This window comes from Equus caballus, chromosome 2 (assembly GCF_041296265.1).
Source record: "Equus caballus isolate H_3958 breed thoroughbred chromosome 2, TB-T2T, whole genome shotgun sequence".
NCBI classification, from domain to species: domain Eukaryota; kingdom Metazoa; phylum Chordata; class Mammalia; order Perissodactyla; family Equidae; genus Equus; species Equus caballus.
Genome location: NC_091685.1, coordinates 61,063,244 through 61,134,541, shown reverse-complemented (window position 1 = coordinate 61,134,541; position 71,298 = coordinate 61,063,244). Strand labels below are relative to the sequence as shown.

General features: G+C 42.9%; 1 long non-coding RNA gene across 3 annotated transcripts; it reads right to left on the bottom strand.

The window, feature by feature from the left end:
• Nucleotides 1-13,580: 13,580 nt before the first annotated feature.
• Nucleotides 13,581-46,088, bottom strand: LOC138921668 (uncharacterized). 3 transcript variants are annotated; one of them, XR_011434442.1, is made up of 4 exons: nt 45,643-46,043; nt 44,893-45,177; nt 40,640-40,769; nt 39,100-39,842 (listed from the first exon to the last, which is right to left on the bottom strand). It is a non-coding gene; the product is annotated as an uncharacterized lncRNA (long non-coding RNA). The 3 variants fall into 3 exon arrangements; XR_011434443.1 differs by lacking the exons at nt 39,100-39,842; nt 40,640-40,769 and adding an exon at nt 13,581-13,727; XR_011434441.1 differs by lacking the exons at nt 39,100-39,842; nt 40,640-40,769 and having other exon boundaries at nt 44,348-45,177; nt 45,643-46,088.
• Nucleotides 46,089-71,298: the final 25,210 nt, after the last annotated feature.

Sequence of the window (71,298 nt, the reverse complement as noted above, 5' to 3'; positions counted from 1 at the left end):
CATAATGTACACAAATTATCCAAATAGCCTATTTGTTTGAAGTATGAGTCTACTTCCAGGCTATAGATTTTTTAGGTGGCATTTGAGATTAGCTGTGACACTGGTATGTGTTTTGTGCCTAAATAACAGAAATATATAGGCTCAAGGCTGGAAGGAACTTTAGCACTAAGTAGCCCAATTCACTCGATGGATACTTGAATTCCTTATTCAACATGCCTTTACTTAAAAACTTCCAAGTAACCAAGTAACCAAACTTCCTCTATTTTGTATGTGGGTTGCCACCCCAGCATGGCTGACGAGTGGTATAGGTCCACACCCAGGATCTGAACCTGCAAACCCAGGGCACTAAAGCAGAGTGCATGCAACTTACCACTATGCCACAGGGCTGCCCCCAGATTATTCTGTTTTTAGACAGCTGTAATCACTAAGTAATTCTTCTCCATATCATACAGAAATGTACTTCATTGCAACTTTCTTTCTGCAGACCTGACTCTCCTGTTTGGAATCTCTTTGACATGAACACAAAGGTCCTTTGGATATTGGACTATAACTCTGTCTCCCACGTTTTCTCTTATCCACAATAATCAACTCAGCTTCTTCAAAGCATCCTTTCTTATCCAGCTTTGATCTGTGCATCAATGCATTATCTCAGTCAGTATCCTTTGCATATGGTCTACCTGTTCCAAATGCCTCCAATAGTGATGCCCAGAACTAAATGTAATGATTCAGGCCCAACAATTACACATCTGAGTAAAACTGTTACCTACCCTCACCTGCAAACCGTAATTCCGTTAATGTAGGCATGAGTCCATTGGATTTGACAATCTCATGTTGTGATCTGGGCCCTTTACCATGCATAGCTGTTAATACACAGCTCCCTAATCTTTTTCCCAGTGTCTTATTTTTTGAATTGATACATAATCTCTGGAACATAGTAGGAACTTGATAACTATTTGAATAAACAAATGCAAGTTTTTATCTTATTCTCTATTAATTGTTTTTCATAGTTGAAATTTTATTGGTTGCAATTTGATGACTGGTTCATAGAAACTAAGAACAATTTGTTCAGAAAATCTAAAAAGTCAAGTAGTTGTAATTATTTCTGGAAAATTGTTTCAGTGACTCCAGCTTAAAATTTGGTAGCAAAATGTTATTTAAAGGAGGGTTTCAAATGTATTATCTTAAGCCATCGATAAGTGGTTACATCTAAAGTCCCCTGAGTTCACGATTTATTATCAGTCATACTATATGTATATGCCCCAAAATTTATGCATTACACGTTAACAAATTATTAGGAATGAGTAGACTACCACAACCAAACATGTGACAGGTAGCTCATATGTCTGATAGGGGAGCTTTTTAGAATGAGAACTTTTAGGTTCTCACTCCAAAGATTCTGATTTAGTAGGTCCTTTAAGAAGTTTCCAACCACATGATCCACCAATCCTATTTCTGAGTATATATCCAAAGGAAATGAAGTTAATACCTTGAAGAGATATCTACACTCCCATGTTCATGGCAGCATTATTCACAATAGCCAAGACATGGAAACAACCTAAGTGTCTGTCAAAGGAAGAACAGATAAAGAAAATATGAGTTATTTAAAGGAATATTATTCAGCCTTAAAAAAGAAGGAGATCTTGCCATTTGCATAAACCTGGAGGACATTATACTAAGTGAAATAAGCCAGTCACAGAAACAAAATACTGCATAATTTCACTTATATGAAAGTCTGAAAAAGTCAAACTCATAGAAGCAGAGAGTAGAATGGCAGTTTCCAGGGACTGGGGGAAAGGAGAAGTGGGGAGATGTGGGTCAAAGTGTAGAAAGTTGCAGTTATGGAGGATGAACGAGTTCTGGAGATCTAATGTGCAGCATAATGACTATAGTTAATAATACCATATCTATTATATACTGAAAACTTGCTAAGACAATAGATTGCAGATGCTCTCACCACACATGCACATACATGGACACAAAACAGTGACTGTGAGGAAATGGATATGTTAATTAGCTTGACTAGTAATCATTTCACTATATACGTATATCAAAACATTATGTTGTGCACCTTGAATAGATACAGAATTTTTATAAAGAAGTAAACTTCCAGGTGAAGCTGATGTGCGGTCAAATTTAAGAATCATTGACTTATCATATCTACACATTTGATCAGCATGGTATAAAGTGCCTGACTGAAGTCATTAATAACAAATGTTGGGGGAGAGGATACTCAGAGCATACCCACGGAGCAGGTTTCTCAATGTCTTTTCCAGAAGATATTAAGTATTCTGTGAAAAAAGAGGATTCTACAGTCAAAAAAATTGGGGAACACTAGATGCATAAAAGAGTTCTTTACTCTGTAATTTTTTTAGTAGACATCGTGAATCTGCAGCTGGTGAGGTTTAACATGAAACATTCCCCAAACTCATAGGACAAAAGACACTGAGCCACTAACAAGCATTACTTGAGTATAATCATTCCCAGTGAAGTATTAAATGAAGAAGGATCTAAACCTACATTTTTTCACATTTTCCTCATAAATAAAAGAATATTTCACTGATAGGCCTTTCTCCTTTCATATTTCCTTAAAGATGCTCTGAGGTTCTTTCACTCATAGGCAGTGATGCACTGGAACCAGCTTGCACTGGCTCTCAAGACCTGATTGTTAATTTATTTTTTAAAGGTATGCTTTTTGGTGGGGAAGATTGGCCCTGAACTAACATCTGTTGCCAATCTCCCTCCCTTTTGTTTTTCTCCCTGAAGCCCTCCAGTACATAGTTGTATAGCCTAGTTGTAAGTTCTTCCAGTTCTTCTATGTGGGATGCCACCTCAGCATGGCCTGGCGACGGGGACTAGGTCCACACCCAGAATCCAAACCCATGAACCCTGAGCCGCCGAAGCAGAGTGTGCGAATTTAACCACTCCGCCATGGGGCTGGCCCTTGGTTGTTAAATATTTAGGAATTTTGAAAGGTGGTTTTTAAAACAGTCATTATTAAAAATTAAGTTATATAAACTTACAATTAAGTTATTTATATGGTAAAGGTAATAAATACTCAGGTCTCATCACTCCCTAATTATTTTACTATTTTCTGTGCTCTTGGGGTAATTTACATCTATTGTAGCTCTATGGTGGAAACTGGTCATGATGGGAATATTTGTACCTTAGAAATCAGCAAATGCTAGAAACCAGGGCTCCCCTAACCCCCGCCAGAAAGCTGATTGTTAAACATTTACCAGCGCGTCACTGCCCATGGATTCATTGACTTCCACATAAGTAAATCTCTGCCCTACAGTTACACTCTGCTCTCCTTCCTAATCAGTAGATTTTTACCCCAAAGCATTTCCTCCCATTGACACGTTCCAGTTATGATGACCCTCATCTCCATGATGAATCTGAACTTTTTATTTTATTATTTCAGTTTTAGGATGTTTACTAAAATATGCCTGTACATCAAATGTGAACCTTTTTTCTCTTGTGATGGCAAAATAGTGATGTTAGAATATGTATAGTCATGAATGAAGACTGACCAACAAACATCAAAAGAAATCTGTTTATAAATAAAGATTGTTTTTGAGTTGCAATAAGGATCGATTTGGATATGCTAGAAGCTATTACTTATTCATTTCTAACCATACTGCCAATTAGTATTGCTCCCACATTTTCTGCCAGCAGTCAGTCCACAACTCTGCCCCAATGTTTGATAATGCACTTTAGGACTTATTTAAGCTATTGTTTCTGGGCTTTATCCTCATTTTGGACATCCATTATATTAGGTTTATTGTGTCTTGGCATTATCCTCTCCCTACTCATATCTAGCTCAGGGCATTCTGTAGCAAGCCATGAGAAACTCTTTAGTGCTAACGGTTCTTCCAAGCCTCCTGGCTGCAGATTCTGCACTGTCCTTCATTATTCCACTGGATTCATTGACAACACTGACGAAACAGTACTTCCTTGAGTCCTTGGCCGTGGAACACTCAACTCTAAATACTAGATCTTGTGGTGTGCCTCCCCCAGATCTTCTATTCATCAGTTCTGAATTAGCTACTTGGATAGGCTATTGGGTCTGGTACATTCAAGAACCTAGGGATCTTCTAATATTGATTGCTGGATCCTGTTCTACCATATCCAAGTCCTGTCCGTGTTGCTTGTAGGCCCCTCAGAGCGACAGTTTAATTGTCACTTAACTATCAGGAAGATAGCCTTTGCTATTGACACACACTTCACAATGTCCCACCTCAACAATAGCACTTCTGAATTCAACCCCTGGTTCAACACTGAGTCTGCCTTAAGCACTTAAAGCCCCTAAAGAGTACGCCCGTGCAGGTCTTCCTGTGTTCACTTTCCAAATTTTTAAAGGTGTCCAAGTCCTGCTCATTTCAGTTTTTACCGTAATTCAGGTTTCAAATCGCATGTTATTATTCATGACAACAAAATCAACAATAATATTCTGCATTTGGACCGTACATTAGCTTTGTTTGTGATAAGATAAGTGAGGACTCTTGTTCTAAGAGATTAAGGCATTTGTTGTTAAACGCCTGGTAGCTTGGAGTCATCCCGCTAGTTAGTGGAGAGGCTAGGAGCTAGGACCCAGTTTTTGGCTCCCAATCCACTCAGTCTAGTGTTCCTGCCGTTATCCCACCAAGCTGATAATTTCTCTGCTGTTTATCTTGGTACTATACTTTGATCCAGAGCACTTACAGAAGATGTGTCCTCAAACACACACATTTTAAAAACAATCAAAATATAACTGGCTGAGTAAAAATTCCTTGGGTGTAAAACATGTAAACTCACTTATGAGGCCCCAAAATATGGCCTGGTATGACTGTACCCCTCATCTTTAGAACAGACGTCCCCCCCAAAAAAGGTTATGAATGCTTCCACAAACACTTCAAGATGGCTTTAGAGAAAATTGAAAGCTTAATGAATCAAATCCGGCTTATACTTAATAAACCTGCAAAGACCTCTCCGACATGTTATGTTGGTAGCTTTGCAATAAAAATTTAAATGTAATAACTTCTTAATTTGGAAGGCAATAAATCTACAACAAAAGTTAAACTTCAAAATTGCTTCCAGCGAGGGAAATTAGATGAGACGCCACTCTTCAAATGCTATTTGAAGCACCACCTCCACAATCTAACCTCCTCCACCACAGCAAAGTTCAGAATCCCCACCAAGCTGCAGAAGGAAAAATGTGTGATTCTTTTGACGGTCACATGAGAATGCTATTGAGTGTCCCTCCTATGGTCCCGAGTGGAGTCCTTTCCAACCTAAGTGGATTTCCCTCCAGCTTAGGTACCTACCTCCACAATTTAACCTCTTTATTCGCTGTAGGCTTCATGGCCCCAAGCAACTCATCCAGAGCAAAATACTGCTTTGTGTCTGGAGAAGGAGGCTAATACAAATCAAGACAACATGATACAGTAGTAATAGCTTCAACAAAATTAGAGACGGTGCCACAGCTAAAGTCGTGACACATCCAAGAATGAATGGGCTTAAGCTATTTCCATACAGCAAAAGTCTACAGTAACAGCAAGCTAACTGAACAGTACCAATGGCTAGTAAGCCACTAAATTTAAGATAATTGAATTAATCAGTTACTATGTTTAGAAATCTGAAGATGAGGCAGCAACAGTTGGGTGGACATTGAAGTATTGACAATTGAAATTTATGTATTTTATAGGTATCACATAACCTTGACTGTGTCCCGCTCCTGACTGGTCCCAATCTTAATTACAAATGGAGTCCCAAAAGCCAATCTCAAGAGTTTTTAATAGGACTTCATTCCATACCAGTGCAGAGAGATCATAAAGGGGCTTACCAAGTATCTCAGAGTCTGGTAACTACCTTGGGCTGCTTGGAAAAAAAACAGATGGTGCAGGAGATACATAATTAGCCATTTGGAGACAGCACTCCTCTCATGTAAGGAAATTGCATTCTGTTCTTAGAAGGTCCCAAAAGAATAAATTTTTAACACAGGAACATATGAGCAGCGCCTACAGAAAACTGACTAGAGGTGCCATTGTTGTTGCTGACTACTTTTGGCAGATCTTTAAATCCTGCCTTAACTAAACAGGGCCTAATCTGGAAAGAGGACAGATCTGTCTTTTAATAAGCAAAAAAGTCACAGAAATCAAAGCATTGCCTTCTCAAAAAGGAAACCTGTTGAGGGAAGAAGAAATAGTATGCTCACTTGGGAAGCGACACTGCCTCTCTGGGAAAGAGAAAAGTCAGCTCAGAGAGGCTCCCTACAGGGTGCAGATTTCATACACAGAAACTCCACAAGGAAGGAAGCAGAAAGCGAGGCATCACACACACATCCGAGACCTTGCTACCACAGCAGGTGTGTTTGTGAAACTGTTCTCTTAAGACTCTATGCGTTACCCTGTGGGAATGCTAGAATCTAGAAGAAAGGAAGGAAAAAGAGAAGTAACAGGAGTTAGAACCAGGCAACTTTTCTTTGGATTAACAACTTGGCATTCTCAACTGTAAAAGCTGGCAGATGAGCCGAAGGTCATTGAAAAGCTACTAAAAGCCACTGTCCACATAGTAATATTATTGATGGTAGAATTACCAATAAGGGGCAGAAGAAAGATGGCAAATGGGTTTTAGAGAGAAATAAGTCCAGGTTTGCCTGTTGTCTCTTTTTACTCTCAAAAGTATCTAGGTTTAGACGATAAAGTGTATGGTGAACTTATTAACGAGTGACAGTAGCTTCCTCTGCTCACCTGATCTCTCTTGTCCACAGGAGCTCCAGGAAGCCCGGCATCATGGAGGATAAGAGAACACTCTAAATTCAGGAGACCTGAGCCCACACCTGACCCTGCCACCACCCACTGAGACCTCAGGCAGGGGCATCACCAACATGGGTTGCTTTCTCATTTATAAGATGAAAGAAATAGCACTCAAGTATCTCAGTGGTCTTTTCTAACTCTAAAATTATGACACTATAGGAAAAAAACTTTTCTTTTTGCCTACGCAATCCCACCTACTCGTCTTCACCCTATTCTTCACCTCCCACAGATGAAAGGAACATCACTCCTTAGATGTTTCTGTCTCATCTCTGGACTTCCTCACTCATGCAGATTTAACTGAGTCATCTACCTCTTCAAAATCAGCTTTCTAAAAATTTTTTTGGCCACCACCACCTCTTTGTCTTCTGTTCTTTTGGTAAAGCACACTCATGAGATTGGATGGAGTTTAATAATGAAGAGCAGCTTTTGTCTGATTACTTCTGCTTCTTTTTCTCCCCATCATAACCTCTGAGTCAAATGAAGTTTTTCTTAAGTGGTAGTTGAGCAATACATTTCTTGGTGAGATACTAACAACATGAGGGGAAAGCCAATTATCAGCTTAAAGAGGAAAATGTTATATCCCATGCAGAAGACACAGAAAGGAGGGGCTGGAATGCCCAGATTAACTGAATTATTCTCTTCATTATGGAGAGGCAGTAGAATACTGTTTCTCAACCTTGGTTGTGCATCCAAATCTCCTGGGAGCTTTAAACACTACTGATGCCTCGCTCTCATCCTCCAGAAATTCTGATTTAAGTGATCTGGAGTATGGCTTTGGCTGCACATTGGGATTTTTTAAAAGCTCTGCATGTGATATGCCCAAGGCTGAGGCCCATTGCAAGAAGAGAAGTTAAAAATAATGGCAAAAATAATTGGATCCTGTTAGAATGGCTATAATTACCAGGACAGAAAATAACAAATGTTGGAGAGGCTGTGGAGAAAAGGGAACCCTCATATACTTCTGGTGGGAATGCAAACTGGTGCAGCCACTATGGAAAACAGTATGGAGATTCCTCAAAAAAACCAGCAATAGAAAGACTGTCATGACCCAGCTATCCACTACTGGGTATTTATCCAAAGAACTTGAATTTAACAATTCAAAGAGACTTATGTACCCCTATGTTCATTGCAGCATTATTCACAATAGCCAAGACATGGAGGCAACCCAAGTACTCATCAACTGATGAATGGATAAAGAAGATGTGGTATATATATATAATGGAACACTACCCAGACATGAAAAGAGACAAAATCGCCCCATTTGCAACAATGTGGATGGGCCTTGAGGGTATTATGTTAAGAGAAATAAGTCAGAGAAAGATAACAACCACATGATTTCACTCATATGTGGAAGATAAACAAACACAAAGGCAAAGAGAACAGATTAGTGGTTACCATAGGGGAAAGGGGTTGGGAGGTTGGCGTAAGGGGTAAAAGGGCATGCATATGTGGTGACTGACAAATAATAACGTACAACTGATATTTAACAATGTTGTAAACTATTATGACCTCAATAAAAAAAAAAGATTAAAAAAATTGGAATCTGAGTTTCATCTTATAAAGGTGTGGCCCTGGAACTTTGCATTTGAAACAATCACCATGGAGATGGGTCTCAAAGAATTTTGGAAACAAGATCCATTCCAGAACTTTCTTTTTCTAGCTCCCCCATGTCTATAGCAGGGTAATCCTAACTTGAGATCAGTGAACCCCATGCTATTGCATGCAAAATATTCTATGCATATGTAAATGTACACTGTTGGGAGCAGAGGGTCCATAGTTTTCATTAGATTTTTAAAGGGGTTCATGACCCAAAATACTAAGAACATCTGATTTATTGAAAAGAAAAAGGTCATATGAGATGATTTATTTGGGATAGCAAATATCCTTATGTTGATAGAATACTGGTCCTTTAAGGTTATTCCTCATGAATCAGGGCCCCTGCTTAAAAAATTATCAGTTGCAATGAAGTTTTGTACTTTTATTGTGCCCTACACCCTGATGAAATGGGGTTAATACTACCCGTTCTGTCCCACAGCTAGTAACAAATGTTTTGAAAAAATAATACTGCTGCAAAGCAGGTGCTGCTTATCATCCTCGTTACCATTATTACTGGGCTAGAAATTTGAGGTGACAATAATACAATTGGATGTATTAGGATGACAGTACTAGAGTTGAGGGAACTGGAGTATAATGCAATTAAATGTGTTCTATTTCTATTTATTTACAAAGAGTTTCCACTCACTTAAAAGTTGCTACTGAGAACACGACCTCTCTCCTCAGTGCTTGTGGGAGACACGTTTTTGAAGAAAGGCAGAATAGTTACTCCAAGTGTTGAAGATGACGAGCAGGCTGCTTTGGTTTTATATGGAACAGTCATCCTCAGTCCTCTTTGTCATGGGAGTGAATCCCTCTGCAGAGAGTCTGAAAGCCCAGTCATGAAATACGTGCCATTTTATACCACCTCCATCAGCTGACACTCCATAAATGATTCCATGCTAAATACAAGTCCTACTGGTCACCAAAGGGGCCCCCTCCCCCAGGTCATGCTTGCAGCTGTGCTTCAAGCGTTGGATCTCAAAGGAGGAAGAATTTGTCTGTCCTTCAGTGTGAACTTCAGGTCCTTCCAGAGAACCTGACTCTATGGTCAAAACCAAAATGTTGATGACCTTCACCATGTTACTCCAGCTCTTATTAATTGATGGAAGGAGCTATGGTATTTGTGCATGTCCCTTTCATTTTTTTCAGTCAGCCAAAGCTTTGCAATTTCGAATTTCACTGTTAAATCCTGAATTTCCTTCTGCAGCTCAATGGCATGCACTTGCTTTGCCTGCAAGTCTCCAGGAGGCCCCTCTTCAGTCCCGCCATGGGCAGCAGTGTTGAAGGGTACGCTCTCCTCTGCCACCAAGCAGAACATCCTGGGGGACTGTACAGCCATGTTACTGATCTTGTCTGCCTGTGTTGGCATCAGAAGTCACATAGTGACATAAACAAAGCATGGGGGGACAGAAAGGCAGACACGTGACACCCTCACCAGCCCAGAGGAGTTGAACATGTTTCTGTAAGTGTCAGAAACATGATAAAACTGTCAGAAGTTGACTGAATTGCCTATATGTTGTAAAATGTCACAGGTTTGTTGTTTTTTGGCAACAGTGTAAAAACTGCAAAATTTTTCATCAAAATAGAAAAGAAAAACAGAATAACTATGAGCACACTGATATAATTTAATGGATGATCACAGCACCTTCGCTGTCCCATTCCCACCTGGCTGTCGCCACTGTGTTTGTTTACAGATCTGCTCAAAGGCTTTGCATTTCTTTGCGCACAGGTTTCTGACTCTCCCTCTCGACTGCCCTGCTAAGAGACGCTGAATGTCTTGAAGGTTTCCCTTGGACCCTTCCTCCCAGTTACTTGGCTTCTCAGCAGATGCCCTGCCTACTGAGTGGGAGGGAGACAAAGGAAGATCAAAACACTGACCTGGGAGAGAGAGAAAAAATATTTGCGGGGGTGTAGAAGTCCCCTTTTGTCACCTGATTAGTGTGTCTCAAATGCAAAGAGGACTAATGCGCCAGCCAGCCAGCCTGTTACCCGGGACATCAATCTAAAAGGCGTGTTCAAGCATCGCTGGAGGAAAGTTGAACAATCCCAGCCAGTTAAAGCAGGTTTCTTACCTAATTGGTGAAAGATAAATCAGTCCTGCTACCACCAAAGTAGAGAGTGCCCTGGAAGAAATACAAACCTTTCCCGGTTTTTGTACCCCTGATACCTTTAGCATTTTGTGACACATGCAAGTTCCAGGTGCAACTTCATTCGGGTCCTGCCCTGGCCTTGAAGGCAGCTAGCTGACAGTTGCATGAATAATAGATGACATCATCTTGTTTACTTGAAACAACTTATTTTTATTTAAATTTGAAACTATGCTATCTGCCTTCTAAGAAGTTGTCTGGCTCAGAAATTCAGAAAAAAAAATTTGTGGCATAAATCTCTTATTTGGAACATAAAGAGGTACACAATACGTATGCATCTCTTTAAAAAATGCACTTCTCTCTGACCCCACTAAATACCTGATCATGAATACATGGGTTTAAAGAGTGCATGATAACTAGTCTGGCTGAGGCCCTGTTTGTTGAAATCAAGCTCTACATACTCACATTATATTAGCCTAGTAAACTAGTCCAAGGACTTGCATCTTTTGAAAACAGTCAAAATGATATGTCGAATGATTTTACGTGGGAACTGTTAGAAATATCCGGTATAGTGTGGTCTATGTTTTGTCCTGTGCCAGAATCGTCTGGAAAGCTTTTCTCTTTTTTTTAAGAGCAAATTTATATGTCCTAGCTCAGACCTACTGAGTCATTCAGAGATGGAGTCCAGGAATCTGTATCTTTGAAAACCCCAGCACAATTCTGTTTTTGGAGAGCCAGGGTTTGAGAAGAACTAATTCAGTCCACTGATCCCAGTGAACCAACCTCACGCACACGAGGAATGTGTGGCCCAGGAAGGCCCCAAGTTTATTCAACATGTGTCTATTGAGCGCCTACTGTGTGCTGGACACTATTCCATGTGCAGAAGCTACATCAGTGGACAGAACAGGCCAGAATCTACTAGTTCAAAGGTTTGTTCAAAGTAACGCATAAGACAATTATTGTGGACCTACGATGTATTTTGTTAAGCTTAGTTCTGGAAATACAAAGATAAAAGAGGCATTGTCCCTGTCTTCAGGGAGCTTCCAGTCCAGCAAGAGACAAGCATAGAAACAGATAATGAGAACCCAATGTGATAAATCCTATACAGTAGAGACACGCACACACACACACACACACACACACACGTGGCAGGACAAAAACAGGAGTGGGAACAGGGAGGACTAGAGACCATTTTTGCCCAGGATGCTTTCAACTTCGCTCTCCATTTTTGTGTAGTATTATTATTCTGCTAGTACAGCATTTAGTTAGTCATGTGGGAGCTCCTAATGAGATGTTAGATTGGAATGCTGGTTTCTGTTTCTGGTGTCACTTAGAGAATGAGGCCTATATGATTAAACTACAGTACAACTGCGTAAAATTAAGTGCTAAGCTGGGAAGGCACTGATAAAAAGTGTCATTGGGGGTAGGCAAATAGGGCTGTGGACCGGTGGGGGAGAGTCCAAGACGGGAGGGGAAGGCAAATGGACTTCTTTACTTATCCACAATATTTCAGGCACTTCACATCTACTACTTTATTAAATCCTCATTTGAATCTTCAAGGCAGTTGTTATTACCAATCATCCCTCCTTTCATAGAGGAAGATACAGAGGTTCAGAGAGGCTGTGTAACTTGCCCAAGGCCACACAGCTAGTGAGAAAGCTGGCATGCAAATTCAGGCCTCAAAGACTACCCACCTTCGGATTCTCCTACTCCACCTCCCAAAGCCTTGCACTTCCTGAGATGCAACAACAGAACTCAGACCCCTTCAGCAGATCTAACAAAGCTCTAAGCACTACCCTCTGCGCTTGATTACTGACTGGAAGTTGCACTGGAAAGGAACTTGAACCATGCACGGGTGCCCTGAACCTCTAAGCATGAAGCTTTCCTAGGCGTCCTAGTCATTACCCAGGGTTCAGCCAGAGGAAAGCATTGTTTGAGGAACCAGGCGCCTGTGATGGCCGGGGTGAGATAAGACTGCTGACGAATGCCGAGAGGCTGCTGCCGGGCCTGCTCCATTCAGGCAGGAAAATGTGTCACTTCCTCCCAGCTCCTATATCATTTCTCTGTGGGGGAGGAGGGGGAGGGATCTGAGCCTTGAAAGAATTTAGAATGGGTCTGGGTGGGGTGAGGGGAAGGCCAGTCAGAGTGGAAGAGTAGGATTTAGCCGGCTCTGGCAACACCCTATTTAAAAGCTCCAGCGTATTTTTACTTCTTGGCTCATTCGCAGCCTACCCTTCTAACTGCGTCCCTGTCCTTTTTTTAATTCAGTGCTGGAATCTCAGCACATTTGCTCCTCCCCCACCTCCTTCTCATATGCAAAATCTTTGCTGCATCTATTTTTCTGCAAAGCTGAAACATTTAGAGCTGGCCCCCCTCTACAAGGCCCCACCCAATAGAAATGTACACACACACAGCACTCAGCGCCTGATTCCCACGGAATCGTTATTTTAGAGAGTCCTGGTTTCGCTAACAGCCACGCTCAGCTGTTTCTCCCTCATTGTCTCATTGAAGAGTAACGGAAGGAAAGGAAAAAATGGGGTTGATGCTGAACCAATTTGAATTTGTAGCAGAGCTACAGGATTTAGAAGAGCATACTGTGTTAACTTTTGTTCTGCAGTTGAGAAAACTGGGACCCACAGAGATTAAATGACTTATTCCAAGTCTGACAGCTAGCTAGGGGCAGAACCCAGACTATGACTGCGTCCCCTCAGTGGACTTTGCGCTGTCATTAAAGATGGAGCCAGAAGTGCCTTCGTCACGCAAACGTTTCCAGTGCACACAGCTCTTCTTCCTTCTGTAATTTACTGCATGCGCTTAATTGCATCACGTGTACTTTTGTGGCAGGTAAGGGCCTTCCTTGCACCCAGCCTGGCATCACTTCTTTCCTCAGACATTCCTGAGAGCTGGGCTTGCCGCTCAGGTGCGTCTGGAGTTTCACTGATGGTAACGCCTCTAACCTCTGGCATTCTGAAGCCACCTAGACTTTGGCCACAACTAGTTTTCTTATTTGCCCTGTAACTTATTTGGAAGCAGCTGAGCTTTCCCCAAAACGTGTTGGGACAATTCTAATTGGCAACGTGGGTGTCAACACTTCTAAACTCACCGGCCAACTTGCATTGTTCGCCTTTCAAAGTGGTTCCAGGAGAGAAGCCGGTTCTCTTCCCAGCCCTCGCTCGATACCACACACACCCAACCCACGGGATCAGAAGGGCTTGTGCAAGGAGAATTTCCTGTTCTGCTGACTCATCTCCTGCAATGAGATGGAAGACAGTTTATATTTTCTTTTCCAGCTTTTAAAGGGAAAGGGAGTCTTATAATTTTGGATCTCTTTGAGATAAGATCAAGTATGGGCAATGCCCGGTACGTAGTAGGACTAAATAAATGAGCCTTGAATGTATTTATGGTGGCCCGGATCGCTGACTCAGCCTGGCGAGCATCAGGTTGGGGTGCACTGACCGGCGGTGGAACACAGTTAAGGGGCTCTGAGCTTCCATTTTGGAGGGAGGCTCTTGAGTACATGCTGGCCGAGAGGACGGTTTCAAGGGGGCATGCCTGGATTTCGCTTGTGAGTGGGTAACAGTGCAGCAACCCGACTCGCTATCCCATATGCTTTCCGACTGAGAACAAAGGCATTCCTCTTCTCCTAGCCGAACCTAAATCGAGGGAAGGATGATTCAACTCTGTGTAGGAAACAGCAGGAAATCCGTCAATAGCATGTACATTTGGGAGGCAATGGAGCCAGGTTTTTGCCAAACAATATTGGAATCAAGGGAAAAGAAAGGATCCTGATAAGATTTGTGCATTTCAGTGTATGTAAATTTTACCTTAAAAAAAAATCTGTATATACATAAAATGGTGGACTTGGGGGTGGAGAGTGCATGAGCGTCCACTATGTTCCATTTATTCTCTAAATGTTTGAAATTTTTCGAAATAAAAATATTTCAAACAGTTGTATCCTATTTTTGGCTCTCATTTTCAGTGTTTTCTTATGACCTTTATTCCTATACTTCAGCATCTTCATCTGTAATATAGGGATCTCTGAATGTATCACCTCTTGGTAACGATGTTTAGAGGATTTGTGAAAGCATGTATAGGAAAGTACTTTGTAAATTACAATGTTCTGTTGAAATGTGGTAGTCAGGAAAGGCTCATGATTACTTTACCACGGTAAAGATAATCTGGACACATAAGAAAAAAAAATCAAGCCATCCAAATGGTGTGACGGGACAGTCCCTCCCCGAGAATTCTCCTCCAGAAGCAATCACTATTATCAGGGGAATTCTATGGATATGAAATTGCATATTTTCCTATGAAATTCTTGAAGTAACTTGCAACTTCGAAGCCAGTGGTCTCCGACTTGGGAAAGAGTCACTGAGGTGGACCCCAGAACTCCGAATCTCTAACCAGCCTTTCAGTGGCACAGGGATCCCCTGGGGATCTCGTTGAAATGCAGGTTCTGATTCACTGGTCAAGAGTGGGGCCTGAGTCTCTGCATCCCTAACCAGCTCCTACAGACTACTGGTCCAGGGCCGCACTTTGAGTAGCAAGGCTTTGAGGATATCTCACTCTTCCAGGAAAACTGCTTGGGCTTATTCCAAATACTTGCAGCGAGGTAGTAAAGCACATAGAATTCTACGAATCAATTTCATTTCTTCTGGGCTCTAGAATCTGGAGCAAAAATAAAATCCTCTGTGCCACCCAGCTGGTGCCTCCCAAGTAAAAAAATCACATTTTTGTACCAATATATAGCCTCCAATTTTTTTCACTTCATTGCCCCTCTCCAATGACAACTGATCTCAAAAGCTCTTTTGAGCTTAGCCTCAGATTTTGTGGGCTAAAATTGAAGAGGTAAGGTTCCCACAAATTTATATATGTGTATGAAATTTACATATATACATTAATGAAATTTGCATATATATGGAATTTCGGGCCCCTTGCAGGGAGTGAAAAGGTTTGTTTAGCATTATTGATTAAAATTTTGAGAAAAACTATAAACAGCACCTCCTTTAATATTTGGAAGAATACCTATGAAGTAATGCGAATTATACCATGGTGGCATAAAGGTTATCTCGAGCTGAAGACATTTGAGAATGAATAGATGCAGAAAAAGGCTTTCTCTGACCCGCCCCCAACAAACACACGCCTATCTGACTAAAGACAGAAACTTCTAGGAGTGACATTGCCCTAACTCCTCTCATCTGGGCAGGTTCCCTCCCTAGAAAGAGACCTCGAATGACGAAACCATAAATCCCCATCTCCAGGGGAGTTTCATGCCCCAGAGAAAAGGAAGAAGACCACACACCCACACACCCCCGTAAACAAACATTATCACAAATCATCTTATCTCCCATTTTGTTCTCCTAAGAGCCCATTTGTCTTTCCTAAAGAAACCCATTTGTTCTTCCCACAGGAGCCTTTTTCTTCCCACTCCGTTTCCCTGCTAGGTTTGTTGTATAAACCCCTAACTTTAGCTGTTGAGTTGAGCGCTTTCTTTGTGAGCTCCTGAGTACCTACTGAATAAACATTGGTTTTTCTCTTACTAATCTGGCTTTTCTCAGTTTAATTCGCTGGCCCTCAAGGAATGAACATAAGAGGGTAGAGGAAAAGATTTTCCTCTGGGGCACCTATTAACACTACCTCATATATCATAGAAAACTCTTGATGGAGAGCATGTGTTACTTCTTGTCTATTTGAAATTCTTTAAAAAGTTGTGGTAAAATACACAGAACATAAAATTAACCATTGTAACCATTTTTAAGAGTACGGTTCAGTATTATTAAGTATATTCATATTGTTGTGCAACCAATTCTCCAGAATTTTTTCATCTTGCAAAACTGAAACTCTGTCCCATGAAGCAACAAGCTCCCAGCCCCCCGCCCACAGCCCCTGGCAGCCACCCTTCTACTTTCTGTGTCTACGAGTTTGACTACTCTAGGTACCTCGTATACGTGGAATCTTACAGTACATGGTTTTTTGTGACTGATTTATTTCTCTCAGCCTGGTGTCCTTTAGCTTCATCCATTTATTTCCATTTTGTTAAGAAAATGAATACTCATTCACAGAGATGTTCCAGAGTCAGTGTTCTGTGAGGTTTCCTATCGTCAGATTTTGTTATTGTAAGGACAAGTTTTGGCTTCAGCGTGTGTACGTGTGCGCATGTGTGCGTATGTGTACACGCATGTGAATGCCTAGTGCCTGTCTATAGGGTTGCTTTTATTTTTCTTGTCAAGGTTGTTACTACACCGTCTGAAAGTCTTTAAGTGACTTATGTCATTGTACCTCACACTGTCCCTGTTAAGTCATGAAGCTTAAATAAGTAGACATTTCAGAAACAAGTTAAGTCATCGGTCGAAAGTCAGATTGTAGGGCTGTTGCGTTTGTGGCAGGTTGGCTCCAGTGCTGTTCCAGGGGAGACAAGGTCTTGGCTGTAACCCCTGAGTGGGTCAACTTTCTCATGGTGTGTGTTCTGTGGGCACCACGTCCATTTCTAGCCCCTACCCCGCTCGATTCACAAGGGGGTGCATGACCACGGTAGAGCTGTCTATGAAGTCACCCAAGGCCGTGTCCTATGGGCTCTGGGACAGTGGCATCATCACTATGAATAAGGACACATTCATGTTCCTGGCTTCCTCCCAAGTGTCCTTCAATTTCTGCCAGAAGGGCTGAGAAAAATGAGGCTCCATTTTCCTGGAAATTGTCTTATTTTTATCACTCTGAATGCTAATCCTCTGAGGAGGCAAGGCCAGAGGTCTTCCCCAGGGGACTGTGATGGAGGGCGGTGGGAGAGGACAGAACTTGAGTTAGAGCCCTGGCACTGCCACTCGTGTCCCTGACAGGAGCCCACTTGCTGCCGTGCTTGGGACGTGCTGGACATGTGGTAGACACCCCGTAACTATTTACTAAGAAACATGAGTGAATTTCCCCCTGTGACCTTAGACAAACCAGTTAACCTCCCTTGTCTTCAATTTCCTTCTCTGCAAAACGGAATAACGGGCTAGAAGGAGCTCTGTTTTTCCTCTCAGCTTGAGTATTCTCTGATTTGAGAAAGAACTTTCTAAATTTAACTGTTATCGCTTCTATGTCAGCATGTTCTGGGTAAGGATAAATTCCAAGAGAACAGTTTTAAAAATGTATCTTCCCAGAGAAGTAAAATTGTTTTTCTCCTTAGGGTAACACTTCAGAGTTGGGGGTTGGGCAGAGAAGAGCACAGTTTTGGAGATTAGTCATCAGCCTAGAATAAGAGTCTATAGATGGTTGCTTGTCACTGCTTCAGGTCACTTTTGGGACGTCAGGAATATCTTGGTAAGGAAGACAGAAAGATGCTCTATTTAAAAAATCTCATTATAAAAGAGAGGAATCAATACTATCCAAATTATCCAACAAGGATAATAAATGCTTATGGGCATGTGAAAGACCATCACACTTTTTACAGTTTACTATGCATATCAGTTATACAGGATTTTGGCCAGTTTGTGCTTAAAGCAATTTGCTTTTAAAGAAAAGAAAAAGAGAGAGGGCAGAAATCTGTGATAGGCAAAGTTTTCCTTCTCTGATAGGTTGATTATTCTGTGAAGTGCTGGGTAACTTACCACTCCTGCTGCCTTACAGCAGGACAATGAGACAACTTGTTGTGGTTCTATTTTATAGTTGGGACATTTCCGGTAGAGGCAGGCTTGGTACAAAATGAAAGTATAATTGTACTGTTGTTCAAAATGACGTTATTTTTCACTCCTGAAGAAGAGCGTGTGCTCGTTATCAAACCCTAAGAAAGACACAATGGAGCTAGGAGTAAAGGCCCCTGGGAGCCCTGATTTAAGCAGTATCCTTTTCTGCTTCATTATCAAACATTTTCATTATTTCACAGCTATCAAAGGAGGCACAGAATTTTGTTGGATGGATACTCAAGACGCTTGGCACAGAGCCTGCATCTGGGTAAGGGGGTGGTGACCAGGAGACTGCAGTCAGGTTGAGAAACAGAAACTTGGTTTTCATAATGTATTTTTTTATATTTGAATTTTCCAAGGCCGTGTGCATATAGTACATTTTCAACTTTTATAAAGAGCTATAAATCATTGCTCAAGCTGTCAGGATAAAGTCCAGTTTAAAAACACAGACCAACTGTCAACAGGCTAATATGTAATAAAACATAATGAAACTGTACAGAAGAAAAGCCGAGGAAGACGTAATGGCGTGCTGAAAACAATGTTGGAATGGCAGTCAAGAGGGCCTCTACTTCTGTCTAGTTTGATCATCTTGACAGGTTATTTCTCTTTTTTGGTCCTCAACGGCCCCACAGAATAATAGGGGGTTGGTGTAGGTCAGTGGTTCTTAATCCCCACCCCACCCCACCCCCAGCTGTATAGCAGAAAAATAGTTTAAAAAAATAGTGTTGCTTGGGGCCGGCCAGATGGTGTAGTGGTTAAGTTCACACGTTCTGCTTCGGTGGCCCGGGGTTCACCGGTTTGGATCCAGGGCACAGACCTACACACTGCTTATCAAGCCATGCTGTGGCAGGCGTCCTACACATAAAATAGAAGGAAGGTAGGCACTGCTGTTAGCTCAGGGCCAATCTTCCTCAGCAAAGGAGGAAGGTTGGCAGCGGATGGTAGCTCTGGGCTAATCTTCCTCAAAAAGAAAAATAGTGTTGCTTGGATCCCAGTTTCTTCTAGATTCTGTTTTAATTGGTCTGAAGACACTGATCTATCAGTGTTCCTCAACTTTTTTCCCATTATTTCTACTCTAACGAGCCTTTTCAAAGATATATTTTTCCTCATTTTCCTCTCCCATAAAATTTTAATACCACTAGATATACTGTATATCCGTTTACGTATTGTATGTGTATCTGTGCTTTATACATAAAAAGAGTATGATTTTTTTTTGTCCATGTTGCGAATTCATGGTCTAGATGAAGTTTGAGGTCCGTTATAAGTTTAACAATTACGTAACTCTATAAGTTTAACTTATCCGGAATAACAGAGGAAAGAAATGAAAAAGAGAAGAGAGTGCAGCGTGAATTCCAACATAGTCTCCACTGGGGTTTGATAGTCAGTTGTACAATATCCACATTGGGTTGGATGTGTCTTAGCAGCTCAAGACATTACACTCAGTGAAGGAGGCAGATGGGGGTAAATGTCAGACCCACATGCAGAAGATCCATCTCATCCCTGGGAATTTCCTGACCACCATAGCTGTGTAGCAGTGGGCAGGTCTGCCCCCCACAGTACTGATCTGCCAACACTGGGAGGGGTCAAACAGAGGCCAGATAGAAAAATGAATCCCAGAATTTGTTGGGAGTTTGAATTAAATAATCTCTAAGGGCCCTTTTAAACATAATTCTATGCCCAAAGCAAGAGTGAGTAATCTGAATGAAAGATAACCCCATCTCCCCTCTCCGGGCTCCCACGGCAGGTGGATGCATGTTGGGTGGTACTAACGACCTGCACTCGTACTGGGGAATTCATAAACATGTTTATGGTCCTCCTGCTATAAAAGGGGCAAGAGAAAAGCTCAGCTGCTGCCCATTTAGTGGGCAAAACAAGTAACAGCTACAATTCTCAAAGAGTGTGGAATGACTGCCAGTGAAATGTTTTAACTTAAGTCCCTTCGGGCCTAGCCCCATGGCCAAGTGGTTAAGTTCACCTGCTCCACTTACGTGGCCCAGGGGTTCGCCGGTTCGGATCCTGGGCGCAGACATGGTACTGCTTGTCAGACCATGCTGAGGCAGCGTCCCACATGCCATAACTAGAAGGACCCACAACTAAAAATATATATATACAACTGTGTACCAGGGGGCTTTGGGGAGAAAAAGGAAAAATAAAATTAAAAAAAAATTAAGTCCTTTCATTCTGAGGGAATCTTTTATATGTAGGCTGGACCCCTCACAGTAGCATTTGCTTGATTTAACAACGACAACAACAAAAGGCTCAGAAAAGCCTAAAAGTTTTAGATAAGATTTGTAGATACACAGAGTCCTAATTTTAAAAATCAAGCTTGATCTGAGATACGTACAATGCCACCTGTTGTGGGCATGATCCCAAGTGCTGGAGCTTCCTTGCCCTCTGACTGAACTCTGTGTGCTCTGTGCTCCTCACCTCATTTTCATCTGAATGCAACTGTGAAAACTTTTTGGTTTAAAGTTGAAGATTCAGGGTCAAAGGAGAGAGTGAGAAGTGGAAGGGACATGTCAGCCTATAAAATAACAAATAGCAGATAAACAACAACAATAATAATAAATCTGGAAACTCAGGCTGACCTGTGTGCTCTCAAGGATCTTACAATACAATTGGTAAATCAGATCATTTTTATGAAAAGCTAGGTAGCAATATAAGGCATCATTAAATAGGAGGTACAGATAATAAGGAATTTAGAGGTGGGAGTGCTCCCTGAATCTGATGTCAGAGACATTCTGGAACGCTGGGGGTGGAAATACCTGCATCTATATAAGGCAGGAATAAAAGCCAGCTGGAGACTGAAAAGGAACAAAGTAAATTGGGTTAAACTCTTCAAAAGAAGTTTCGAATGAAGTTTCCTCTCTTAATTCTGGTCCTTCAAGGTGCTGCTTCTGGAACTGTTCCTCTGCCTAATAGTGCAAGTTCAGAAGAAAATGAGGTGATGTTTGCACAAAGGAACCTGGGCACCACCTTTTATGGCCTGCAGATGGAAAGAACTCTCGTGCTCAAAATAAGAGTCACCAGGGACTTCATGGTGGGCAAAATCCAGGAAATGCAGCAGTTCTTGGGGCTAAATGTGACTGGCAATTGGATGCATCTCCTCTGGCAATGATGTGCACACCTTGATGTTCACCCGATGTTCATCAGTTCAGCACAATGATGGGGAAGTCAGTATGGATGAAATGTCATGTCGCCTACATAATCAAGAATTATACTCCTGAAATGGTGTGGAAGGATGTTGACTATGCCATCCCAAAGGCTTTTTAAATATGGAGTGATGTGACCCCTGAAACTCAGATAGATTAACTCCAGTGAGGTTGATATTATGATATATTTCACACAAGGAGCTCACAGGGACGCTATTCCTTGTGATGGCAGAGGTGGAATGATTGCTTGTGCTTGTGGACCTGGATCTGGTCTTGGAGGAGACTCACATTTTGATGAGGCTGAAATCTGATTAAATACACCAAAGGCTTAAACTTGTTTCTTGTTGCTATTTGTGAGTTTGGTCACTGCAAAGATCCAAAGGCTATTATGATCCCCCTCTACAGTTATGATGACCCCAATCAATTTCGCCTCTCTACTGATGACATCTGTGACATCCAGTCTCTCTATGGAGACTCATGAAAACACCAACCTATGTCGCATTCTTAACATGATAGAACCAGCCACCTGTGGTCTCAATTTGAGTGTTGATGCTGTCACTACAATTGCAGGAAAAATCTTTTTCTTTAAAGATGGGTTCTTTTGGTGGAAGCTTCCTGAACGATCAAGCCACTTTGAAATTGGAGCCAGGAGTCAAGTTTTTTTTTAAAGATGACAAGTAGCGGTTAATGAGTAATCTAAAACCACAGCCAAACTATCCCAAAGGCACACATTTTCTGGCCTTCCCTGACTCTGTGAGAAGATTGCTCCTGCTGTTTTTAATGCATGCTGCTACAAGACCTACCTCTTTGTGGATAGACATTACTGGAGGTGAGAAGAGAGAAGACAATTCATGGACCCTGGTTATTCCATAATGACTACTGATAAATTTCCAGGAATTAGACCTAAAATTGGTGCAGTCTTCTACTCCAAAGGCTACAACAATTTTTTCCAAGGATGTAATCAACTTGAATATGATAAGCTCTTCAATCTTGTCACCAAAGGCTGGAAAGCAATAGTCAGTTTGGTTGTTAGGAAAGGTGTAACCAACGGTGTACATCAGTTTACTTCAGCTTATGTATTTATTGCATGTGGGCTTTGTGTCTAACGTCTTTATGTAGTGGCATCTGAAAATAAGAAGGTAAAATTTATAGAGAGACCATAGATTAATGATTATGAAAAATATAAATTGAACTTTTTGTAACATTTTTCAATTTTGAAAACCTCCAGGATATAGCCTTTTCATTTTCAATTTTTGCTGTCAAGTTTGGAAATAGAAACCCTCAAAGGCCAAGAGGAAACCTTTTGGAGAATGCTCAATAAGTTGGTTCCTAAAAATCCTCGGTCTGAGAAATTATAATGATCCCCCTCTAGCTTGCCTACAATTAAAAAGTGACATATTGATTACCTTTACATTTTTCAATAAGGGCATCATTTTAATTAAGAGTAAAAACAGAATACACCTTAGAACTCAAAGAAAAATGGCGATTATATAAGTAAACTATTTAAATTGTGATAATAAATTTTATTCTGTTTCAGGATTAACTTTCTCAATATTACATATAAAGTATATATAAAGTAAAACTTTGAAAGAAAAAAAGCCCACTAGAGCAGTGTTCTGTTTGAACACCTTAATCCTGTGCCAAAGGCAACCTCCCTTTGGCTTTGACCTATTTTGGATTCCCAATCTCCACTTCTGTGTTCACTCCTGGGCCTGTTGCAGCCTCAGCCTCCCAATGACCAGCTTTGGCCTTTGCTGGTGGCCAACTCCCAGTGAGGCCCTCCCAGGACACACCTCCACCACCATCTCACCTGTGGGGTATGGCAGGAAGCAACTGGACCTAGGCCATGTGGGCAGCTTAGGAATTAGGCAAGTGTGGGGATCGCAGGAGGGCATTTTATGCAGGGGGAATGATCTGAAGAAAGATGCAGAATGGGAAATGCGAAAGGTGTCCTGGGGGCTGTGTGTTGGCCATTTTGCCTGGAACGGATGGTTTGCAATGGGGAGCATTGAAGTAAGGCTGGAAAGGGAGCTCAGAGTTCTACAAGTGGAAGCTTCTGGATGCCAAGCCAAGGATTGAACTCAAGGCCTTTAAGACCCAAAGATACAACAGAACTGACCCTTGAACTCTAGGTACTGTAAAGAAGTAAAACACTGGGGGAAGGAGGGCAGCATTAACTGCTGACATCCAGTTCCCCCTGCTAGTTGCTGGATCTTCTTGCACAATTTTTAGTCGGGCTCTTTGGGAAGGAAAGTGGAGAACGTCTCAGAAAAGGGTTAACTTATTCTCCCAAACGGTGGGCAAATCCACATTTCACTAGGTTTATAGAATCATAGACTCTCATGGTGAGAAAGGGCCTTACAGTCCTATACTCCACGCCCTCGTCATTATTTAGAAACCCACAACATCCGGTAACGGGGCATCCAGCCTAGGCTTGAAGCCTTCCCTGTCAGGTGGCTCCCTACTTCTTGGAGCAAACTGTAACCTTCATCTGTTTTAGCTAAGTTCCACCTCCTTGGGGTTACACAGAGCACCTCTAATCCATTCCCCAGGTTTTCTCTCCCCTTATTTTCTGTCACTACTCCGGGTTGAACATCCCCAGGTCATCGAAACATTTCTCATGTGACATCATTTTGAGTCTCCTCCCATTCTCATTTATGTCCTTGTAATATCTTTCTTTATACAGAATAATGTTTATGGGTAGTCTTTTAAAAATGAGATTATGATATAATACCATAAATTCACCCATTGTAAGGTGAATTTCAAACATTTCCACTCCCAAAAAGACATCCTTGCGCCCACTGCAGTCAATCCATATATCCACCTCTAGCTTTAGGCAACCACTGATCAGTTTTCTGTCTCTATTGCTTTTTTTTAAATTTAGTGTTTCTTTTTATATAAAAACTTTTTTTTCTATCAGCCATCTGAGACCCCATGGAAATAGCTCTGTATTATAGAACGTTCCTTTAAGATGGTCTTCGTTTTTTTTTTTTTTATTATTTTTGCCTATAGGTACAGACAGGGTTAAAAATTCAAAAAAAATTGTTCCATAGTGGGTTATTATATAATTTATCCTTCTAATCACTAAAGAATTATCCAAAGAGTATGACCAGAGGCTCTCCCAAAATAATCTCCTGGAGCTATAGTCCAAACACAGAGTACTGAATGGACTATTGATCCAACCCAGCGGGGCACGTCATTTGATTTTGATGCCTTGCCTGGGGTCATGGGATGAGGACGGTGATGGAGCACACAGAGCCCTCAGACCCTCCACGCTCAATCCTGCCTTTGTTTACATCCTCCTCCTTGTAAGGGACACCTTCCCTCCTCTCCCCTAACCTGAATCCAATCCAGTTTTTGAGATCCAGCCCAGGTCTTGGATGCCTTCCCTGACCACACACTGAAAAAGCTCTATGTTCAAATACCACGTATGTGACCCCAGACCCCTGATTTCTCCCTCCTTTGAGCCCCTCTAGGTCTTTGAACTTTTGTGATTTTCTGCCTTATATCATAGCCCTTTGAGTGCTTCATTCTGTCGTGGGTGCTGTGTGGGCAGTAGCTTCCTCATCTTTAAGGCCTCCTTTGGGGCCTGAATAGTGCCTTGTGCATAATAATAACTATAAAATAATGACCACCCACATTTGCGTATCACTTTGCAGTTTCCAAACTGCTTTCATAGCCTTTCTGCAATTTGACCCCATGGCAAGTCTGTGGTAAAGGTATGATTAGTAACTCGTTTTACAGACAAGGAATCTTTGCCCAGGGTCCTCGTTTCTAAGATATTCTGATGCAAAGTGCCAGTACCCTCTACGCTACCCTACAGCTCAATAGATCTTTACTGAATTGATTTAATGCTAATTGGTTGGTCGCGTCGCATCAATAGGGATGAGGGTACAAGAAGTAAGGAGCAGGGCTGGGTTGTTCTTTGTTGTAGCTGTTGTTGCTGTTCATGTCTTCATTATATATTAATCCATTTACTCATTCAACAGACAAGTTCTGAGGACCAACTACGGTCCAGTGCCTGGCCCTGGTGAAGCACTGAGAATGCACAAAGAGTTTCAGACACTGCCCTCAGATTGCCTGCTGTGTTGTAAGGGAGACACACAAGTAAACCAACAATTGAAATGTAAAAATATACAGGGTTAAGGCTGTGGGAACCTTGAGGAGCCTTGACGTCACTCTGGCCTTGAATTCAAGTCAAGCCAGTTTCTCAGCAAAGACATCTTCTGAACTGAGTCTTGAAGCATTAACCAGGGTTTTCTCAGGAGAGAAAAGGATGTTCCAGGCTTGATGAACAACAGCCCTGCATGCTGTGGGGAGGTTGGGTGGGTGGTGGCGGTCAGATTTGCTCCAGGTCGTGTCAAAGTTTTAGCAGGATAGGAGGCAGATGGAATTAGCAAGAGGGGCTGGACCTACCAGCCACTGCCTTCCGCTCTGCTTCCTCTGAGGAACATGACTCCCTCACCTCACAGGGCAGGGCAACTGCCCCCTGCTGCCTGGATATGCCTGTGGTAGCAAAGAGAAGAGGAGGAAAGGTGGGAGAGATGACTACAGCACAGAAGCACAGGCTGAAGCACTGAACCAAAAGCGAGAGGGTAAAATTGGGATTAAAATTGAGAAGTGGCAGATTTTGGGGGAAAAAATGTCTGTGAAGTTCAAGAGCAAAATCCTCCTTTTCCTCTGAGTCTCGGGAAGGTTTTCCCTAAGTATCTACTTAGACGAGAAAATCGATGCTGCAGTTCTAGTGTTAGGGACCTCAGCCCCCTTGTGTGTTTTCTTCCCGATGGTTTACTATTTCCAGTTTGCAAAACACTGTCACGTATAGCGTCTCTTTCAAATCTCACAACAAGCCACGATTTTATGCCATGACGACAACGAGCCTGCTTCGTTTCACAGGTGAAGAAAGACTTGGAAAGCCAACTGCTCTGACTGGAGGCGGACAGAGATCACCCTGATTTAGAGCTTCCTATAGAAATATCCCTCAGCTGGTACCAAACGGAGCGTGGAGGCCGGAGGCCTCTACAGGCAACGTCCTTGGAATCAGAACAAGGAAGGCTGGAGGAAAGCAGGCATGTTCCCATCTATCGTTGCTGGGTTTATGGCTCTTTAAACACATCTGTTAGCACAGGCTGCCGTAGAGTAAACACAGTGTGTCCGGGAAGCACCAGGAGACGGCGGCGGCCAGCACTTGACCGCAAGTATGTGGGCGTGAAAAGCCTGTCTCCATCCGAAAGACAGAAAGGTGGATCCACTTTGGCTGGTTTTCAATGTGCTTTCTTGGCTTTAATTTATTTCTGTTAAAATATCTTTTCCAGCTTTATTGGGATACAATTGACCTATAACATTGTGTAAGTTTGGGTGTAAATGTGATGGTTTGATACATATACGAACTGTGAAACCACAATAAGGTTTACCACAATAAGGTTAGTTAACACATCCTTTAACTGACGCAATTACCATTTTGTTGATAACGGTGAAAACACTAAAGCCCTACATTTATAGCAACTTCCGAGTATACAATACAAAATATTCTTAAAAGAATAATATATAGCTTAAACACTTTGGGAGATTCCCCCATGATATGGTCCTACAGACACCCTATGGAACAATCTACCTGCCGTAAGCAGGTAAAATAGGAGCTTCACAGATGTACACAGTGTTTTTATTTCTGTGGCCCACACCGTTTGTAATATGCAGTGTCTTCTGAAGTACTTTACATGTTTACCTCATATAATCTTCACGGTAAATCTATGAGGTGGGAATTTTCATCTCCATTTACAGATAAGGAAACTGAGGCCCAGAGAGGCTGTGACTTCTCCAGTGTCATAGAGCAGGTGTGCTGCAGCAACAGGATTCAAAACCAGGTCTGTTTTTCAAAGCTAGGGTCTGTGTTCTTTCTCCACTTATTATATCACAAGGAATTTGGCTCTTGATTAGAAACGGTGTTATTCTTTTTTTTTTAAAGATTTTATTTTTTTCCTTTTTCTCCCCAAAGCCCCCCAGTACATAGTTGTATATTCTTCGTTGTGAGTCCTTCTAGTCGTGGCATGTGGGACGCTGCCTCAGCGTGGTTTGATGAGCAGTGCCATGTCTGCGCCCAGGATTCGAACCAACGAAACACTGGGCCGCCTGCAGCAGAGCGCGCGAACTTAACCACTTGGCCACGGGGCCAGCCTCAGGTGTTATTCTTTTATTACTCTTTGACTTCACACTTTAATTTCACCTCTTTTTTGCACAGGACATAATGATTAATTTTTAGATGTAAAACTAACATTTATCGCAATGTAATCATTTTAGGTAGATTTGTGGGTATTCTCCCAGATGTTTTTCTTAGCATTTGAAAATATATGTTGAGGACAGATACAAATATATTATTTCCATTTCATGGATGAGGAAAATGGAGCTTCAAAGAGGTTGAGGAATTGGCCAAGATCAAATAGCAGGCAAGTGATGAAGCTCGGATGAGAACTCAGGCTTTAAAATGCCTGGCCCACGTTTCCACTCCCACCTCTCTAACTAGCCTTCGGTCCCAACACAGGAGCCAAGTAGAACATGGCTCTTGGCCAATTGTCAGCTTGACTGTAACACATAATACTTGCTATCAGATGAACAGCTTAGGGTACCCCATGGACTTTCAGTTTGTCTATTTGAAAGAAGATTAAAGATGCCTTCACCCTACTTGGACCACAGGGGTGCTGAAAGAACTAAGTACACAATGTCTGCAAGTACATGCTGAGCTCCTAGGAGAAAGGCACTGCGCGGATGCGGAGGGTGTTGGGTGGGAACACGCTGTCCCTCACGCAGACGTGCCCATGCAGCCTCCGGTGGAGAGGTGCAGCCTTGTTCTAGGGTTTCTCTCCAGCTGACTCATCTTGTGACCTTGAGAAAGTTCCCAGTCTCTCTGCACCTTTGTTTCACACTCTGCTGTAAAACAGTGCTAATAATACTTTCTACTTGTTCACAAAAGAGAGGAAATTAAGAGACAAGTCCTTATAGTATCTTCCTGCATAGCTGGGACCCGAGCTCCAGTACCTGCACAAGTCAGAGGAGATGACTAAAGCACCGTCTATCTTGCTTTAGACAAAGAGACTGGAAAAAGCGACCGTGGAAAAAGAGAACACATTTTAGCCGAAATGTGTTTCTCTAAGGAAACAGTGCTTCTTAGATCCTCAATTTTGCACAATTTTTCACCTCATGCCTTTGTTAAAATACTTTGCTTCTCCTGAAATGTCCTCCCCCATCTCTTCTTGCGAAATTGCACCTGTCATTCAAGGTCCTGTTGAAATGCCACATTTCCATGAAGTTTGCCTCTATTCTTTCAACTTAACGTCATTTCTCTCTCCCCTGGACTGTTTGAACACGGTTTATCCTCTCTGAATCTCATATTATGCCAGGAATTACAGTGATTTTTTAAACACAAATCTCATTCTCCTAGTAGACTATAAGTATATTGAAAGTAAGAATAATATCTTATTTCTGTAACTCCTTGAGTTACTAACACAGCTTCCTACATAGTTTTGCCTAATAATTAATTGCTGAATGAGTAAGTGAATGGATGGAATATTTATAGAGGAAAAATTTAAAGCAGTAGTGAAGATCTGGTGAAGACTGACACTACAGAGTGTACCAAAGAATTTTTGCTGATGAGTGTTGACCTGTTAAATTCGCACCCATTGATGGATCCATTGATCCATGGATCCTTTGAATAAATGCTACCTGAGCATCTGCTAGTGCAGGATGCTGTGCAAAGTGCTTCAGCAAATAACTCTGCAGATCCTAAGTACTTGAGGGAGTCCTTCCGTTCTTGTCCTGGCTGGGTTTCTGGGCAGAGTTAAGGAGTCGTGTTTGTGTTGAGACACTGGGGTTCTGATCCCTGCCAGCTATGTAACCTTGAGCAAGTCAGCTCATAAATCTCAGTTTCGGCTTATGTAAAAAGTTAAATTGATAAAGAGGGAATAATACCATTGTGCTTGTTTGTCTGACTCCCAGAAGAAGCAGAGGGAAAGTGTAATAACAAAGTGAAAACATTTTGCCTTTTGTAAGAGCACTACGAAAGACCTGCACACATACATGTATATACAAATGTATATACACGCACTCATATATATTTTTAAATTAAAATGGTGAAATGCATCATATATATCCAACAAATTACAAACAATGCCCTTAGGTATTTTAGAAAAGCTCAGTAGGTTCAATTTATGATACACACTTTGGAAACAATACATGGCAATTATTTGTTATAGGTTTTTACAGCAAAAGCTAAGAACATTGAAAAAATAAAATTCTAAATTTCACTATAAGACACCTACTGTTTCTTTGACATGACCTTTTCTGGTCATTGTCGTTGTGCATACACAATTTTGCAGACTGTAACCTGTGTGTATATTCTAGTTGGTGCTCTAGTTTTATTTTTCGAATTATCTTGAACAAAACTTTTCATATTTACAATTTTAATGGCAGAATTATTCCCCTGTCTATCTATCTATCTATCTATCTGTCTGTCTATCTATCTATCATCTATCCAATACCAGAATTTATTTAACTACTTCTCAATTGTGGGCCATCTGAGTAATTTTCAAGTCTTCATTATTACACACGGCCTATTTTTAATCACATGCAGATTCCTACTCGCCACCTACCACATTCTTGGCTTGGCTCCCTCTACTGTCAGTTGATATATACCCGAGTAATGCCAACTCATTTTATTATTAGCCTGAGCAAAACAGAATTAGCAAGGAACTACAAATGTTTTATTTTTAAAATCAGATTGTGCATTTCCATGATGGTTCGTGAATAATTTCCTTTGGGAGAAGGGAGTTCTAGACCATTGCACCATAGCTTTAATCTAGTGGGAAAGAAGGGTGCAACCTACTTTATTCCAGAGGCTCAATACATTTATCAACTATTTATTGCTCTAGGCAATGCTCTAGGCAACCAAGAAATGCTCTAGGCTGAGGGAAAAAGGGATACTCCTCACCCTCAGGGAGCTTTCAGTTCAGTAAGGGGTCTAGACCAGCAATGGGAATGAGAACGGCAAACACAATGATTGTGTAGTGTGACAAGTGCTGCTGGAGCAGTAAGTTCAGGGTACACACAAAGGAGCAGAAGAGCAATGCTAGTCTTGTTGGGGGTCCTGGGGAGAAGTGTCATGGAAACTGAGGCCTGAGGACAGTGCCATCAGCCTGCAGAGGAGCAGTCCAAGCATGGGAAACAGTGTTTACAGAAACTCAGATGAGACAGAGGATGTATTTTTTAGGGACTGCTAAGTGGGGCATAATTAAAGTATACAGTTTGAGTTGGGGTATAGATGGAGATGAAGGTGGAAAGGTTGACTGCAACTAGATTTGGAAGGGCTTTGTAAACCACATTAAGGAACTTGGATTTAAAATATCTGGGGTGGTGTAGCTACTTTAGAAAACAGTCTGGCAGTTTTTTAAAAAGTTAAACATAAATTTACCACGTGACCCAGGAATTCCAATCATGTCTTGCTAAGAGACACAAAATGCATAGCCATTCAAAGAGTTGTATATGAGTGTTCATAGCAGCATTATTCATAACAGCCAAAAAGTGGAAACAACCCAAATGCCCATCAGCTGATGAACAGATAAACAAAATGTGGTATATCCATACAATGGAACACTAATCAGCCTTAATAAAGGAATAAAGTACTGATACAACATGCCACAACATGGATGAACCTAGAAAAAATTATGTTAAGTGAAAGAAATCAGTCATAAAGGACCACATATTGTATGATTCCATTTATATGTAATGTCAGAATAGGCAAATTCGTAGAGATAGAAAGTAGATTATTGATTGCCAGGGGCTGAAGGGGGTTGAGGAAAACTAGGAAGTGACTGCTCGTGGGTATGGAGTTTCTTTTCGGTGATGAGAATATTCCGAAACTGATTGTGGTGATGGTTGTACAGCTCTGTTAATATACTAACACCGTGGAACTGTATGCTTTAAATGGATCAATTGCATGATATGTGAATTATATCTCAATGAAGCTGTTAAAAAAATATCTGGGGGGCAATAGGGAGGTCATTCAGTTTTAAGCAGAAAAGTGCTCTTATTAGATTTGCTCTTTAGAACGTTGTCTCTGGAATCAGTGTTGAGAATGGTTGGGATAGGGCAGGGCCGACGTGAGTCAGGCCCATTAGGAGGTGGTTGCAGTAGTGGGAGAGCCATACGGAACCCTGAACTAAGGTTGTAGTTGTACAGAGAGAGAGGAGTGGACACATCTGAGACGTTAAGGAACAAAATTGACATGATTTGGTGAGAGCCGGGTGTGGGGGATGGGAAGTTAGGGATCTCACCCAGGTTACTGCCTCAGTAACTGCCCCTGGGAGGCTGAAGGGGCTATTTGTTCAGATGGGAAACCAGGAGGAGTTAGTTAAGGAGGAAATGGCGAGTTCAATGATGAGTTGGAGCTGCCTGTGGGGTGTCCAAATGGCGTTGGTTATATGATTCTGGAGCCCAGAGGAGAGAGCTAATTCATAGATGGTGCACAATATGTCATTTTATTCTCTTACCACCTTATAAGGTAGCTATTAATCCACTGGATAAGAGTATAGCAGTAGCTACTGTAGCATATAATATATACAAGGTTGGCTCTCAGCCCCCTTCCATCAAACTCTAACATGAAATATAGCAATATTTTTTGACTCAGGGGCACAAAGTCAGTTTCTCCTATTGGCTTATTGTAGCCAATATTTGAATAGCTTCAGGACCATATATATATATATATATATATATATATTTTTTTTTTTTTTTTTTTTTGCAACCCTCCACCTTTTGCTTTATTTTTTTTGCACCCTTTCTTTTTTCTTTCGGTAAGGGAGGTTGTGGCTGAGCTAACATCTGTGCCAATCTTCCTTTGTTTTTTGCATGTGGGATGCTGCCGCAGTGTGGCTTGATGAGCGGTGTGTAGGTCCGTGCTTGGTATCCGAACCTGTGAACGCCAGGCCACCGAAGTGAACTTAACCACTGGGTTGGTCCCTGTTGCACTCTTTTTAAAACAAAACTCTTCAAACAGTTGTTTTTACTTGCTGCCCCATTTCCTCAACATCCGTGTTCTTCTCCACACATACAATCAAGATTTGGAAGGACCATATTTTTTTTAAGCTTAAATTTGGACCCATTTTTTGTCAACAGTTGGCTAATGGTGTAATGAAAAGAAGTATGCGAACCTCAGATGAGCTTTCGATGTGGGCTGGTTAGCCACGACATGTATCCCTCTTGATAGTGGATACCGGGGAGCATTCTCATGGCTTCCTTGTAGTGTGCTCTTAGCAAGTTCTCTGATTCTCAGATTTCTCACCTGAAAAGTGAGAATAACTGAAATATAGTTTATCTGACCATGTGTCAGATTACAGATAAAATCTTTGGAAGTGCCTGGCTGGCACAGCTAGGATCTCAATAAATAGTAGTTATTATTATTAATATGGTTTTCTAACTTAAGTTCTTACAAAGAGATTTGATATAGTGCTAGAAAGTAAATGTTCTGATTCTCTGTCTTTTGTGCTCTCTTCTAGTTCCTAGATCTGTTCCGGCTACATAAATCAATCCTGCCTCTTGGTAAATGTTATTTTAGACTAAGAATATTTTAAGTTTGTTCCCTTAATGAATTGCATGATTTTAAAAACTGACAGCTCTTTGATCTAATTTGCTGGCAGATTATGCAAGAAATAAATATTTTATTGAAATGCAAAAGCTAGTCAGTTTTTGCATCTCCCCTCTTCTCTCTCTCTCTGCATGTGTATAGTAGGGAGTGAGGCGTGCTAGCAGGCATGGAAGTGAGTAAGGTAGAGGAAAAGTTTTTGTGTCTCACTCAGACCCAGGTGACAAGGATCTTAAAGACCTCTGTGTGCTGGTTGATCTTGGTTCCCCTGTTCTCTTCCACCTATTTCTGCACTGTCAGCAGCATCTTTTCTCTACCAACCTTTGACCTCTCTGACCTTCTCTATCCTTTTCTTCTCTGGGGTGTCCAGAGCTATCTGGCATTTCCAAATGACCCAAGGGGGCAAACTGGGATCCATCTGGACAACCATAGGCCAGAGGGGAGTAGTTAGGGCTTCCTCCAGCCGGAGGTAGGGAGGCAGGCAGGTTGGGGAGGGCCCCACTGGGACCTGGCTGGCTTGGCAGCATTACTTTTGTCCTTCCTCCAAAAGATGCTCTTGGGAGCTAACCAGAAAGCTTTCTGTGTTCATTTTGTATCCTGGGGCAAACACACAGCTTTGGCAAGGGGACATCAGACCTATAATAATAATGCAGTTCTCTGACATTAACGTGCAAAAAACATTTTCCATGACAGCTTACAATTAATCACCACCACTTGCTGCTTATATCCCTCTCCTTTGTGCAGTGCCAGCTTTGGGACAACTGTTAAGGCAGCCACATGGCTTCCAGGGAAAGAGCTTGAATTCTGCAGAGGCAATTGGCAAAGCTGATTTTCTTCATTCCCTCTTTTGTCCTGGAGAGGATGTGCTTTCTGCTAACAGAGTGTAAGTCAGGGCTGGTAATTGATCACGGAGAACAAGCCACAATCGACTCTTACTCTTATGGGTGGGATTATAAATGCATCTGGAGCTCTTAGTGACATTGATAAACCACCAGAGACTCCCGCTGTGCAACCCAATGTTCCGGAAATTGTTTCTATGGTCTTTGAACTCACATCAAGGGAAAAGAAAGGAGCTTCTGCATATCGCTTTCTTTATCCTGCTGATGGAAATTAATAATCAAACAAATTTTATCCAGACAACTCAAAGTAGAATTGTTCAACAGATGTTTCTTTGTTTACTTTATCACTTAGGAAAATTTAAAATTAGTTGCTGCTCATGGTAAAAATTTCGAATTCTATTGGAGGGTAAACAGTGAGCATGAAAATTCATCCTCCTTCTCCTGATGCCTTGGTCCCACTCTTAGAGGTTATCAGTATATAAGTTTTCTATATACTCTTCAAGAAATTGTTCTTGCACACATAAGTCTACGTGTGTATGTGTATGTTGTGTGTGTGTATATTTGCACTATACAGCTGGCTTTTTTCTTTTAACAATATATGTTGGACACATTTTCACACCAGAACCTGGAGATCTACTTCATAGTTTTTAATGCCACAAAGAGTTTCTTGGTGTACATGTATTTATTTATTTAACTGGACCTCTAATTCTGGACATTTGAGCTGTTTTTATTTGTTTTCTTGGTTTGCTACTATTAACAACACCACTAACTTCATTTTTTTGGACTCATCTGTTTGCACAGTTGTAAAGCTTATCTGTAAAAGAAATTCCTAGAAGTAGATTATTTAGGTCAAAGGGTATGTGCAATTTAATTTGTGGAAGATTGTGAAATTGTTCTCCACATAGACGATAAATATGTACTGAATGCTTTCTCCATGCCAAGCACTGTGCTGGGTGCTGGGGGTAAAAGGTCCCAGTCCTTTCCCTTGAGAAGCTCATAGGAGACACACAGCCTTATTAGAATGTAATGTGGTGAGCACTGTAACAAGGGTTTTGTAGCACTTGTCACCTTACTGTGCTAGCTACTAGTTTTATTCCTTCACTGTAAATTTTTAAAGATTTTTGAAATACTTTTGATCTAAAGTAACTTTTTGGACTGTAATATGTTTCCCAGGTTAAAAAACAAAATACAGGGGCTGACCATGTGGCGCAGCAGTTAAGTTCCCACGTTCTGCTTCGGTGACCTGGGGTTCGCCGGTTCGGATCCCGGATGCGGACCTATGCACTGCTTGTCAAGTCATGCTGTGGTAGGCATCCTACATACAAAGTAGAGGAAGATGGGCATGGATGTTAGCTCAGGGCCAGTCTTCCTCAGCAAAAAGAGGATGATTGGTGGCAGATGTTAGCTCAAGGATAATCTTCCTTAAAAAACCCCCCAAAACAAAAACGAGAAACCAAAGTGGGCTTCGCAGTGATAGCATGATGAGGTCCAGTCAGCATCTGAGAGCCTTCCATATCCCAAACACTCTTGTGCCCATTGTATCATTTAATCTTAGTAAAGTTACGACTATTCAGATTTTACCGACAAGGAAACTGAGGACAGAAATGGGTAAGAATTTGCCCAAAGTTGTGCTGTTAATGAATGATGCGGTTTGGTTTTGCATCTGGGTCTCTTTGATGGCAAACCCAGGGCGCCTTCCAGCAAGCAGTTCAGCCACGCCACAGTGAGTCACGCTGTCCTCGAGGATCCTAAACCACAGCCTCCACAACAACCATGAGTTTATTGAGCAGAGGCACAGTGCCAAAATGGAGAAAAACAAGTAGGAAGATGACCCACGACTTAGTCTTGGAAAACTCATTGCTTAATGGGGAAGAGAGGTCTTCAATTAAATATACGTGAACCATACCATAGCCACCCAAATTGACGTCATTCCAGACCAATGTTGTGGCCCTGAGGAGAGGACGATTCTCTCGAATTAAGAAGATTGGTTGGTTTGAAGGATGAGAGGGTGGTTCAGGAAGAGAGGGAGCTCATCAGCATGGAGCTGATGGAACAGGACGGGCAAGGATTGGGAGGGCCAGCATGTTCAGGTTGCTGGATCTTGATGTGCATGGGGGTTTGTGTGGGTGGTAGGGCAGGGGAGTTAAGTTGGGGGCATATTATGGAGATGTTCAGGGCCACATCCAGGAGTCTGAACTTTCTTCATTAAGTATGAAAGTTTTTTGAAGAGGAAAGTGATGTGAACTAATCTGTTACAGAAAAATGAAAGTCAACAATATGCAGGAAAAATTAGACTGAGGAACACTTGGAAGCAGGGAAATTAATAGGGGACCACTGTGAAAGTCTGCATAAAAGGAACTGATGGCCTAGACTTGGGAGATGGGCACAGAAGCTGAATGGACAGGGATGGGTATCAGAGATGTTGTGGAGTTGGACTCAACCTGATTTGATCTAACAGGTTTGCTGAAGGAAGGAGAGAGAAAACTAGAGATTGATAGCACAGGGTGAGTGGTTAGGCCATCGATGGAAGTAGGGGAACAAAAGAAGAAGAGAATGTGATGGGCGAAGATTAGGAGTTCAGCTTTGGTACATGGAGTTTGAAACCAGGCGGGACATGCATATGGGATGTCTAAAAAGCAATTGAAGGATACAGTCTGGAGATTGGGAGAAAAACCAGAGCCACAGATATAGATTTAGGAGTCATTTCTAGAGGTTGTAGTTAAAGCTAAGGGAGATTGCTCGGATGAAGAAGAGGACCGAGTGGTAGATCAATGGGGAAGGCCTAAATTTAAGGAATTATTAGGGGGAAAAGCTAGGGAAGAAAACTGAGAAATAGAGAAGTATGTGAGGATGCAGGTACTATAGAAACCAAGGGAAAGAGTTTTAAGAAGAAAGGTGGTCAGTAGCTTGTACATTGCAGAAAATTTGAGAAAATATGAGTTGAATGTCATTAATTAATATGTTGAGTGTCATAATTAGGAAAGCTGTGAGATACTGCGTCTACTTGAATAGAACAGTGAAGTACGTTGGAAGCAAAGTTGCAAATGGGCTGAAGAGGGTAGGAGAGGTAACTTAAGTTAACACCCTCCCTTTCCCAAAGGCAATGGGAAGTGGAGTAGAGCTGAGGTTATCTAAACCATTTCTTTCATTTATTTATTTTTTGAGGAAGATTAGCCGTGAGCTAATATCTGCCACCAATTCTCCTCCTTTTGCTGAGGAAGCTTGGCCTTGAGCTAACATCTGTGCCCATCCTCCCCTATTTTGTATGGGGGATGCCTGCCACAGCATGGCTTGATAAGCAGTACGTAGGTCCGCACCTGGGATCCGAACTGGTGAACCCCGGGCCACCAAAGTATAGCACGGGAACTTAACCACTACACCACTGGGCCGGCCCCTATCTAAACCATTTCGGCCAGAAACTGGGCCAGGACAGAATTTATAGTTGGCGACATCTGAGGACTCGGCTACCAGGAACTGAGTCTGAGGTTCAGATCCCAAAGGGTATGGGCATGCTCCACTTTGAGTCAAACAATATTTCAAAGCATTTCTATGAGAGGACAACTAAGTCATAATCTAGCAAGCCAAGTACAAATGAGAGGAGAGTCTGAGGTAGCTGGTCTTCAGAGTCCAGCAGGTGGGCAGTGACCATCCTGCACCAAGAGGCCTACCATAAGAAAGAGGACCTACCTCCATGCTAGGTTTAATAGTGGGAACTCCAGGCTCTGGGAAAAAGAACCATCAAGAGTGAGACAGACAGCAGGGACAAAGCAGGAGCCCCCTTCGCAGGAACTGGGCCAGGGATGTGGGAAAAATGAAGTCAGTGGAGAAATCGACTGTGGGTCCAATTGGCATTAAAAGAGTCTTTAAGGGCATGAGAACACAAAAGAACACCTAGACCTAGGGAAAAGCTAGGGCCTGACGAAACAAAACCCCAGAGGAAGATTGACAGCCAAGCTAACGAACCTTAAACCTCAGGGCCTCTCACTTGCACTATTCCCTTCCACGACTCTATGGGGGGTCCTAGCCATGTGTTCACTTTAGTAAAATTCTCAGAATTAAGACATTTTAGCCATAGTTGATTAAGACTGCTGTCCATTCCTTTGGTCTTGCTCTCTGTCACATTTCCCCTCGTGTTGGTGGTACTGGAATGGTCATGGTCATTTTGGGATCCAGGTAAAAGGAAGTTGATTTGTGGATACATTTACTCTGAGTTTAAAGGGATATCTTCATGGGGTTCAGAGTCACTTCTATGTTTACTTAGGTTATCGCTGGGCAACCAGGTGTGGTGATATGAAGATGTGGGGTTAGAGGACTTATCATGATACAAATGTGCCACCACACCCAGCCCCAGAAGTGTGAGGAGAGTGGAGGAGAAAGAAGCCTTCAAATGTAGAGTCAAAATTAAGTTTGTAGAAAATTCTTGCAAATTCTACAGCTCATATGAAAGGAATTTGATAAAGGTTTTTTAAATTTAGTAACAGCTCTAGAAATTGGAATTATCAGTAATAAAAAAACAAATTTCAAAGAATCATGTTAGAAAAAAGGAGAGATTTATCTTTCTATTCTCTTTATAAATTATGTTATAAAATCATTGTGAGATAAAGTGATCAAAGACAATGTACTAAAAAATGCATGAAAAATGTATTAAAGAAGGATATTAGCAGCAACTTGATAAAAATACTGCATTACCCTTTCTGGATTTTTTGGTCAGCTTTTCTAGATGTATCAGCTTTGAAAATTGCTATTTCTTGTGATTTATTTTCTTATTTTGATTAAATATTCATTTTCATGTCTAATTTGAATTCCATAATTTTTCTCTGAAAGTAGGCCCCCTAAATTGTATAAGCTTGAGACTCCGTAAAACCTGGGTCTGCCCCTCTTACATCCTTAAATATTTATGGTGCCAGGAATATTATTGATTGTGAAAGGACCTTTTTATGTCTAAGCAAGGAAGAAAGTCTGGATATTGAAATATGTGTGCTCTATTCTACTGTAACCTTTTAACTCGACATTATAGAGAGATACAGATCTATGATTCATCCTGCATAGCAATGAAGCACGACTGAGAATGAATCCTAAACACTTTAACAGACAAATTTTTTGGAGCAGAAGTGCACTTTTGCTGAGTTGAGGAAAGATGGTATGTAACTATATAGTCCCTACTGAAAAAGATAGGAATTTTTGTCATCTAAGGGGAGCTAGTAGCTGGTGGCCATAATCATCACAGTTCCAGGTGACCTTCTTCCTTCTCATCAACGAGCCCCTTCTCCTCTCATTAACCAGCGTCCTCTAGGGTAAAAGGTGGATCCAGACAACGGAGCAGAAAGGATTACAGCATACATTCATTCATCAAACTTTTATCGACTATCTACTAAAGCTAGATATTCGGCTTGTGTCGGCAGCTTGGGTGTTCAAAAGTGATCACACATCTTCTATTTTTCTAGTTAATCATTCAAGATCTCATATGTCCAACTTAGCAGGAAGTACATCTTCTTGAGGCATCTCTGATTTACCCAAGAGCCGCACACGCTTGCCTAGTCCAAAATGCTAGGCTAGTTCTGGTTCTGCCGGGCAGGGAGAACAGCAGTGAATCACCGTGCTGCTGACATTGCTTCTTTCACACTCTCACTGTTGCTGTTAGAACTGGTCCCACTCACGCCTAGGATGCTCACTCCTTATGTTGAGGATGTCTTGCTTGCCTAGACCCCACATTAGTGGTAGTGGTGCCACAACTTCGGACTTCAGGCTTAGAGCTCTTTTAACTCACACTTACACGCTTCGGCGTTATTCCAAAGCATGATCCTGATGCCAAGGAGTTGGATCTGGAGATGTTTCATGGCATTAGGCTCCCTCCTGGGAACCGGCTCTCACCCAGGAACGGAGGTCCAGGCCACTAGTTCAGAATTCTTCTCCCTGTGGCAGTGCACCTCTGGGGATTTTCCTGCCAGCATTGACTTCATCAGAGAGTTTCTAATAATGTTGAACTTCAAAAAGAAAAGAATTGGGGTCTCAATCCATTTGCTTGCTCTTGAAAGAGCCTTTGGATGCTTTGCAGATTAGTTCATTTCATCTCCTCTTACCCCTCTGTAAACAAGAACAACCATCAGACAGCTCTGCAGCCTGAGGGACAGTCAGTGGAGCTGAGTCCATTAAGCCCACTGGTCGGCAGCCTATCATGCATATAAAAATGTGAGGCTCTGAATCCCCAGGCACCCCATTAGAACTGCTATAGCTCAGGCTCTAGTGTTAAGGATAAAGATGCTATCTGGCTTTCAAGGAGCATACAGCTTATAAATAAATAGTTTCAGTGAAGGGTTGTACATGAATGTGCAGCTTGCAAAGTGTACACAGGGTGCTGGGGAACCCGTAGGAGGAGTGTTTACATCAGCCAGGCACAGCAACAATCCGAGTGACAGACACAGTGCTGAGCCCAGAGCCGCCCTTCCCCCCCCAGGCTAGCTCGTTATCTTTGAGCAAATGGCACCTCTACTCATGTCCTGAAGGTTCCTTTGCAGACTCTCTGTGACAGTGGCAGAGGGGTCCCCCAGGGCTGGGATGAGGCTGAGGCAAATTTTAAGGAAACACCAAAAGCTTCAGTAATCAAGATTAACGTAAAAAAATAAATAAATAAATAAAGGCAAATTATGGCCCAGCAGCCACCTGGTTTTATAAATAAAGTTTTGAACCAATATCAGAATTAGGGTGAGGTGAGCGAGGTAGGACCAGGAAAGTACAGGTTTGGATCTTGTCTTTATTTAAAGTTGTGATAGTTTGTTCATCATGGATTTTTTGCATGAATTTTGACTTTCTAAAATATTATATTAGATGTTGTCTTGATTTCTGAGTTTTTATTGCCCCTGTAAATTGGGTGCCCAACTCACCTCACTTGCCTCACCCTGGTCCTGGCCCTGGGTCCACTCTCACAAGCCTTTCAGACACATTTGGTCACGTCTGAGTCATAAACGCAGCTGAGATGGCTGCTGTATGTATAGAATTCCGAGATGGCAAGTTCTAGAAATGAAAAGGGCAGGTGACTAGGAAAGAAAGTAATATGCAGTAACTACTTTAGATTTGGTGGTATCGGAGGACCTCTCTGGGAAGTGCCATTTGAAATAATCTCAAACTTGGAGAAAAGTTATAAGAATGGCACAAAACTCCAACACACCCTTTACCCAGATTCAATAACTTTTTTTAATTTTAAAAATGCTCCTTTTATTACTCGGTTTGTCGGCTTTGAGGAAAGTGCACAGACTTCCAGTTATTACAGATATAGCAATGAGTAAACTTATGCTCTTACCTACTTTCTCTCTTCCTTTCCCAATATTTGTTAATTACATTGTTTATGTATTGTCAATCACGTAATTTTTACATCCTTTTCAATTACCCTAACGTGCAGAATTATTTTAGTTTTAATCTGTAAATGTATTCAAAGCTTGCAGCCAACTTTTTTCCATAATTCCCCCAATGATCTCCTAGTTGGCTGACATTCGTCCTCTGGTAGTTTGCTCAAGGAAACGTTCACAGAATGGATATTCCCTGAATTCTTTTGTGTTCAAGACGGTCTGTAGTCTTCATAAGTGAAAGATAATTTGGCTGGATATAAAATCCCTGGGTAATACTTTTTTTCCTTGAAGATCTTTAAGTATTGCCCCACAATCTCCTGGCATTGAATGTTCCTGCAGAGAATTCTGAGGCCAGCCTGATTTCTCTCCTCTGTAAGTGACTTGATCATTTTGTTAGACAGAGTCAACAAATTTTTATTTATTTATTTATTTATTTATTTATTTTTAAGATTTTATTTTTCCTTTTTATCCCCAAAGCCCCTCGGTACATAGCTACGTATTTTCAGTTGTGGGTCCTTCTAGTTGTGTCATGTGGGATGCCGCCTCAGCATGGCTTGATGAGTGGTGCCATGTCCACACCCAGCATCTGAACCATGGAAACCCTGGGCCGCTGAAGCGGAGCATGCAAACCTAATCACTTGGCCACAGGGCTGGCCCCAGAGTCAACAACTTTTAACATTTTACCACATGTGTTTTATTTCTCTCTCTCTCTTTCTATTCTTCCCTCTGTACACACACATGCACACTCACATACACACACACACATTATTTTCAAAATACATTAAAAATGAAAGAGAGTAGTTACTACCAAATCTTAGAATCTGCCAGGAATAATCAACACGAGAGAAGAGATTGAAGACTAAGGAAAGAGAGGTGATAAACAATGGTTTGGGGGTCCCTGAACAAATGAGACAAGATGGGACTGAAGACTTACTTGGAGGAACTGAGTTCTGGGAGGAGAAAGGACTCTGCCTTGCAAGAGGAGTGAAAACAGATGGATGTAGTGGCAGATAGGTCTGTGGATTTTGTGGTGGGGAAAGTGAGGAAATTTTTGTCTGGTGCTTCTACGTTAAAAGTTAGGAGTAAGGCAAGGTTAATCCTATGGACTGAATGCCTGGGTCGTCTCACACCCCAAGCCCTAACCTCTAGTGTGATGCTATTAGGAGGTGGGGCCCTTGGGAGGCGATTAGGTCATGAGGCTGGAGCCCTCATGATGGGATTAGTGCTCTTATAAGAAGAGACAAAAGAGAGCTTGCTTCCTTTTTCTTTCTCCACCATGAGGACACAGCCAGAGGTGGCTGTCTACAAACCAGGAAGAGCCCTCTTACCAGACACAGAATCTGCCAGCACCTTGATCTTGGACTTCTCAGCCTCCAGAACTGTGAGAAATAAACATTTCTTATTTAAGTCACTCAGTCTACGGTATTTGTTATAGCAGTCCAAAGTAAGACAGCTATTAACTGAGGGTGAAGGGAGATATGAAGAAGATATGAAATAGTTTTTGTAGTGAGGAGGATAAAAATCACATTAGAAAAGCATCATAACCTTTGTTATGAGTGGGCTTTGTTAGTGGGCTATGTTAGGAGTGGGCTTTCAATGAGCATTTGAGGTTGGTGACCAAGAATTTAACGGGCCACCAATCTGCCAAAGTGTGATTTTTCCCCACCATGCCTGAGGCATCGGTGTAAGTTGAAACAAAGCAAATTTCTGGACTCATCCAGGGTTGGAATGTCACAGAAGAACGGTGCTGGGGAGGCGAGAGGATCTGAGAGAGAGTGAGTGCCATGCTGAACTGTGGCCTCTGAATGGGACATCCCCCTTACTGCCTGTATTTCTACTACTGGATAGCCTGATACTCTGAACCCTTGATCCGAGGCCATTTCACCAGAGCCTGGTGTGGGAATTCCCTTTGTAAATCTATGGTCTGGAGGAGGAGTACTTTGAGAGAAAAAGGCTTTCCTGACAATAGAAACATTTAGTGGGGATTTTTCTCCCTTTTGAGCTTTTCAAAGATGTTTATACTCATAGTTGGAATAAAAATAATATGATTCCATTTCTTATAAGCATATAATTGTTTATGTCTTTCTTAAAAGAGCTTGGAATATTTCCCAGAGATGATATTTTTCATCGTTACCTACCAATGAGTGAAAAATGTGAACTGGTAATTTTAAAGTGGAAAAATTGAGCATTGAGATAACTTTCCTGATATTACCAAGGAAAACAGTTATAGAGGTAGAACCCCCCCTCCCCCCCGGATATTCAGCTTTCTAGTTTCTATTTACCAGGTCATATTTCCACAGGGAAAAATTCAGAAGATTTGACTCAAACAGTTACTAAGCCCACATTCTAGTCCTAAGGATACACGTGGACCGTGTTCATCAAGGTTTGCAAAGCTTTCAGAGAGCTAGCAATGACTTTGGTGGGGGCGTGAAAGACAAGATAATTTTAGTTCACTTTTGGAAAGCTTCCCATCCCACCTTGTGAGAAGATGAATTCAGTGTTAGTTGGGTGTTTGCTTTGTGGAGTTTTTCTGTAACACCCTGTCGGCCCAATCTCTGCGCCTTGCCCATGCAATCACCCCTTTTTACCCACTGTCTTCTCTTTCCTCTCCATTATGCAGATTCGACCCAGCTCCTCCCCCAGGAGACCCTCTTCCAAAAAGCTTTTCCCTTAAACTTTGCCATAGCGGTCTCTCTCTATAAGTGTTATACTTCATTGCTCTCTATCCTTACTATTAAAGGGCAAACATCTGCCCTTTGGAGGTGGGGTCCATTCAGAGGGTTTCTAAGAAATGCCTAACAACCAGCTCTTATTTAAACAAAAAAACAATGGCCCCCTGGCCACCTGATTTGTAGAGTTTGCCAACTTCCATGGTGTAAATGCTGTCATCATGACCGATTACAAGTTACCAACGTAACAACACTGAACACCGAATTGGGAAGGAATGTGCATAATTGGCTCTAGTGAGCTGATGTGAGTTGGCTCCAGCATATCGATGGTGCCTTAGAGATACATTACATGCCTTTTCAGATTTTCTTGCCCTCCTTCATCTCTTGGACCCATAATTGCTTTCCCCATCTCAGCTGCTACCACTGACTCAATGTAGGTTGCATGGTTTTATCAACTGAGGTTGACAAGATGCCTACCCTGATCACCTTATTTAAAATTGATATTCATGGTCCACTCTGCATTCCTAATCCCCTTATACCATTCTAGCTTTCCCACAGCACTTAAAACTTTCTTATATAATTTACTCATTCATTAGATTTATTGTTTTTTGTCTATCTCACCTAAAAAGAATGCCCCCAGAAGGGCAGGTACTATTTTTTCTGAGTGTTTTGTTTAAGGGTGTACCCAAGATCTTTTGCACAGTGCTTTGTATAGAGGTGGTCCTTAAAGAAATATTTGTTAAATGAACGAGAGACTATGGATTCTACTCTCTCACTTCCCACCAAGCACCTGAGATTGTGCAAATAACTCAGACGAAACAAACTCTTGTTAATTGATTGACTTCTGAGAAGTTGGAGAGCGAGTCCTTGACAACTACAGTGGAAATGGACAGTTTTCATCAGACCTTGAAACTGCTGTCACTGAACGAGTGCACAGCTCTTCGGCAGGAGAAAGCCGGTGCCTTCTCGGTGTCAGAGAACTTGGCAAACAGTTCTTATTCACAGTGTGCTTAACGCATTATCTGAACCCCCTCAGGAATGGGAGAAAGAATTCATTAAGGTCTCATCAATTTAAATTTGTTTTCAGGAAGCAGAAATCAATCTGTCATCCTTAAAACTCACTTGGGCTTGCACAGCAAATGGTTCAATCCTGCAGAATCCACGAGCTGCTGAACTGATTAGATGTAGTCATTGGGAATGCTGCACTGAGTTCACACGCAGCCCCAGCAGAACGCCCAAGGACGTGCCTGGCTTGAAAGCAGGTGGGCTGTGTTTCCTCTAGATGAGAGGCATAGAAGATGGGGGATACCCCCCGAATGGATGAGAGACTTTTGTTCTCAGGTTTTTATATTTCTTCTGATGCAACATTTATTGAAGATCTCCTCTTTGCTTAGCAGCTTCACATTCCTGTGGGGGAAATCATTATGATCCCAGTTTTACAGATGAGGAAACTGAGACTCAAACTGAAGCTCTAAAGTGCCTGTATCTACATAATACCCACATCAAAAGCTAGAGGCTTGAAAGGCCAACCAGGGGGCCAGCCCATGGCTAAGTGGTTAAGTTTGAGGGCTCTGCTTCAGGGGCCCAGGGTTTCGCTGGTTCGGATCCCCGGAGCGGACATAGCGCCACTCGTCAGGCCACGTTGAGGTGGCGTCTCACATGCCACAACTAGAAGGACCTGCAACTAAAATACACAACTATGTACTGGGGGAATTTGGGGAGAAAAGCAGGGGAAAAAAACCAGATTGGCAACAGTTGTTAGCTCAGGTGACAGTCTTGGAAAAAAAAAAAAAAGACAACCATTTATTTACTTCTTAATTTGCTTATCAGCAATTCATGCTGGGCCCGGAAGAGTGGCTCTTCTGTTCTTACCTGGACTCCCTTAGCATCTTTGGTGAGCTGCAGGATATTCTGGCTGTCGGCTGGGTTAATGCCGCAACTAGGCTCTGTGTTTCTCATTGTCCAGCAGGCTTACACAGGCTTACTCACATGGCAGCAAGAGGATTCCAACAGAGTGGGTTTCTTGAAATCTAGGCTCAGAACTGGCACATGGTCACTCCCACTTCATTCTTTTCGTCAAATCAGGTCATTGGACCAGTCCAGACTCAAGAGGTGGGGAAACAGATTCCATTCCTTGCTGGGAATTGCTGCAAGTGTACATAATAGGGCAGTTCAATCCAGAAAGAAGTGAAGAATCACAGCGTCTGCCATAGTACTTTGCCAGCTGAAGACTTTTGTGCTTATCCTGTCTCACATTAGACCTGCCCTTTTCTGAGTTTCTAATGTGCTTGAGGTCTTTGACACCCTGCTTGGTTAGCTCCATTGTGAGTTAAGCAGCAATGGATGAATGAGTTGCTGACCACCGTGTCAGCTTTGGGCCATACTGAAAAAGCCTTCCTCTTGCTCTCTACTCCCATCTTCTCCCCAGTGGCCACCAGTTTGTTGCTTAGCCATCACATCACTATTTCTAAGAATAAAGGAGTTACAGGGAGTAGCTGTGCCCACAGAGAGCTAGTGATATGCTTATACCATTCTCAAGCTTCCCCCTTCTTGGCATGAGTGCTCTGTAGCTCTTAGTCAGCCTACAGTTTAAGTAGAATATTTCTATAGTATATGCAGATTATGTAGAGTTGGGATGGGTTTAGGACATAAAAGGGAAGGAGGAAAAAGCAATTCTGAATTGCTGGTGAGGAGAAACCTGAGAGAAAATGAACTAAATACTTTTTCTATTGTACAAAGCTTGGGATATGGAGTCTGAACTAGATTTGAATTCACAACTTACCTGCCCCATATTCTAGGGCAAGTTGTTTAACTTCTCTGAAAACTAGTTTCCCAGCCAAAAAAAAAAAAAAAAAGAGGAAAAGAATATGCATCTCTACAGTTATTGTAAAGAGTAAATGAAATAAAAATATGTAACTCTCCTGGCACATATTAAATGTTTAAAAACAAGTAGTTTCTTCTGTCTCAAGCTGTTGCATTTGCCTTAATGGGAATCCCCAAATCCCTAACTTCTTCATCTTAAATGGTCCATTGGTTGTTGGAGAATAACTTGACTCAGAGAAGGGAAAGGTCCTGTAGTGGTCTCTGAATGATAATGAGATAGTGTGTTTATAATTGGGAAGCAATATGCCACTCTAGGAATTCTATGTGCGACTCTCCCAGCATCTAAAGGGTGAGGGAAACTGAGGCCTCCAGTGAAGAAGTGATGAGGCAACACTATTCAAGGAGTTAGTGTCAGCTCTGACTATGTGTCATTGTTGACAAGTTCCACGCTCTTCCACGCTTTCCTTCTACAGTGGGTAACCCCTTGACCATGGGTGTTCTGAGGACTACTGTCAGCCAAATCTTGGTTGCCCCAAGCAGGAATAAGAAGAGGCAGAGGAGGGAAAAGAGAGACAGCCTGAGGCAAGAGAGAGAGCAAACCAAGAAACCCAAAAAGGAAAGAGTGGGAATTGGTTTACATAGCACCTTCATATACATTATTTGAGCTTCCTTGTCCACATTTTTTAGATGAGGAAACTGATAGTCAAAATGATTAAGTGGCTTTATCAAGATCATGCAGCTAGTAAATGGCAGACAGGACTCAAACTCAGCTCTCCCAATTCTTACCTGTACTCTCCAGGGCACTGCATGTCTGTTGTTAGGGAAAGGATGGAAATAGGCCACCCACATTGTGGGGAGTGTAGTCACAGGCCACACAAGATAAAGGATAGCTCTTCGTCTGTTACCCATATATGCATTCAACTATTATTTGGTGAAATTTATGGTCTAAAGTTGGAGAGAAAAATAGGAAATTATAACAGTACATAATTGTAATTTTGGAGTGTATACATGGTTCTAGGAGAGTAAATTGGGGCAAACACTTAATCTAGTTGGGGACAGTCAGATAAACCTGCTGGAGGAGGTGTCACCCAAGTTAAGAGCTAAAGGAAAAGCCCGAGATGGTGGCCAGGTGAGGAGGTTCCAGAGGAGTATGCAGGATACAGAGGCCAGAGGAGGCAGAGAAACTGAGAGTCATGTGAGGCTGGGAGTCAACTGGAAAGGCAAACACAGTTCACACTCTAAATGGCTTTGTAATCCAATTAAGAGTGTTGGACTTTAGCCTGAGGGCAAAGCAAAACCCTCCGGGAAATTACATGATTTGATGTGCATCTTGACTGATCACTCTGGCTGTGGTGTAAAGAATGGATTGGCCAGGGGCGGGTCCAGAGGCAGAGAGACCAGGAAGGACGCCTGATGGTAATCCAGGCAAGAGACACTGAGGGAAGGACCTAGGGATGGAAGAAGTGGACTGACTGGAGAGGCAGTAATGGGGCAGAACAGCTAGAACCTGGTGACTGCTTGGATATGGGGGAGATAGAGGCCCCACTTGCTAAGGGAGGAAATGTTGGAGGAGGCAGACTTTTTAGAGTGAGACAGAGAGGGCCAGGGAGATAAATTCAGGCTGGGACGTAATAATACCAGACAATACTTAGTCAATACCTACTGTGGGCTATGTGCTGCACATGTATGTGTCATTTAATCCTCATGATAATAACTCACATTTCTGAGCCCTAGTACCATATACCAGGCACCGTGCCAAGAACTTTACATGAATTGACTTATTCACATAGTTACCTTATCCATTGGGTTATTATTATGCCCCATTTCACAGATGAGGAGACTGAGGTTCAGAGAGATTAAGTGATTTGTCCAAGCCCCACAGCTAACAGGTGGCATAGTTAACCCTGGGACCAGTTTACTCTAGAGCCCTTACTTTCAATCACTTACCATTTTGCCTGGTGTTGAGTGTTCAGGGCTTATGTGATATCCAAGATGGTATGTTAAGGGGGCAGTTGGAGTCCTAAAACTGAAGCTCAGGAGAGAAATGGAGCTGAGAACATAGACTTGTGATTTATCAGCTTATATCAGATATATTAAAGTCCTGGAAGTGAATAAGCTGTGCAGTTAAGAAGAGAAGAGGGCTGTGGGCAAAACTCTGAGGAACTCCAGCATTCACAGGCCCAGCCGTGGGAAAGGAGCCTGCCTGCAGCCGTGATTGGAGAACGTGAAGACGCAGGAGGGGCGGCTTTTTAGGGGGTGTGGCCACAGGTGTCAATGCTTCGAGGACCCTGAGGAAGATGAGGAGGCAAGCAGATGGCGCCAGCACCACCGGATGTGACCTTAGCAAGAGCTGCCTAAGGGGAGCGCTGAGCATTCCAGCTGTGAAAGGTAGTAGGGAGTGGCAAGGGTGAGGGTAATCACTCTGTCACCCTTTCGACGATTTTAAGGACGAAGAGGAACAGCGTGCTAACCTGAGGAGGATGCGGCCTAGAAGGGGAGGCTCTTCCTGTAAGACGGAGGAGATTTGAGCGTGTGTAAATACTGGCAGAAGGAGTCAGGAGGGAGAAGCTGAGACACAGGGAAGGGAGAAAGAGCTGCTGTGAGGTTTCTGAGGCGCAGGTGGTTTCTGACCCAAAGTTCAAGTCCTGTTTTTCAAGATATATTCTTTCAGTGTCTACTCCACGGAGGGCTGGGTCTTCAATAAGGTACCTCTTCATCTCTCCCACCATGACTGATGGGGAAGAGCAAGAAGAGGGGCCGTGTGTGAAGGTTTTAGATGAGGAGGGGGGGCGGGCATCATGCAAGGTCTGGGAAGGGAGGAACCAGGAAGGAACATGATTCATGGTGTTGAAGGAGGTTTGAGGGGAATGGGTAAGGATGGAAATAGCCATTGCGGTGACCGGGAAACAGAAGGAACGCTTGCTGTGGGGAAGGCCCTCTGGCCGCGGGAGGCTGTGTCGCAGCACCAGTTTGCTGTACGTGTTGACCTTCAGCAGCGCTCAACAGTCTGGGCGATGGGCTCAGGTGGTCGGTTGGTTTGAACCAAAGCTGTTTTTTCCTCTTTAGGTCGGAGCAATAAAAGGATGACAAGACAAAGGAATGAGGATATCGACAAGAGGCTAGATGAATTGATGGACCAGATGGGTCCAGAATATAAGTGGAAGGAAGTGAAAATGGAATGAGGTTGACAGAGAGAAATTAGACATTTCAAGGGATTAAAAATCTCAGTGGGTCAAAGAACAGGTGTAGCGGGAATAACAAAGAAGGAGCACTGTGGTAGATTAAAATATGTCTACAAAATCTTTGGCACTTCCTTCAAAAGAGGGAGCCCAATTCCCCTCTCCTTGAGCATGGGCTGGACCTGATGCTTCCCTTCTAACATATAGAAAAAAGCAGGTGGTGCTAGGTTATAAAGGCACTGTGGCTTCCTGCCCTGCTCTCTCTTGGAGCGTTTGCTCTGGGGAACTTGGTTGCCATGTCTTGAGTTCACTCAAGAATCCCTATGGAGAGGGCCACGTGGTGAGGAATGGAGGCCCCTGCCAACAGCCCACATGAACTTGTCCTGCATTTACGTGAACTACGTAGGAAGGAAGTAGATGCCTCCAGCTCTGCAGGACATCTTGGCTGCAACCTCCTGAGAGACTTTGAGCCAGAACCACCTAGCTAAGCTGTTCTTGGATTCCTGACTCTCAGAAACTGTGTGAATTAATAAATTTTTGTTGTTTTAAGCTGCTAAACATTGGGGTAATTGGTTTGCTGCAATAGATGACGATATAGGCAGTGAAAAATAGGAGAATGAGAAAGGAGAGCAGAATGTTTGAGTTCCAGAATTCAGAGGTTGAACGGTTGTGGGTTCATGGCAATGGATGTTTGAAGTGGATTAAAAGTGATGGACACTGAAGGTGAGAATTTTAAGAAGCTGAGATATTAGCCAGGTTGTCTGAATATACAGTGAAGTTATTCAAATAAAGGCAGAACTCAGTTTAAAGAAGTAAACTGTGAGCCCCAGGCTAGGTCTTGAATGAGCAGGATAACTGGGAGGTGGGTGGATGACGTCAATGAGTGGGGGCAGATGGCACAAGGAGGAATCTTCACACAAAAGTAAGAAGATAGTGATTTGAAGGCATCACAAGCTAGTGGGGGAGGACCCCTGTCTTTCTCTAGATTCCAGGTCTTCATGGTGTGGCAAGATGAGCAGCTGCACTTAGGAGAGACTTGGAGATAACTAGATTTTACTTAAAGCCAAGAGCTGGAAATCCCCTCAAGCAAGAGGCTGAGAGTGTAAACGCAGGAAGGTATGTTAACTGTGGGGTGGGGATGCTGGAAGGTACAGTAAATGGTTTGAGAAGAAAGGTCTGTGTGTGTATGTAGGACTCGAGGAGGAAGTGTGGTGGTAAATTAAAGCTGAAGCACGCTGAAGAAGATTCAGGCAAGGTTAATTGACTGGCCTGTGAGTTCTCCAGGACCTCTCCAGTCCCTGTCACAAGCACTAATTCAATTTATCCCTAGTTCATGCTTATAATACGCACATTACCGGAGTCTCACAAACACAGAGGCCTCCATGTTAAACATGGCATCTGGGTCACACTCATTCAAGACACTGGGATTAGTTTCTCAGATGAGATTAAACTTGAAATTTATTTATTTTTCTCATATAAAATATTGTTCTTGCAAAAGTGCAATTTATTCTTCGTATTGTTTGAAAGAATATAGCTAGAAAACAGACTTCTAAAGGTAATTTTCCAATTCTATACAGGTAGATAATAAATATTTGTTGTTACATGGTTGGTGTCTTTTCTTTGGTGGTTGGAGAAGTTGTTCATTTTCTTTCTTTCTGTAAACACAAAACTTGAGAAAGTTTCAATGATATAAATGCTCTGCCACCGTGGCTGATTTGGAGCTCCCCAACTTGGATGGAGCTAGGCAAGTGGTGCATAATTGGCTGTAGGAGCCAGGGCGAGCAGCCTCCAGTACATTTTCTATTCCTGAGGGTATCCTGTAGAAAATCATTCAGTGTTTGGGGCTTATTCAGGTTTTGTAGAAAAAGTAAAGTTGCTTAAATATATAAATATATGCTTCTATAGCAGGAATATTCTTCTGAATTGGAGTTATAAAGACGATAGTTTGAAGTCCTGTAAAGGATGGAGATGGTTATATGCATATACAATATGTGAAAACTCATTTGAAGGATAAGAAAAACATAAACTTATACAAGTTTCCCTAGGTGTCAAATGAAGGTTCTGCAAATGAATAAAAGAAGATAAGAGATGAGGAGGGGGAGGTTACTTATTGTCCACTTAACATGTAGAAACAGCTAGAACTAAAGAGTCCATTGAGTGTTTTCTGAAAGCAGAACAAAGTAGCATTCTAGACGCTGTGACATCATTTTTTAAAAATAGCTGCTTTCACCAACAGATAACAGTTTATAATGAAAACGTTTTTTCATTTCTTTTGGGAAGAGGGAGGGGAAAGTTGGGGGAAAGGGTGACTAGTGACTAAGTGAGATAAATGGTCTAATTGTCCCCAGTCTCCATGTAAATAGAAATGTAACTGGCACCAAGATGCAAGGTCACGTGCACATTCTCTCATGAAAATATTAAGCAAATAGTCCATTCAATTGCTTAGTTTTGTGGCTAGTAAGTCATTAACATAATGAATTTTACTATTAGCCTACTTTTAACAGATAAGAAGCAATCAACAGTAACAAGACAAGAATCTCCATGGCTGCTTCCATGAGGAGTGATGAGAATGATAAAAGTGTGGGCCCCAGAGACGTAACTGGGGCCAGGGCTGCGATTTCGAGGATGCACAGATGGCTGGCACCCACCCGGGGCTGGCCTCAGCCTGGGCAGATGGCGACTCGGCTTTCTGAGTCCCTCGGTGCCCCACACGGTCTTCTGTCACTCAGCAAGTAAAATTTCATTGCTTTTGGAGTCATGGAGAAACCTTGTTGCCGGCGGTGTGCTGGGAAAGTTGGTTCGGGGAAGTTTCAGTGGTACAAATGCTCTGCGCCACGGCCGATTTCAAGCTCCCCAACTCAGATTTCGTTGAGAAGAGTCGGGCATAATGGGCTCTTGGGAGCCAGGGCGAGTGCACCACCGCTGCGGCGCCCACTCCACCCCAGACGACCCCTTCCCGCCAGATGCAGTTACTAGTCCACCATCAGTGCCTTATTTATAAGGTTTGGATCCCCTTCAAAATATGCCTCCCTGTGAAGACTGGGGGCTGTGTGGGAGTTCCTCCTCCTTCCTCTTTTTCTTCCTCTTCTCTTCTCTCTTTCAGAATTCGCCCATGACAACTCTATGCTGGACATTGTGCCAGACTCTGGGATACAAAGACTGGTTAGGATTCATCTCTGACAATAGGACCTATGGTCTAGCTGGTGGAGACCAGTGTAGGAAAGCAATCACTGTTTACGTATGCAGTGGTGGGAGACTGCGCAGGGCACAGTTCCTCTGGAGGAGAGCGCTTAATTCTGTGCTGCATGGGCGTGAGTAAGGAAAGATGTCAGGAAGGCGCTGGTACCTGAGTTGAATTATCAGAGCTGTTCATGGTTGAATTTGTGTTTAAGCTTGAATTCATGTCAAGTGAAGGCTGAACAGTGACAACAGAAACAACAGCAGCAGCCAGCTTTGCCTGAGCACATTCCCCGCGCTAGGCACCTTCTAAACCCATGTATCATCTCGTGTAATCCTGACAGCAACTTTATGAAGATGATATTCTTAGTACCCTTACTTTAGATGAGAAGATTGAGGCACAGGGAGGTTAAGTAACTTACCAAAGATCACAGAGCTGGTAAACTGTGGAGCCAAGATTCGAATTCAGGCTCTCTGACTCCAGAGCTATAATCTCAACCATTTATAATACATTGCCTCAAATAATGTCTCAGAGTATGGCATAACTGAAAGGTTCTCAGCAGGTCAAATAGGGAAAGTAGAGAGTGGCTCAAACCATCGCATGTGCCCTCCAAAAGCCCCGGGCCAGGGTCTCAGTCTCGTAGTGGCAGCACAATCAAATGTTCTGCGTGGAGCACATCACCGAGCATGGCAGCTTGGGAACAGTTCATTAGCTATAAGTGTATTAGTAAATGTGCCATGAAGAAATTTTCCGCAACCAATTCCAGTGATAATTGGATTAGATACTTATTTAGTGCAGATTTCAATAAAACTGCAATGTTAACTTCACATTCAAATGAACAAAACCGCTTTGCAGAGATCAAGTGTCACCACGTCAAATTGGCGTTGAGGACTGCCTGCCAGCAGAGTTTTGGTTAAACGTGGAGTTGGATGATCTTGAACTAGCAAACAAAGCTTTGAAATTAATAATCCATTTGTACAATGCATACTATGCGAATAGAGGTTCTCTGCCGCACTGTTATGAAGTCAAAATCTAGAACAGTTTAAATGAAGAGCAGGACCCGGGCCTACAGGGCCTTATTATTAAACACAATACGTGTGAGTTCATTTAGCAAAAATAATCTAGCATATTAAATTGACAGTGTTAATTTAAATATAATTGGTTTTATATTTTGGTTTGGACTTAATGTGTATGCTTGTCTTGGTTTTATAGCTGTGTAAGAGGTATAAGGAATTTATCTCCTTTAAGTTAATATTGCAAATTCCAACTTCCTTCTCACCCTTCATTTCAAAGTTTTTGATTTTTACAGTTTTTCCGATTCTTGAAAACTGGCATTTTGACACTTAGCGAAGAAGATTTGTGGACATCCAGAGCATGGTTCATTTGTCCTTTTTGAGTGCCTTCTCTGTCCCTAATGTTTATATATTACCCCCAAAGGCAGTGGTTTTCCACTTCGTGTCATGAGTGTGTAAATAAAGCCATTAGGAATGCATTTAGGCTGTAACCAGCAGACAATCCTGCTCCCGGCTACCGTTGAGTTTGGGAAGATAGGTATTTTTATTTATTTATTTATTTATTTTTTTTTTTGGAGATAACAGGTCATTTAAACAAAGACCTGTACATTTTATTGTATTTTATTATTTATTTATTTATTTTTGTGAGGAAGATTGGCCCTGAGCTAACTGCTGCCAATCCTCCTCTTTTGACTGAGGAAGACTGGCCCTGAGCTAACATCCGTGCCCATCCTCCTCTACTTTATACATGGGACGCCTACCACAACATGGCTCACCAAGCGGTGCCATGTCCGCACCTGGGATCCGAACCGGCGAACCCCGGGCTGCCGAGAAGCTGGAACATGTGCACTTAACTGCTGCGCCACCGGGCTGGCCCCATGAGATAGGCATTTTTGGTTGAAGATGATGCTCTCCCAAACAAAGCCCGGGTCTTGTTGGTAAGGAAGAACTAGAGATGGATATTAGGGAGGAAGCTAGCAGTCTGCTGAAGCGAATGAGTAAGTGAAAGAAAAAGTCAAAACCATTCTCACATTTCTCTCTATTCGGTCCCTCCTTCCCACTGTTCATTCCTTGGTACCATAAAAGCAGTGGTGTGCTAATAAATGTTTCACATGTGACTCTCTGGGTGGAAAAGCTCTGGTTTATAATTTTGCCAATTTCTTTGGTGTAAATATTTCCAACAGGGTGGGTTTCAAGCTGTCACTGTGATGTCACGAAGCACAGTGTTGGGGAGAGATGTGCAATAGCACACCGTCATGTACCATTTCCACCAGACAGATATAGTCGGAGGAAACAACTTCAGGATTATAGAAAAGAGTGAAATTTGCATTAGTCCGCTCAGGCTGCCGTAACAATATACCACACTGGGGGGCTCAAACAACAGAAATTTATTTTCTCACAGTTCTGGAGGCTGGAAGCCCAAGAGCAAGGTGTGGGCCCAGTTGGTTTCCTCTGAGGTCTCTCTCCCTGGCTTGTGGACGGCCTTCCTCTTGCTGCCTCTTCACATGGCTGTCCTGTCTCTCTGCACATGCGAGCATCTGTAGTGTCTCTTTGGTGTGTCCAAATTTCTTCTTCTTACAAGGACACCAGTGAGACTGGATTAGGGCCACCCTAAGGGCCCCATCTTAACTTAATCACCCCATTAAAGGCCCTATCTTCAAATGCAGTCAGATTCTGAGTGTGCTGGGATTAGGACGTCAACATATGAGTTTTGGGCGGGGGATAAGATTCAGTCCCTAACAAATGTAGTAAAATAATTAGGAAGTGATGAATTTGACTGTTTCTTTTGTTTTTAATATCATTTATTAAATTATAAGTTTGTAGGTTTAAGTTTAAATAATGGCTGCTTAACAGCTGACTTGAAAAATTCCTGAAGAATTAAAAATCAGTTCCCATGAGTTGGTATGAACTGATTCCAGCACTACTTTAAAAGGAAATAAAAGCTTAAGCAAACCCCCCTACCCACCCGGGAAAATGACAAAGCACAATGCGTCAGGGTGTCAATTTTCTTAAGGATCTTTTTCGAGCAACAATCTCATTATTGTGAGGAAACGAAATAATCTCCAAGATCATTCTAGCTCTAATATTCTTTCATCTTATAAAAGATCCTAACAATAACTAGAAATGTCATGATGCTTTACGTTATTAAAAAAAAATTATACCTTAGTCCATGATGTATTTGAAAGTTTTCTTGAGTACGTGCTATTGACTGAACGTTTGTGTCACCCCCAAGTTCGCACGTTGAAAGCTTAAACTCCAGTGTAGTGGTCTTTGGAGGCAATTAGGTGTAGATGAGGTCCTGAGGGTGGAGCCTTCGTGGACAGGGTTAGTGCCCTCGTAAGAAGAGACGCGGAGAGCTTGCTTCCTCTCCCCTCCCCCATGTGCTGTGCTCAGCTTGGGAGGATGCGGCAGGAAGGTGGCCATCTGCAAACCAGAAAGAGTGTCCTCAGCAAGAACCCTAACCTTGGACTTCACAACCTCCAGAACTGTGAGAAAAGTCTGTTGTTCAAGCCACCCAGTCTATGGTGTTCCGTTATAGCAGCCTGAACCCACTGAGACAGCAGTCATCGGGTGTCAGGCAGTGCTGGGAAAGGAGGCACAGAGAGGACATCTCTTAGGAGAGAGAGACAGTGAGCAAATGGTCATTTTGGTAGTTAATCATGGCAGTTCTAACTGCTCCAGGAATACATATATGGCACCATGGGAGCATTTAATAGGAGGAACTAACCTCACCGGGAGATCGCGGAAGGCTTATGCTGGGAAATGACATTTAATCTGTGTTATGGGCTGAATCCCCCGCTGCCCAACAAATTCTTTTGTTGAAGCCCTAACCCCTGCAACCTCAGAATGTGACCGTATTTGGAGATAAGGCCTTTAAGGAGGTGATTAAGTTAAAATGAATCTTTAGGTTGGGCTCTAACTCAATCTGACTGGTGTCCTTATAGAAAGAGGAGATTTGAGGGCACAGAGTCACCAGGGATGCTCGTGCACAGAGGAAAGACCACATGAGGATGCAGAGAGAAGGCAGCTTTCTGGAAGCCAAGGGGAGGGCCTCAGGAGAAACCCATCCTCCCAACGCCTTGATCCTGGACTTCCAGACCTGTGAGAATATAAATTCCTAGTCTGTAATATTTTGTTACAGCAGCCTGAGCAGACTAATGCAACCTGGGGCCCAGGAGTAAGAAGGGGCTGGTTAGACTAAGGGGTGGCAGGAGGGCATTCTAAACAGAGGAAAGGGCATCTGGTTGGAGGCTCAAAGCAACAGACAAAAGGCTCATAATCTAATCTAGAACAGTGATTGGGGTGTAGGCCCTGGAGTCACAAGGCTGGACCCAACTCAACTCAACCTTGGGAAAGTTAATGGCTCCTGGTGCCTCTGCTTTCTCGTCTGTAAATGCAGCTAATACTAGATTCTATTGTAAGGCTGTTGGGGGGTTGGGGAGGGTTAACATGCTCAGCTTTAGAGTATTTAGCTCAGTGCCTGGCACATAGTGCTAGGAGTGCTGAAAAAATGTTAGCTATCGCTTATTATCTGAGAAGAACTCATCATCTTCAAAGTTTAGTTGGAATTTTACCTACAGTGGCAATTCTTGCCTGGTACCACTCCAACCTGAGTAAAATCATTTTCTCTCCCTTATTGGGAAGGAAGACCATCTGTCTCTAAAATCTGGATTCTCTATTTTGTGTTACTGAGGATTTGGATTTTGTCTTAATGTCTTTTGCTATAGGCCATGGAAACCTATCATTTGAAAAAAGAAGTAAAATTAGGCCTTTAGGGAGTGAGGACTGACGAGGCTGTGGGTGGAAACCCTGATGCTTTGGGGAAATGGTGCCAGGGGAGAAGTTCCAGCTCTGACAGGTGCCCGGACCTCCATCCCTGAGCTCTCATGGCCTAGGAAGTGCCATGGGGCCAGAAAAGCCACTCTGAGGGCACTGTTAAGCACCAACAGCATTAGGACACTTCAAGAGGACACTGCCCTGCAACACCAGGAGACTCATAAGCCCCTAGACAACTGGACATCCAGCAGGATGGTGGCCCTAGGGGCTGGGGGTGGGACGGAGAGAAGTGCTTGCACCCCTCCTTCTGAGCCATGCTGGAGTACTTTCATGTACACTAAATTAGGGACTTCAGAGATAGGACAGCATGTTATGCATTAATCACACCACTATATTATATTTATCTGAAAATTCCCTCACTGGACTCAGGTCCTTGAAGACAAGTATTTTATCTTTTCTCTCTGTATCCTCGACACTTAGCATAGTGCCAAGCCCCTATTTTTGTTGAATAAAATCCTTATTTATAGATGAGGCACTTGAGCCTGAGTGATTGAGTAACTTGCTTAAGGTCACATGTCTCGTAGTGAAATTGAACCTAAAAGCCAAAGTGTCCATTAGTTGAAGCTTTGCTCTCGCCAGCAAACTCTTGAGAGCGACGGACGAGCCTTACGCTTTCCTGTGGCGCCATGGCTGGCCCCTGCTGACGTCAAGCGCTGGAAGAACCTGAGAAGCGGCAGTGCTGTTGAGAAGGTTGGTCAGGGGATTGACTGATCAGGCTGTTTGCGTGGAGCCCAGAGCAGATAAACCTTCTCATCCGGTTTTGGCTCCGGTGAAGCACTCACAACCATTCTCATTCATTCATTCCAAAGATATCTAGGAACAGGGATGTTACATGTCCGCTTTTTTTCTTTTACATTTATGCTCGGCCAGGTAGTGAACAGAGCGTGGGCTTTCATTCGTTCATTCAACATGTGTTCATCGTGCAGCATCCCAAGTACTCACGGGCTGGGGGTCTGAAAGCCAGTTGGTTCATTTCTGTGCATTTCAGTTTACACATGTGTAAATTCAGGACAGTAACACCTATTGCCAGGTTAGGATAAAGCTTAAAAGAGGGCGAAGACATGAAAGGTTGATGCGTCTTAATGTCACTTAACCCTCCCATCAGGGCCAGCGACAGCGAATCATTTCACTTCTCTCTTGCAGCGCTGGGAGGCCACGAGGGGGCTTCTGAAATCTTGTTGATGCCCTGACTTGCCTCATTAGGTTATTTTGAGGCAAGAGGGTCAGGACGTCCCCGGGCAGGGTCTCTCCTGTGCCTGGCATGTTATAATGCACAGAAAATATGCATTCAGTCAGTCTGTTGTTCTAGCCTCTGGAATGAATGTGGCATTTTAATAATTCAGACAAGGTGAGATTCACCACTCAGCTCTTCGTGTTCTGGCTGTGGTCTCTTCCTATACCTTGGAGAAAAGAAAGTTCCCAGTAAAATAGGATTATGTTGTTTCAACATAAATTCTCCATCAGTTAGGATTAGGTTCATCTGCATAAAGTAGAAACACGCCTCTGCACACAGGCCTTCTCCCCCAATTTAGTCTTGGAGGAGATAAAATTCCATGTCTTTTTCATGTAAAAGACTAGAGTTAGGCATTCCAGAACTCATGTGACAGCTCCACAAAGCTGTTAAAGACCCATGCCCCTTCCAGCTCCACCCCTAAGGTGGCCTCCTGGTCCTTGGTGACTGCTAATGTTCCAGTCATCATATCCATGTTCCAGGCAGCAAGATGAAGGAATGGGGAGAAGACAAGAGCGTCCTCTCCCTTTTAAAAAGACTTTCCTGAATCCACACAGTACTTCTTATATCTCTTTGGTGAGAAATTAGGCACATGGCCAGACCTCTGCAAGAAAGTCTGGAAAATGAAGTCTCAGCTGGGCAGTAATGTGGGGTTCTAGGAGGAAGAGGAGGAAAGGGGGACTGGAGGTTTATCGTAGGCAAATTGCAATCTCTCTTCCCTCTTCTGTTCTGCAGAAGACCAGAGCTGTTTTTCCCCTCTGTGTTTCTCCCACCCTACTCCGAAACTGTCATTAATGTCTTGACATCTTAAACTGAGGGAAACAGAAGTGATGACGCTAATGTTTTTCATCCCAGGCCAAAACAAAGGAAGAAATGATATCATTCTTCCACCTACACACTCATGTTCTTTTTCTCACGTGTTGTTTTATCTTCTCTCTCTGTTTCTCTCTCCCCCCCCACACATGTGTACTCTGGGGCCAGCCCCGTGGCCGAGTGGTTAAGTTCATGAGCTCCGCTTTGTCAGCCCGGGGTTCACTGGTTTGGATCCTGGGCGCAGACCTACACATTTCTCGTCAGACCATGTTGTGGCAGCGTCTCACATAGAAGAACTGGAAGGACTTACAGCTATGATATACAACTACGTACGGGGGCTCTGGGAGGAAAAAGAACTCCTCTGAACTGCAAACAAATGACTGTTGCCCTGAAATTGATCTCTGGGCATTGTGTACTCGGTCCCTTGATATTCGCTGCCAGCAGCAGAACCAGAGCCTTTCGTCTTGTTCAGGAGGAGCAGCTCTAAGGAAAGGGTGACCACTCCTCTCATGAGGGTCTGTTAGGGGAGGAGTGGGCTTCTGTGGGGATTTGGACTTGTATTCACTCATTTAATGAACACAGAGAGTCCTCTCATCTCAAGATACTTCTGTTCTCTCATTTCAAACAGAGAGAATTAATATTCACTTCTTATCTTTCATACAATAAAATGCAGATTAATAAAAGAATAAACAGTTGGGGATGGCAAATTCAAGATTGAAACACTTTGCAAACACCCATTATCTTCTAATCTAATTACCGGCTATGGTGGAATTGAAGTCAGAATTTAAGACAGTGATGGAGTGCGATGTTGGGAAGTGTTAGAGTCAGAAGGCCTGGCTACGCCCTGGTGTAGCCATCAGATCTGGATGGACCTGGGCTGTGTCTTCACTTTACAATGACGGTACAAATGTCTATTTCACAGCAACATTTTAGTATTAAATTCGCTAACACATGGGAAACCCCTAACCTGGAGCCTGACACAGAGCAAGGACTCAGCAATTTGTTTCTTTTTCCCAGAAGGGAGGAGTAGAGAGTAAAGGGCAAGAATGGAAGGAGGAGATGCCATGAGGGGTTGAAACACAAGTTGTTTTAAATGGGTCCTTACCAACCTGATGTTCAAATTCAGTTAAAACTCTCGGAAGCAAGCAAGCACACCATCCAGTCTACTTTAAGGCCAATTTTTCTCAGCAGACATAGCTTTTTTAAAAAACATATCAGGGAGTTATTTTTTTAAATTACCGAACTCTAAATATTCTTTTTCGAGGTAGAAATAATACTGGAGTCGTTTTTTATAAGAAGGTGAACCTTAATAATAGTATTTTATTTTCCCCGAAGGAAACCAATATAAAGAGCTTCAGTGAATACATTACACTGCTAATCAGTTTTCCCCCTTCTCTCTCATCCCACTCGCTCTTCCTACCCAAAGACTGACGGTGACCAAGTTTTGAAAGTATTTGGATCACAAAGGTGCTGGCTCGGGCGCTGCAGTGAGCTTCTGTGAATCCTCCACCCCTTAGACGCAGGGGCTCTCTGGCTGCCCCCAGGTGCTGGCCCAGAGGAACACCCTGTGCCTCCTCACTGCCAGGCTCGCCTGCTGTCTCCCCCCACCCGGTGGGTGTGCCGAGAGGGCAGCAGGAGTAAGAATTCAAATGACTCAGAGAAGAAGCATCATTGCTACTGGGGCCTGAGAACCAGGGAGCGTCACCTTCCTACAAACACTCTAGTAAGTTGGGATTTTATCTGAAGACGGGGGAAATTAACACACATAACTCAAATGTTTGTGTGTATTAAACAGAAGACTTGGGCGAAAGGGTCCAATGCGGTGTTCAGCACAGAGAGCGTGCTCATGTGCCCCCCAGGCTCCAGACCCAGCCTCAGATTCTCTATGCATTCTCTTGGCAAATAGTGCGGAAAGGCTATTGGGTTCCTTGTATGTTTCCACACATTATTTTATGTAATCCTTAGGGTGGTTGGCTAGGGTGAGATGTTTTCCTCTGGTGTAAAATTTAAGGGGAGAGTGCCAAAATACCCATCCTGACTCAGTAATCAAGATAAATAATATTTCAATGAATCTTAAAGAAATACAAATTAATGCACACATCTATGATGAGAAAATATCAAGATTTTAAATAAAGACAGGATATCTGTGTTAGCGATTTTTTTCTCTGGCCTCAGTTCCTAAATGGCTGGGCATGGCACTGCTCATCTTCTTGTACCCTAGAGGGAGGGCCGTTCCGTAGACTGGGAGTCAAAAGAGATGCATAACTTACTCCAGTAAGTGGTGGAGAGGGACTCGAACCCAGGATCCCACTGTCTGTGTTCTTTGTCATAAGACTGTAGCCACCTGCCTTGTTTTGGGGACAGCTATCTCAGGACCACAACACTGCCTTCTTCAAAGAATTTCTTAATATGTATTACCAGGCAGCTGGTACCTTTGCCTCTGAAATAACCACTTTTCAGAGGTGCTAGAAGGAGATCATTTGCGAAGTGCCCTGAGGGTATAAATCACCATGTGGCCCTAAAATTGTCTTGTTGGGGTGGAGGTGGGGTGGCGTGAGCAAAACATTTACTTCGGTGTGAGTGACAAACGCCCTGAGAAAGAATTAGCCTGACTTCGAGTCCTTGGAGTCGTGTAACCCTCATTTTAAACCTCTCACTGGCAGAGTGGTTTTCTCAGGACCAAAGGCTGCCCAGGAATCGGTTAGTTAATGTGAAAACAAATTAACGATTCCATTCTGAGAGCAACAGTAGGTAACGGTGTTTACAAACTCAGCTGAAGCTTTTTCACGCTGTATTTTTTATTGCAAACGAGCCTCTAAAAATCTGAGTTTGTTTGCAGCACAGCAGGTTGACTGAAGGAGAGGGGAGGCCAGGGGACTGGCGGCAGGAAGGCATTCCGGGTTGTTGCCAGGACCCGTTTCCGGGTGCTTGGTGTAGAACTGGTCCCGGGTCGGGCTAGACGCAGGATGGCCACACCCGCTGCCCGTCTTCATCGCTGCACGCACACTGCCACCTATGGAGCTGGAGAGGCAAGTCAGCCCCGGGGGCCCTGCCCTTTCCTTCTGCAGAGACTGGCCTGGCCTTGTGATGGAGCAAATCCAGCGCCAGTCCCTGGATGGGATTCCTACAGAGGCCTCTCGATCATTATTATAACAAAGGCTTAATCTTTTCTTGGGCAATTGAAGGCGTGCTAAAAACCAGGTCTCACTCTACCAGCCTTATCCAGCTAACCCTATCTCCTTCCGGAACAGAGACTCTGCACTCTGTGCGCTAGTAATTTTCCCTCCCCAGATGCATCTTTAGGGCCTAGTAAATTCAGCTTATTCGCCAAGCTCTGCCCTCCTTGCTCTCCCACTGATCGCTATCATAAAAAAATTGTTCTGTTTATTGACCACTCCCCAGGCGCCAGGCTCAGGGCTATACGTTTTACATGCATCATTTTGTTTTACTTCTCCCAACCCCTTAAAGCTAGGTGCTAGTATTGTCTTCATGCTACAGATAAGGAAACAGGCTTAGAAACATTATGTAAATTTATCCAAGGTTGCTCAGCTAGTGAGCAGTGGTGTCAGATTTTAAATCCAGGGCCCACATCCTCACTCCCTTAAATTACATCCCCTATGAGATTCTGATCAGACCTCATTCAACTTTCATGTATTGAGCATCTTCCCAGACTGAGGGCTCTGCTTAGGGCTTGCACATATTTTATCTTGTTTAATTCTTACAACAGCTCCGTAAAGTACATACAGATAATAAGACTATTTTACAAATAAATAAAACTAGGCTCAAAGAAGTTAATAGTTTTCTTCTGTTGGCCTTGTGCCTGGATGCAATGCCTGGAGTTGGGTAAGATACTTGAGCCACTGAATTAAGCAGCCACTTGGAGCAACGCTACCTCTGGATTCTTTGTCATGAGAAATGGTAGATAAGCTTATTTTTTAAAGACTTGACTTAGGGTTTGTGTTACTTGTGTAAGATACCAGCTGATATAACTGGGATTCAAACACAGGTTTACGAGACTCCATGAGCTATTGGACATGTTTTCTAGGCCACCATCCTGACTTGTAATATAAAATTATTACACAGTTGCAGGTTTTCAGGGGTAAGGAGACTGTTCCATGTGGAATCGTGTGGTAGAAAGAATCAGGAGGCCGAAGTTTCATCCTGACTTTGCCTTAGGTTGCTCACTGACTCACCAGGAGATAAGACACAGACGAATGAAGTAGGAAGAAAGGTTGAGTCCTAACATGGAATGGTCAAGACAGTGAATGCCTTGAAAAGTCTTAGAAAGAGTAGAAATTAAACGAGTCTGACTAACAGGTATTCTGCCAAGCTGAAAGATCCAGATAAAACAAAGAAATGGCCCATCCTTATTAACAGAATCCACTTTATACTAAATTCTGCATGAGTGTTCATTCCGCCTTGCATCCAGCCCCATCTTCAGCCCAGGGAAATGAGCAATGTCATTGGGTAGAATAGAGAAAGGGGACCACTTCTTGCTGTGAATGGGGGGACGGCATGCACAGGTTTATAAAATGAACAGCCTATTTAATAATACCTTGTTACCAATTTTCAAAGAAATCAGATTCAATAAAGTTTACTTCACAGTGTAACCACACAGAACAGAGTAATCTTTCTTCAGTGATTGAGCAAAATTTCTCCCTTAGAACTGTGCAGAGTTGCAGGTCAACTGTGATCCTCATTGCAGGGCATTATTGGAAAATAATGGTTTCAGGTTGATGGAGTGCTAAATACACCAGCTTTGACCTGATAATAATTGCTGGGAGCACGTTTGAATAGCTTGAGCTAATCAGCCGGTAAACATTACTTGTGCATACCTCTAAGTAAGTGGCTTTCATAGCGTTGCTTCTAGGGAAGTAGGCCCTGCAGAACTGGCGGGCAGAAAGGTGGTGGAGAGTTGTATTTCATGACAAGCTCCTTTCTTTAGATAACTCATATTACTGCCTTGTGCCTGCCTTCATTTATCTGTTTATAGAATGGGGTGCTAAGATATGTTTCCTTGCTTCCTAGAAAGTGGTAGAGGGTAATTTTGTCTGTAAAGTAGCTTGAGATATAGATAGCGTGTGAAGATGTGAATTTACCTGTTACTATTTATTTTCTTTGGATGATGAGGCCATTCTGAAATAAATTGCTTCAGTTCCTCACCCTGCAATTGAGTGGCAAATAAGTAATAATGATGGTCTAAGGTGGGAGTTTTAGGCTTACAAAATCAACAGAGATCTGGGTCAGTATCTCACCAAAGTGTCGTCTCCAGGTGGTCTTCAGAGTCCCTGGAAAGGGCTATATTATTTAAAATACATATGTGTGTGGCCCACCCAAACTGCCAAATCAGAATGTGGGGGTTAGGGCCCGGGAGTCTGCCTTTAACGAGTTCCTCTGATGCGTCTTGCGCATACCGAAGTTTGAGAGCCGCTGCTTTAGTCCTTGGAGAACAAAGTAGCACAAAGCTTGAAGGGCAATCTGTGTATCATGGGACATCGGTACAGGATATTGTATGGAAGGCTCCTTAACCTACTTCCGCACATGGTTCTTCAACCCGAGTGAGGAGGGCTCCCCAGTGAGCCCGGGGCTCTGTGCAATCTGATTCCCTCAGCTGTGGGGAAGCACAGACTCTCCCACTAACCCAGGGAGCCTCACCCATCCTTCAAAACTCAGCGCGACCATCGCTTCCTCTGGGCAGCCTCACCTTTGTTACTCTCATCTCTGGTATAATGTTGTTTGTTATTCTAAAAATTATTTTTATTGGGAAATTTCCCCCACCTCATTCTTTCTGTCTTCCTTCCTTCCTTCCTTTCTCTTTCTTTCTTTCTTTCTTTTTCTTTCTTTCTTTCTCTCTTTCTCTCTTTCTGTCTTCCTTTCTCTTTCTTTTTCTTTCTTTCTTTCTTTCTCTCTTTCTTTCCCTTCCTTCCTTCCTACCTTCCTTCCTTCCTTCCTTCCTTTCTTTCTTTCTTTCTTTTTCCTCTCCCTCTCCAGCTCTCTCTCTCTCTCGCACTCTCTCTCTCTCTCTCTCTGGCTCTGTCTCTGTCGCTCTCTCTCTCTCTCCCTCTCTCTCTCTCTCTCTCTCTCTTTCTCTCTTTCTTTCTTTCTTTTCTTCCTCCCTCCCTCCCTTCCTTCCTTCTTTCCTTCTTTCTTTCTTTCAGATTGGCCCTGAGCTAACACCTGCGCCAATCTTCTATTTTATGTGGGATGCCGCCACAGTGTGGCTTATGAGTGGCACTAGGTCTGTGCCAGGGATCCAAACCTGCAAACCCTGGGCCACCAAAGCAGAGTGCACAAACTTAACTACTATGCCACTGGTCCGGCCCCCTAAAAATTATTTTTAATTATCCTAAAATATAATAACATAAAGTTTACCATCTTAACGTGTTTTAAGTGTACAGTTCAGTGACATTAAGTACATTCAGATTCTTCTGTAACCGTCACTGCCATCCCCCTCCAGAACTTTTCATCTTTCCAACTGAAACTCTGTACCCGTTAAATACAAACTCCCCACCCCCTCCTTCCCCCACCCCCTGGCAACCTCCACTGTACTTCCTGTGTCTATGAATTTGACTCCTCTAGGTATTTCTTATAAGTGGAGTGATGCACTATTTGTCCTTTTGTGTCTGGCTTATTTCACTTAGCATAATGTCCTCAAGGTTCCTTCATGTTGTAGCGTGTGTCAGAATTTCCTTTGTTTTTAAGGCTGAATGATATTCCAGTGTATGTGTATGCCACATTTTGTTTATCCATTCCCCTGTTGATGGACACTTGGGTTGTTTCCACCTTTTGGCTGTTGTGGGTAATGCTGCTGTGAACTTGGGTGTAGAAATATCATTTTGAGACTCTGCTTTCAATTCTTCTGACCATTATACTTAGAAGCCCAATTGCTGCATCATATGGCAATTCTACCATTAATTTTTGAGGAACTTCTATGTTGTCTCCCACAGTGGCCCTTTGGTGTAATTTTACATTGATTTGTGTAAATATTTGATTGTCTTCCCACCCGCGAGAGCAGGGATGCTGTTTATTTTTGCCACCTTGTCTCCTGTATCTGGTATCTAGAACAACAATGCGTGGGGCAGAGTAGTCACTGAAATATCTGATGAATTAATGAATGAGTCAGCCACATGTGAACGTGGCATTGTAGAGAGACTCAGTCTCTGAACTTAATGCGTTTACAAATTAGCTGGTGAGACATGACGCACACAAGGCAGAGAGCAAATAAAGGAAGGATATAATTATGTACTAAACTGTGGTTCTGCTTTTGAGCATAGGAGGGGTTGAGAGAAGGCGAGATTTTTGTGGGTGGAAACAGTCAAGGAAAGATGGGTAGGCTTGGAATAGAAGGGAAGAAGGCAATTTAGGGAGAGGAAACCATCTCCCCACCCTCCCTAGCTTTATTGAGACATAACTGACAAATAAAAATTGTATATATTTAAGATGTACACCTTGATGTTTTGAAATATGTATACATTGGGAAATAATCACCATAATTAAGCTAATTAACATATCCGTCATTTCACATAGCTTCCTCTTTTTGTGTGTGGTGGGAGCACTTCGGATCCACCCTCTCAGCAGATTTGGAGTCTACAATACAGTGTTGTTAACCATAGTCACTGCGCTGTGCATCGTACCTGCGGAACTTATTTATCTGGCGTGGCTCCAACTTTGTACTCTTTGACCAACATCTCCCCACTTCTTCCTCTCCCAGGCCCTGGCAGCCACCGTTCTGCTCTCTACTTCTATGAATTTGACTATTTTAGACTCTACATGTAAGTGAGAGCATACAGTATTTTTCTTTCTGTGTCTGGCTTATTTCACTTAGCATAGTGTCCTCCAGCTTCATCCATGTTGTTGCAAATGGCAGGATTTCCATCTTTCTAAAGGCTGAATGATATTCCATTGTATGAACATTTTCTTTATCCATTCATCCATCAGTGAACACTTAGGTTGTTTCCATGTCTTGGCTGTTATGAATAATGCTTCAATGAACATGACTGTGCAGATATCTTTTTGAGATAGTGATTTTATTTCCCTTGAGTATATACCTAGGAGTAGAATTGCTAGATCATATGATATTCCTATTTTAACCTTTTTGAGGAACCTCCATACCATTTTCCATAGTGGCTGCACCAATTCACGTTCCTACCAACAGTGCACAGGGGAAGAAACAGTCTTCATTTGTGATTCTTTCTTGGGGGCCTATGTTGGAGGGCTGGGCGCAAGGTTAGCTAAGGAGTCTGAAGACATCAGCCTGGGGACAACAATATGCAATGTGCTTTAGGAGCGGGCCCAGGAGGTCCCAAGCAAGCTATTCCATAGGTTACTGCAGTGGGGATCCAGGAAGCAGCCCCACTTGACCATTAAGCAGGCGGGTAGTGCAGGGGGATCTATCATCTCTTTCCAGGAGGTACGGCAAAAGTCCACACCCTGGCTGAGGGCCTGGCTGAAGCAAGGCATGGCCCAGTCTACCAGGGCTGGGGGCTTAGGCAGGCTCTGGGGATGGGTTTGGAGGGGAGCACAGCTTCATCCTAAGAACTCAGATGTAAGAGGAAAATCAGCACCGAAATGTATGAGCTGGCCTTCCTTAGCCCTGAAACACCACAACTTGATGAACTAAAAAGGATTCTTCCTGCTAAGGGGCTGCAGCCACAAAAGTCTTTTGTTACCCTTTTTGGATTCTGGAGCCAGGAGGCTGAGTCTGGAGGAGGGAGAGGCCAGCCAGCTGTGGGGAGGGGGAGAAAGAGGCAGAGGAGGAGGAGCTGGTGACAGGAGCAGTATGAAAACGGGGAATGAGATGGGATAGTGGCCCAACTGGCTGAGAGGGCAGGAATGGGCTGCAATGGAGCCAAGGCGAGATACAGGCTTATGTTGAGGCAGGATGGGGGGCCTGGAAGTCAAGTGGAGGCATTCTCCTAGTCCACTTTCCTCCTCCTCGTGTGAGGAGAAAGAACATCGATGTTCTAATATTTGAGCTTAGAATTCCTAGGGGAGAGAACAGTCTTATTTAACAAAGACTTTGATGGACCAATCTGGTTGTGAAAAAATAGAACTCAGGGCCCCTGTGGCCAGGGCCAGGTATGAGTCAGTTAATTTGCTCTGCCAAAGAAATGAACAGATATTTTTGGTTTGAGGAGTGAGAAAGCTCTGGAAGAACTCTAGGGGAAAAGGGATGTTGGAGTTTAGGTTTTCCAGGAAGCAGATGCTGAGGCAGAAGATCGTGTCCGGGAAGTCTATTAAGGAGAGTGCTTAGGGTCAAGACTGTGGGAGGCTGAGCTGGGCCATACAATCTCAGGGAAACTTTTGCACAGTCTAGGGCTATACTGGCATGTCAGAGTTGTTCCCAGTTGGTCTAAAATGGCTGGGCCTTCATATGCCCTCCTCCATCAGTCACTGGTCATGGGCTTCCTCAGAAGGTATGGCCTTGGGCCGGGTGCAGCTGAGGCAGACCGTAGAGGAGATGACAGCTGGAGGTTGTCCTCTCACAGCATTCTCGGCAGCTGGTCCTTCTTTGAAGGGAATCTGGGCTGAGCATCTACATGTCCAACATGGGGCCTTGGGCCTTTGGGACTAGATGCAGATGCTGGGATGGTCATTAGGTTTTACACTATATGTGGGATAGGTGTATGAACTGATTTATAACTATGGTGTGAAGGGCAAGGAAGCTCTAGCAAGGTAGCAGTCTTGGAAATATTAAGGGGCTAATATCTATCTGGGTTATTGTGGTAGCCAGACTTTAAGAAGGCTCCCAGTGATTCTTGGCCCCTGGTATTCAAATCCCTGCACAGTCCTCTCCCACACTGAATGGAGTTGACCTGTGTAATCAAGAGGATATTATGGAAATATGGTGTGTGACTTCTGAGGCTAGGTAAAAATAAGACATTGTGACTTCCATCTGGTTCTGTCTTGGATCATTTCCTCCAGGGAAACCAGCTGCCATGTGGTGAGGACACAAACAGTCATCTGGAAAGGTCTGTGAGGCAAGAAACTGATGTCTGCCAATAGCCAGGACCAACTCATCAACCATGAAATCGGGTCCTCCAGTCCCAGTCAAGCCTTCAATGACTACAACTCTGGCTGTCATCTTGACTGGAACCTCATAAGAGACCCATGAACTGTGAGCCAGAAAGACCCACCTAAGTTGCTCCTGAAACTGAGAGACAGTACATAATATGGCAATGTTTATTGTTGATTTAAGTCGTTAAGTTTTGTGGTCATTTGTTATCGATCAAGAGTGATAACTAGGGGCCGGCCCCGTGGCCAAGTGGTTAAGTTTGCGCGCTCCGCTTTGGCGGCCCAGAGTTTCACCAGTTTGGATCCCGGGCGCGGACACGGCACCGCTCGTCAGGCCACGTTGAGGCGGCATCCCACATACCACAACTAGAAGGAGCTGCAACTAAGATATACAACTATGTACCAGGGGGATTTGGGGACATAAAGCAGAAAAAAAAAAAATATTGGCAACAGTTGTTAGCTCAGGTACCAATCTTAAAAAAAAAAAAAAGAGTGATAACTAATACATAATATAAAACTTTTATTTTTGATGATTATCTCAACTCTCCACCCCACCCCCAAATACACACTAATGTGTTGTACCTGGGGAGAAGTGTGTCCCTTTTCTTCCAGACGCTACTGAGTGCTGCTTCAAGAACACTTTTCAAAGGTTCCTGTGCACTAAAGCAACCTAAAAACTGAATTCCAAATCTTTGAGTCATATGTATTTCTAACATCGACCAATCACATGGAAAAAAATCAGGACGTTCGCTTGTCAGCATAAGGTATTAGTTCAATTCCCATGCAATTCTTTTAAACTTTTGACTTTATTTTATTAAAATTAAAAAAATAAACATGGACAGATACAATACGCCAGTATATTTACAACAGAATTTTTAAAGATAGTATTAGATGGGGTCAGCCTGGTGGTACAGTGCTTAAGTTCACGCACTCTGCTTTGGCAGCCTAAGGTTCGTGGGTTCAGATCCCAGGTGCAGACCTACACACCACTCATCAAGCCATAGTGTGGCGGTGTCCCGTGTGCAAAATAGGGGAAGACTGGTGCAGATGTTAGCTCAGCAACAGTCTTCCTCAGGCAAAAAGAGGAAAATTGGCAACAGATATTAGCTCAGGGCCAAGCTTCCGCACACACACACACAAAAGATAGTATTAGATAAAATGCAAAATGTAAATTTTGTGCACCAGAACTTTAACTTATGAGTGATTATCATGCCTGATTGTTCATCACTGATTGGTAGACCAATTGGACCACAAATGGATTCAAACAATGAAAATATCCAAGCTGGTCACACACACAATGGTGTTTATACCAGCAATTGATAGCTAAGCTGTCATGGTAGTAGATGACAGGCTGCCAATGATGGAACAATAGAAAAAAAAATGAATTATCCATTGTTAGTAATAACTAATAAATTAATAAGATCACACACATTCTCAAAA